The sequence below is a fragment of the Gouania willdenowi genome, chromosome 7 (assembly GCF_900634775.1).
Source record: "Gouania willdenowi chromosome 7, fGouWil2.1, whole genome shotgun sequence".
Taxonomy (NCBI): domain Eukaryota; kingdom Metazoa; phylum Chordata; class Actinopteri; order Blenniiformes; family Gobiesocidae; genus Gouania; species Gouania willdenowi.
This window is the reverse complement of record NC_041050.1, coordinates 34,282,869-34,354,957: the sequence shown is the minus strand read 5'-3', so window position 1 is coordinate 34,354,957 and position 72,089 is coordinate 34,282,869. Positions and strand designations below refer to the sequence as shown.

General features: G+C 36.1%; 5 protein-coding genes across 8 annotated transcripts in view; 4 read left to right on the top strand and 1 right to left on the bottom strand.

The window, feature by feature from the left end:
* Positions 1-7,175, top strand: part of LOC114466934 (low-density lipoprotein receptor-related protein 8-like) — an 8,774-nt gene extending 1,599 nt beyond the window's left edge. The window contains exons 2-10 of the mRNA XM_028452811.1: positions 1,467-1,610; positions 1,927-2,070; positions 3,024-3,167; positions 3,471-3,614; positions 3,837-3,980; positions 5,717-5,866; positions 6,227-6,379; positions 6,762-6,932; positions 7,034-7,175. Of these exons, the coding sequence (XP_028308612.1) occupies positions 1,478-1,610; positions 1,927-2,070; positions 3,024-3,167; positions 3,471-3,614; positions 3,837-3,980; positions 5,717-5,866; positions 6,227-6,379; positions 6,762-6,932; positions 7,034-7,053 (1,203 nt within the window). The 5' untranslated portion in view covers positions 1,467-1,477 and the 3' untranslated portion in view covers positions 7,054-7,175. The remainder of the gene's footprint in view (positions 1-1,466; positions 1,611-1,926; positions 2,071-3,023; positions 3,168-3,470; positions 3,615-3,836; positions 3,981-5,716; positions 5,867-6,226; positions 6,380-6,761; positions 6,933-7,033) is intronic.
* The window catches only part of LOC114467258 (TOX high mobility group box family member 2-like), a 262,292-nt gene extending 226,583 nt beyond the window's left edge, over positions 1-35,709 (bottom strand). The window contains exon 1 of the mRNA XM_028453431.1: positions 35,689-35,709. The gene's annotated coding sequence lies outside the window, so the exon portion shown is untranslated. The remainder of the gene's footprint in view (positions 1-35,688) is intronic.
* Positions 33,518-35,242, top strand: wfdc2 (WAP four-disulfide core domain 2). Its single transcript, XM_028453432.1, has 3 exons — positions 33,518-33,662; positions 34,862-34,999; positions 35,079-35,242. Exons 1-3 carry the CDS (start codon positions 33,569-33,571, stop codon positions 35,210-35,212), a joined length of 366 nt encoding a protein of 121 aa, XP_028309233.1. The 5' UTR covers positions 33,518-33,568; the 3' UTR covers positions 35,213-35,242.
* Positions 35,710-43,413: 7,704 nt separating the features above from the next.
* On the top strand, positions 43,414-59,121 carry LOC114467067 (probable serine/threonine-protein kinase clkA). Of its 2 annotated transcripts, none has more exons than XM_028453076.1 (3): positions 43,414-43,570; positions 45,702-46,923; positions 58,562-59,121. In XM_028453076.1, the coding sequence occupies exons 1-3, from the start codon at positions 43,489-43,491 to the stop codon at positions 59,040-59,042; spliced, it is 1,785 nt and encodes a 594-aa protein (XP_028308877.1). In that variant the 5' UTR covers positions 43,414-43,488; the 3' UTR covers positions 59,043-59,121. The 2 variants fall into 2 exon arrangements, with proteins under 2 accessions (XP_028308877.1, XP_028308878.1); XM_028453077.1 differs by having other exon boundaries at positions 45,702-46,905; positions 58,828-59,112.
* An 8,007-nt stretch (positions 59,122-67,128) lies between these two features.
* On the top strand, positions 67,129-71,580 carry LOC114467213 (prisilkin-39-like). Of its 3 annotated transcripts, XM_028453349.1 has the most exons (7): positions 67,133-67,299; positions 68,644-68,811; positions 69,173-69,310; positions 69,536-69,670; positions 69,902-70,039; positions 70,164-70,326; positions 70,507-71,580. In XM_028453349.1, the coding sequence occupies exons 1-7, from the start codon at positions 67,218-67,220 to the stop codon at positions 71,231-71,233; spliced, it is 1,551 nt and encodes a 516-aa protein (XP_028309150.1). In that variant the 5' UTR covers positions 67,133-67,217; the 3' UTR covers positions 71,234-71,580. The 3 variants fall into 3 exon arrangements, with proteins under 3 accessions (XP_028309149.1, XP_028309150.1, XP_028309148.1); XM_028453347.1 differs by having other exon boundaries at positions 70,164-71,580; XM_028453348.1 differs by lacking the exon at positions 69,536-69,670 and having other exon boundaries at positions 67,129-67,299; positions 70,164-71,580.
* Positions 71,581-72,089: the final 509 nt, after the last annotated feature.

Here is a 72,089-nt window from a genome sequence, read left to right as displayed (position 1 = left end):
GAAGTCATGTTCTTTTTTTCTAATCAAAAACTGTTTATTTTGTACTGATACGAGATTTTGTGTCCCTCAGAAAAACCAGGAACGTGCCCTCGTGAGCTACTTCACATTGATTCTTCTCTTTGTCATGACTGGAAGAAATGTGACAATGACTATGATTGCCCTGGAGAAGAGAAGTGCTGCAACACTGGCTGTGGACAAAGATGCGCAAACTTAGGTAAAGATACTTAAACCAATCTAAATCTTTCAAAAAATATTCTGTATTTTTGGAAATGTTTAATTTCTTTATTTGAATCAGTGGTAAAGTGTAATCACAACAGCATTTTGGGTAAATTAAGTCGTCTTGTCAAGTCTCACCCCGACCACAAATCCTTCATTTTAGAAAATGGCTGCATTATTATTGTTATCTAAAAGAGCAGGATATGTCATATAAATGACATGTTCTGTACGTCTTATGTTTAATTGGAGGTGTTTTAATGTAGAGAATCTACCGTTTTTAATATTTGTTATTTATAACAAAAAATATGTTTATTTTGGACTGATACAAGATTTTTATATCTTTCAGATAAACCAGGAACGTGCCCTCGTGAGCTGCTTCACATTGATTTTTCTCAATGTCAATACTGGAAGAAATGTAACAATGACTATGATTGCCCTGGAGAAGGGAAGTGCTGCAACACTCGCTGTGGACATAGATGCGCAAACTTAAGTAAAGATAAATAAACCATTCTAAATATACCAGTGGTAATGTGTAATCACAACAGCATTTTGTAAAGATTAAATGTTCTTGTCGAGTCTCAACCCTACCACAAGTCCTTCAAATTAGAAATGGCTTCGTTATTATTATCTACAAGAGCAGATACATCAATGCTATGTTCTGTATGTCTTATGTAGAATTAGAGGTGTTTTAGGCACATTTAAAACAAATTTTTTCATTAAAAAGTAGGTTTGTATTGTACTAATATGAGATTCTTTATCCCTCAGATAAACCAGGAACGTGCCCTCGTGAGCTGCTTCACATTGATTCTTCTATTTGTCATGATTGGAGAAAATGTAACAATGACTATGATTGCCCTGGAGAAGAGAAGTGCTGCAACACTCGCTGTGGACAAAGATGCGCAAACTTAGGTAAATAAAAATAAGAAACCAATCTGGATAATCTTCCAAGAAATTCTGTACTTTTGAATATTGTTTTATCGGCTTTCCTTTCTGTATTTGAATCAGTGGCAAGGCCTGATCATGAAAGCATTTTGTAAAGATTAAATGTTCTTGTTGAGTCTCTCCCTACCTTTAAAAAGAGGCTGCATTATTATCTACAAGAGCAGATATATCATATATATGACATGTTATGTAGTCTGATGTTGAATTAGATGTGTTTTAATGTAGAGAACCCACCTCTAATGATTTTTATTTCTATCTACTAAAAACTATGTTTATTTTCTCCTGATATGATATTCTTTATCTCTCAGATAAACCAGGAATGTGCCCTCGTGAGCTGCTTCATATTGATTTTTCTCATTGTCATGATTGGAAGAAATGTAACAATGACTTCAATTGCCCTGGAGAAGAGAAGTGCTGTAACACTCGCTGTGGACAAAGATGCGCAAACTTAAGTAAGGATAACAAACCGACCCAGATAATCATTCTAAGTAATTTTTCATATTTTTAACATTGTTTTACATGCCTACCTTTCTTCATTATAATCCATAATGCTAATGTGTAATGAAAGCAACATTTTATGAAGAATAAATGTTTCTTGTTGAGTCTCACACCCCTACCACAAGTCCTTCTGGCTGCATTAATATTATCTACAAAAGCAGATATATAAATGCCATGTTCTGTACTGTTCTGTTTTTGTAGAAAAACAAGGTCTATTTTTCTTTTCATCAAAAAAACATTTTTTACTGATACATATTCTTCATCTCTCAGATAAACAAGGAACGTGCCCTCGTGAGCTTCTTCACATTGATTCTTCTCGTTGTCATGATTGGAAGAAATGTGACAATGACTATGATTGCCCTGGAGAAGAGAAGTGCTGCAACACTCGTTGCGGACAAAGATGCGGAAACTTAGGTAAAGATAATTGAACCAATCCGGATAATACTTTTTTGTATTTTTGAACATCGCTTAAGTTGCTTGCCTGAGCAGAATACAAGACAGTAAATACAATAAATTGTAAGTAAAATAATGAAAGTGAAGAGCATTAACAGTCTTTGCGGCCCTGAGGTGCTTTGGCAGACTGTTCCACAGAAAAAGCCGATAAAATTAGAATGACGCCTCAGCCTCACTGTGTGTGTGTGTGTGTGTGTGTGTGTGTGTGTGTGTGTGTGTGTGTGTGTGTGTGTGTGTGTGTGTGTGTGTGTGTGTGTGTGTGTGTGTGTGTGTGTGTGTGTGTGTGTGTCCTCACTTTAGGGATTTAGGTTCATGAGGTAAAAGCAGTTCTGACTAATAAACGGCCCAAGACTATTGAGACACTTAAAAACCAGTAAGAATTAAAGATGCTACTTGCAATCTTAGTAAAAGTTTCTCTCTCTCTCTCTGCCTCAGAAACAATAAATAAAACTGTAGTTTCATTCTGATTAAGCTGGAGAAAGTTTTCTGCCATCCAGGATTTGCTATCCAGAGTAAAAAGTTAAAAAGAGCATTCATTGAACTGGTGTCATCAGGAGACACTGAGATGTACAGCTGCATATCATCAGTGTAACTGTTGAAGTTCACTCTGTGCCTCCTGATGACATCATCAAGAGGGAGACAAATTGAACAAAAAAGGGCCTAAAATTGATCCCTAAGCATACCACGTTATTGATTTAACATGGCACAAATACATCAAGAGTGGTATGTTATATATCCATCCATCCCTCCATTTTCAGACCCACTTATTCCTGTTTGTCAGGGTCGCGGGGGTCTGCCAGTGCCAATCTCTGGCTCTGCATGTTTTATGTGTCTTATGTAAAATTAGTGGTATTTCAATTTTATAACTAAAATGATATTAATTTTGTACTAATACGATTTTCTTTATCCCTCAGATAAACCAGGAACGTGCCCTCTTGAGCTGCTTCACATTGATTCTTCTCGTTGTAATAAATGGAAGAAATGTAACAATGACTATGATTGCCCTGGAGAAGAGAAGTGCTGCAATACTCGCTGTGGACAAAGATGCGCAAACTTAGGTAAAGATTCTCAACAAACCAATCTGGTTAATCTTTCAAGTAGTTTTCTGTATTTTTGAACATTGTTTTATTTACTTGCCTTTCTCTATTTAAATCAGTGCTATAGTGTGATCACAAAAGCATTTTGTGAAAAAATTGTTGAGTCCCCTACCACAAGAAATGGCTGCATTATTATTATCAAGAGCAGATGCCATGTTCTTTGTCTTACGTAGAATTAGAGGTGTTTTAATGGAGAAAATCCACCTTTTTTTAAAATCAAAGACTTGTTTATTTTGTACTGATGTGAGACTCTTTATCGCTCAGATAAACAAGGGACGTGCCCTCGTGAGCTTCTTCACATTGATTCTTCTCGTTGTCATGATTGGAAGAAATGTAACAATGACTATGATTGCCCTGGAGAAGAGAAGTGCTGCAACACTCGCTGTGGACAAAGATGCGCAAACTTAAGTAACAATATATTGAATGCTCTGGTTGAGTGTCACCCCTACCAGCAGTTTACTTTAGAAATGGCTGCATTTTTATGGTCTACTAAAGCAGGATATATCATCAATTCCATGTTCTGTACATCCTATTTGAAATACAAAGTGTTTTAATGTAGAAAATCCACAATATTTAAAAAAACAAATATCATGTTTATATAATACTGAAACAAGATTCTTTTTCCCTCAGATAAACCAGGAACTTGCCCTCGTGCACTGCTTCACAGTAGTTCTTCTCTTTGTCATAAATGGAAGAAATGTGACAATGACTATGATTGCCCTGGAGAAGAGAAGTGCTGCAAAACTCGCTGTGGACATAAATGCACAAACTTAGGTAAAGGTGATATACAAACCATTTCAGTAATTTCACATATGTTTTGAACCTCTACAAAAGCAGGATATATGATCAATGTCATCTCCTTCAAGTCTTATGTAGATTTAGGTGTTGTATCTTGCTGTTTTTTTTATCCAAGACCATGTTTATTGTTTTTTGATATTAGATTTTTTTATCCCTCAGATAAACCAGGAACGTGTCCTCGTGCGCTGCTTCACAGTAGTGCTTCTCTTTGTCATGATTGGAAGAAATGTGACTGTGACTATGAATGCCCTAGAAAAGAGAAGTGCTGCAACACTCACTGTGGACATAAATGCACAAACTTACATGAAGGTGATTAAAAAAAACAATCAGTATAATCCTTTCAAGTTGATTTCTGTATTTTAATTGTTTATTTTGTTTGTTAAAACCAGTATTATAACATTATAACAAAATAAAAGAAGGCATTTTCAAGACTGTGGCATTGAAGCACTTCTTATATACTGTATTTCTCCAAATTTGTTTTTAAATTTTCATTTTTGTCTCCCAGAAAAAGCCGGATCCTGTCCAATTAAAGATCCAGAATCTACATTGCTTCATTGTGTTAGTGTTAACAAATGCACCTACGATCTTGAATGCAACGGTAGTGATAAGTGCTGCAGTTTTCGCTGTGGGACTGAATGCGTAGCACCACAAACAGGTGATTTATGAACTAAAATAGCAAATATGCCTGATTTCTAATTCCTAAAAAAACAAAAACCCTTTTAATCAAACACACTTGAGGTAGTATTCGGCCCTTCTCAGGTAGTTGGTATAGAGTTAGTTAGTGTATATAATGACAAACGGGTGATGTTATTGTTATAGTCGGTGGAAAGATACGGCGGTTCACGAAATCGATACAATATCTTGAAAAGGAAAAAAAAGACAAAAAACATTATTTTATTTCTTTAATCCTATGATATTTATTTAATCAAAATTGATTAGACTTTGAACTGTATGAGCTTTGAGTTTAAAAATGTTGTTCGAAACAACAAAACAACAAAATAATAAAAAAATGATGTTCAAAAGTCTAAAGCCTGAAAAGTGCCACTTCCAGACTAACAATTAATGGTGTTCTGAAACTAAAACCACACCGCTAATATGTGTTCATCATTATCATAACATCCTTTTCAAAAATCCACTTTCACCACGAGCAAGTGAAATAAAATATTATATTAAGTAAGAAAAGAGTCAATCCCCATCTTCCTGTAAAATGCACATTGTTTCTATGCTCAGACTTTCTTCATCATTCTCTGGTTAATGTCCGATATGTTTTTGAAAATATATTGTAACTTAAAAAAACAGGACGGCCACATATCTGAGTCTAATTTTACAAAAATTGGTCGATTGGGAACCAACATAATTTTTTTAAATTTGACCAAAGATAGGAGATAGAATTTTCAATTTGTAAAACTCATCCAGAATAAGGATATTGATCTGGATCATCCCCAAAATCATATCACTTGTTTCTCATTGCATTTCTAATATTTCCTTAATCAAAATAGGTCCATAAGTTTTTAATTAGACTGCTCACAAACAAACAGACAAATAAATGCAACTAAAAACATAACCTCCTTGTTGGAGGCAATATTGAATTGTAATGATACATTAGTAATATTATATTTTGGGTTCACCAGTAGATTTCCCCCCACTTTGTGTAAAAAACATGTTTTTATGCTTTTAACAACTGTGCTTGATGTGTAATTTATGTTCCTCAGATAAAAAAGGATCCTGTCCACTTCAGGACCCAGATAGTTCTTCACCTAATTGTGACAGAAAAGACAAATGCAACATTGACTTTGACTGTCAGGATGATAAGAAGTGCTGCAGTTTTCGCTGTGGGACTGAATGCGTGGACCCACACCAAGGTAAGCAAAAATACTTAAAGTAGAATAACTTTGCTTATGTACTGTGTTTCTAACAAACATGCCTGCTTTCCTCGATGTAGCTACTAAACATGTCAACATGTTAATAATTTGTTAAATCGTAATTTTATTGACATGAATTTTCCCCCCATTTTCAATTTTTATTGACCAAAAACTATGATTTTGAAATTCCTGTTGGCAAAAACCTCAGGAAGCAGGCATTGCATAAAGGTAGCTGAGCTTCAAGCCAAGCTAGGAGGATAACTTTTCTCTGTTTTTGTAGTTTGAAATGTGAGAATTCTTTTTTGTACCAGGGCTGTTAAAGATTATCATTGTCTCATATTTACCTAATTCTTTCTTCAGGACAAAAGCCTGGAAGGTGCCCTGACAATCACTCACACTGGTATCGGTATGGTTATAAAAAAGCTCGCAAATGCTCCAATGACTCAGACTGCCCCGGGAAAGAAAAGTGTTGTGGCTGCCGCTTTACACGTAGATGTACTAATCCCAGCCAAGGTGAAAATCTTTTGTAGCATTGAGTAATTTAGTTTTTCCACCTCTATGTCTGTGGTTTGCTAGAACTTGTTCAAAATCACAATTTACTATGAAAAAGCAAAAATTGGGATTATTTGTTTAACCTTAATTAACTTAGAAAAAAGGTTTCAAACCACTGTAGGGTTTCCTAATTATATAGGTAGCTCAGCGGACAAACGATCATTGTAGCCATTTGACTCAATATTTTAGAGAAAGCTACGGCCTAAAGATTATTTTATTTTTACATTATTATTATTTTATATTACACTATATCTTACTTAAACGGTGTGTGTGTGTGTGTGTGTGTGTGTGTGTGTGTGTGTGTGTGCGTGCGTGTGTGTGTGTGTGTGTGGATGTATATTAGTTTCTGCAGGGCAAGGAGGTAAACCAGGGTTTTGTCCCCGTTATCATCACCACTGGAGACGTCGTCATCATAGACACTGCAAGGATCGGTGCCATACTGACACTGACTGTCATGGAAGAAAGAAGTGCTGCTTCAAACGTTGTGGAAAGAAATGCCTGAACCCAGTGAAAAGTGAGACATAACAAAGATGAAACTAATTCTTGTCAATATCATTTTTGCTACTTTAAAGATGAGTTTTGTAACTGTGTTTTTGTCTTTTTTTTTATTCCTAGAGCACTATGGCCGTGGTTAAGGGCATCTGACGTGACGCCCCAGAGAGCTGGACTGATTGTGAACAACACAAGCTGTGATCCACCATCCTACAGGGACCACTATCAAACATATCAGAAGCATTTACTTGGATTGATGCAAAAATTCTTAATCAAACTCTGTTTTCCACCAAACTCCACTTGGCTCTATACTATTTGTAACGGTTAGTTCAGTTTGGCTTGAAATTGTTTCTTTAGTTTGATGAAATCCCTTTTCTTTAATGACAACCCTTCACATTAATGTTTCCATCAGTGAGATCATTCTTTGATCTAAAGACAAAGATTCTTCCTGCCAATAAATTCCTAGCTAATGCATTACATGTGTCATGTTTTTTTCATTACACTGAAGGTCAGTCAGATATTTAACAACTATCAATCTTTAAATATTCAAGGTATTAACGCTAGTGTTGGGGGTCTCATTGACACAATTCTCACTTGGTCATTAACTAACATCATCACTCCTGTTGATGAGATTCTCCCCACTTAGCTCTGGTTGCATGTGCAGCCATTGGAAAATCTTGAAACGACATTCATGGGAATCTGTTGAATTACTCTCCCTGTATAAAAGTGGGTCTTTATTGTTTTCTTTAGATCCAAAACATAAATGTTACTCTTGGAACCAAAACAATACATTCATAAATAAGGAACATAAAATACTGATATCTACATATCTAAAAATTCGAAAATATTTATCAAGACATGAATCAATCAACACCATATTGTAATAAAATGTGAACAAATGGTCAAAGATGAAAAAATCTAAGTTAAGGCTTTGGGGTTGTAAATGGATCTCTAACTCATTCTAGTCTCAAAACCATTTCAGAGTTAAAGATAAACCAGGTAAATACAAAATACACAAGTGGAAAAGCTTATTTAAAGGGGCTTTCTGAGCTAAACATAGAGTCAGGCAGTGATACAAAACATATACATTGTAAAATTAAGTTTAGGATACGTTTTAATCAAAATCAAGACTTCAAAAGTACATTAAAATCAGGACCAAGTAGGAAAACTTTAGCCTTGTTCTGATTAAGCTGGAGAAAGTTTTTTAGTTAGTTAAAAAGTTTTTTAAAAAAAAGAGGATCCACTGAACTGGTGTCATCAGGAGACACTGAGATGTACAGCTGCATATAATCAGCGTAACTGTTGAAGTTCACTCGGTGTCTCCTGATGACATCACAAATTGACAAGACAAAAAAGGGCCTAAAATTGATCTCTAAGTATACCAAGTTATTCATATAACATGGCACTGATACATCAACAGTGGTATGTTATATGTCTTATGAAGAATTATAAGTACAGTACTTTAATGAAAAAAATCTAGGATTAAAAAAAATATATATATTATCAAAAAGTATGTTTATTTTGTACTGATATGAGATTCTTTCTCCCTCAGAAAAACCAGGAACATGCACTCGTGCAGTGCTTCTCAGTGGTTCGGCTAACTGTCATGGTTGGACTAATTGTGAGAATGACTACGATTGCCCCGGAAAAAAGAAGTGCTGCAACACTCGCTGTGGATATAAATGCGCAAACATAGGTAAAGGTGATGAACAAACAAATTTGGATAATCTTTCAAGCAATTTACCTTATTTTTGAAGATTTTGTTTATTAGCCTGCCTTTCTCTATTTGAATTAGTGGTAATGTGTCATCATAACAGCATTTTGAGAAGAATAAATGCTCTTGCTGAGTTTATTATTATCTACAATAGCATTATATCATGAATTGAATATATCATATCAATGCCATGCTCTGTATGTAGATTTAGATGTGTATTAATTTAGAAAATCGAGGATTTTTAAAATTGTATTTTGTTCTTATCCAAGACCATGTTTATTGTTTTGTAATACTAAATATTTTATCCCTCAGATAAACCGGGAACGTCCCCTCATTCGCTCCTTCAGCATGGTTCACCTGATTGTCATAAATGGAAGAAATGTAACAATCACTACGATTGCCTGAGAGACGAGAAGTGCTTCAACACTCGCTGTGGACAAAGATGCGCAAACTTTGGTAAAGATACTTAAACCAGTCTGGATGGAGAATCCATCCAGAATGGTTTTTTTTAAACAATTGTACAATTTTTTTTAAAACAATTGTATTCTGCTGCCTTTCTTTATTTGAATCAGTGACAGCATTTTGTAAAGATCAAATGCTCTTGTTGAGTCTCACCACGACCAAAAGTCTGTCATTTTCAAAACAGCTGCATCATCATTATCTACAGAAGTAGGATATATCATCAATGCCATGTTCTGTACATCTTACTGTATCTGAAAAAGGCATTTTAATGTAGGAAATTTAGGAATTTTTTTTGCACTGATTTGAGATTCTTTATCCCTCAGATAAACCAGGAACGTGCCCTCGTCCGCTGCTTAACAGTGGTTCATCTAATTGTCATAAATGGAAGAAATGTGACTCGGACTATGATTGCCCTGGACACGTGAAGTGCTGCAACACTCGCTGTGGACATCGATGTGCAAAATTGGGTAAATAAAATAAAATTTAAAAAAAAACAATCTGACTTTTCTTTAAAAATAAATTTATTTGCCTTCGTTTTTCCATTTGAATAAATTACAGTGTAATCGCGACAGCATTTTGTAAAGAATAAATGTTATTGTTGAGTTACACCCCTACTACAAGTCCATCCCTTTAGAAATAGAAATAGATTATTATTTTTATCTACAAAAGCAGACATATCATCAATGTCATGTTTTGTACGTCTTATGAAGATTAATTGTGTTTTTTTGTAGAAAATCCAGGATTTTTTTTCAAACAAAAACTATGTTTTTTTGTACTAACACGAGATTCTTTATCATTTAGATAAACCAGGAACGTGCCTTCATGAGCTGTTTCACAGTGGTTCTTCTAATTGTCATAAATGGAAGAAATGTAACAATGACTATGATTGCCCTGGAAAAAAGAAGTGCTGCAACACTCACTGTGGAGATAGATGCGCAAACTTCGGTAAAGATAAATAACAAGTCAATCTAGATAATGTTTCAACAAATCTTCCTCTATTGCTTAATAATACTAAATTTTTTATCCCTCAAATAAACCAGGAATGTCCCCTCGTTCGCTCTTTCGGCATGGTTTGCCTCATTGTCATAAATGGAAGAAATGTGACAATGAGAATGACTGCCCCAGAGATGAGAAGTGCTTCAACACTCGCTGTGGACAAAGATGCACAAACTTACATGAAGGTAATTAACAATACCAATCAGCATAATCTTTTCAAGTAGATTTCTGTACTTTGTTTTGTTTAATTTTGGCCTCTTCTTCTTTGTTTAAACCAGTGTAAACTTGTAATCATTGTACCATGTTAACTGCTATTTGGTTTCATAACATAAAATCAAATCAAAGCCATTTCAAGATTGCTGACATCTAAGTACTTTTTGTATTTTTCTCCGTAGTTGTTTTTATATTGTAATTTTTGTCTCCCAGAAAAACCAGGATCATGTCCACTTCGTGAGTCCTATTTGCATCATTGTGACAGTGTTGACAAATGCAACTACGACAATGATTGCAGCGGTGATCATAAGTGTTGCAGTTTTCGCTGCGGGAATGAATGTGCAGCACCAAAAGCAGGTGATTTATGAACTATAAAACGGCAAATGTTGACAACAAATGTTCCCGTTTTCTTTTATGTATGCCAGTGATGGTTTTTATTCATAAAAACTGATATGAGTTTATAACACCCACAGACCAACAGTTGCAGTCTAAACAATAACTTTTGTGCTACAATAGGCCATGAAACAGTATTTTCTAAATTCTTACAACTATCTTTAATTGTGAGGCTTATAAGGGATCTCGTTTACAACCAAAATTTCCCTCCACAGATCATCCCAGTGTTTTCTAAATCATAAAAAAAAAACAAAAAAAAATAACTTTTGATCCAAACACACTTGAGGTAGTATTTGGAGATTCTAAGGTAGTTGGTATAGACTTAGTTCTTTTATATGACAAAAATGTGAGTATTATTGTCGTAGGGGTGGGACAATACAGTGAGTTCATGATATGATATGCAATACAAGGCTTACAAAATGAATACAATAAAATACGTTGATAAGGAAAAAAATAATCTTTTAAAAATTATTTTATTTATTAATTCCTGTAATATTTCCTTAATCAAAATTGATAGGACTTTCAACTATAGTTTCAAAAAAATAATAATTTTTTATATATACATTAGGGATGTAACGATTAATCGTAAGGCAGTTAAAAATTGATTCATAGGTAAAACGATTCACATCGATGCTGTGAAAATTGAATCGCAGTACTTTTTTTAACCAGCAGAGGGCGCTACCCAGAAGTGTTGGCGGCGAGCGAAATCTGCTAATACTTTCTTTCTGTCCGTCTTCTACTCTTAAACATATTCATAATTGATTCCTTACCCCTATAGCACCGAAAGAATATCTGTACTATTACGTGAACATCTGTAAAAGTCACGTTTTTCTATTAGCTCTGTTTGCTAGCATAGCATCTCTTCTTCACTGCAAAATATCTGCATGCCAACCGACCACTGGGTTACCAGCGCCCTCTGCTGGTTCAAACAAATATCTGACCTAAAGACAGTAAAATGACAGTTTTTTTTTTTTTTTTTTTTTTTTTAAGTCCAATTGTTAAGGCCCAAAACACATTTTCAGTTGCACTTTTAAAAAGAAAAATAACTATTATGCAGTTTTGTATTGTTTACTATACAACCAGAATTTAAATAATAAGCTTCTTCATTTGTATTCCTTTATTTATTTCATTCAAGATTTATTTTTAGTTAAATTGCATTGTTTTGAATAGTTTATCAAGGGATTCTTTTGACAATGAAAAATAGTATAGTATTTTCCCAAAAAAAATAAAGGAACATTTTTCAGTCACTTTTCTTAGTAACAGATTTGAAATTCTGAAACTAAAACCCCACAGCTAATATATGGTCATAATTATTATAACGTACTTTAAAAAAAATCCACCAGAGACTGTTTATGATTCACACACTTCTTTTGCTGACCTGTGGGGTAGGAAACATACATCTGCTGAATCTAGTCTACACATAACAGAACAGCAGCAAAAAGCGTAAGACGATCCCCAACTCATATTTACATGGTATCCAGTTATTTTGAATAACTGATTCCAACGCCACTGGAGTTCTCCTCTATTCTAATCGATGTGGGCTTTATATACATGAACTGCTTATTGAAGATCCATATAAAGCAAATCTCCATGAGCAAGTGAAAAGAATTATTTCATATTTCCTGAAAGTCCATTATATTTTAATTAGACTGTACACAAACAAACAAATAAATAAATGCTGGTAAAAACATAACCTCCTTGGTGGAGGTAATAATGAATTGTAATGATACCTTTCTTCAATGAATGGCAACATCATTATCATTCACACTCCACTAAGACAGACAGATGTATTACATATTTATTGCATGGCATAAGTTTATACCCGAGTTATTTTTTCAATCAACTAGTAGTTATTTTTTATTTTTTCTATGTTGTGTGTATTTTGGTTAATGTTGTTGTGTATTATGTATGCTTTGGTTATATTTTATTTTCTGTGTGAATGTGGTTTGTACATCATATCTAATTTGTTTGTTGTACTTTAGAACTGTTCTGCATATATAGTCTGTGATGTACACCTCCAGGAAGAATAGCTATTGCTTTTGTAGTATAGCTAATGGGGATCTAAATAAAAGACAGACAGACAGACAGACAGACAGACAGACAGACAGACAGACAGACCATACCATACCATACAGTATGTGTTGTCTTTGAGCTGAATGTAGTAAAGTAAATGCGTCAGATTGATTTTCCCCCCTTTGGGTAAAAATCAGGTTTTTCTGCTGTTAACAACGATGCCTGACATGTATTTTCCGTCTCTCAGAAAAAAAAGGATCCTGTCCACTTCATGGCCGAGACAGATCTTGGGCCAATTGTGACAAAAAGGACAAATGCAACAACGACTTTGAATGCCGGGGTGGTCAAAAGTGCTGCAGTTTTCGCTGTGGGACTGAATGTGTGAACCCACACAAAAGTAATTCTTGAACTGATAAGTAAAATATTTAAAGTAGAATATCTTTGCTTTTGTACTGTGTTTCCAACAATTATGCCAGCTTTCAACATTGATAGTGTGTAAACACAGAAGAGGGGACCTGCTATAGTTTTATCAGGTTATAACAATGTTTCCCAGTTTAACCCACCAACAGGGTGCAGTTAAGAAAAATAAAGGCAAGTCGAAAATATCAAACTCCCCCACAACCCTGAAATAGGACAAAGTGGGTCTGAAAATGGATGGATAGAAAATGTCAAAGTCACACTAGACAAAAAAACATAAAAGCCAGTATAAACACAAGACTGGCAATATGTTTACCCAATTTAATGTTCACAGGCCTTCAGGTCCTGACACAAACATGTAAACTACTGCTTTAAATCTATGTATAATGTATTCATTTAGGATGGATCACCCTGCAGTATTTGATGTACAGCTATAGGCATGTCAACATGTTATTCACTTGTTAATTCATAATTTAATTGACATGTTTACTACTTTTTTCATTCTCATTGACCAAAACATTTGATTTAAAGCCAAGCTCGGACAACTTTTCTTGTGAATGTGAGAATTTTTTATTTTGTTAACAAGTGAGACAAATATAAAATTGTAACAACACAATTAAAGATGATCAGTGTCTTATATTTACTCATTTCTTTCTTCAGCACAGAAGCCTGGAAAGTGCCCTGACAACCGCTCTCATTGGTATCGGTACGGTTATAAAAAGGCTCACAAATGCTCTGATGACTCTGACTGCCCCGGGAACCAGAAGTGTTGCGGCTGCCGCTCTGAACGTAGATGTGCTGATCCATGCTCAGGTGACTGACGACTCAATGAAGAAAATCTCTTTTGTAGCATTGACTAATTTAATTTGTTCCACCTCTATGTCTGTGGTTTGCCAGAACTTGTAAACAGTTGTGGTTTATACAAAGTTATTGTTTACCTTTAATGAACTTAAGATATATATGTATATGTATATGTATATATATATATATATATATATATATATATATATATATATATATATATATATATATACATATACATATATACATATACATATATATATATATATATAAAGTTTAATAATATGTATGATTTTATGCTATCATGGTTTCCTGATAGCTCAGCTGACAATAATGATCTCTTAAGCCATTTGATTCAAGATTTAAGACTAAGCTCAGGCCGAAGACTTTATTTACTTACGGTATTTATTTTGGAGATTACTAAAAGATTGTTAGGATTTATTGTCCCAAACTAGGAAATTGGCTAATTTGCTCATGCTAAATTAATTATTCAACATTAACGGTGTTAATGCATTTAAAAAGGTTTTCTTCGGAATAACTTCCTGGATAGTCAAAAACTTGCTTTATAGGGAAAGTGATTACAAAGAAAAAATGTGTAATGTTATCTCTTACTTAAATCTTGTTTAACTTTTTAACTTGTGAGTGTGTGTGTGTGTGTGTGTGTGTGTGTGTGTGTGTGTGTGTGTGTGTGTGTGTGTGTGTGTGTGTGTGTGTGTGTGTGTGTGTGTGTGTGTGTGTGTGTGTGTGTGTGTATTAGTTTCTACAGGGCTAGGAGGGAAACCAGGGTTTTGTCCCCGTCACGATCAGCTCTGGAGATGGTTTCACCATAAAAACTGCAAGGATCGGTGCCATAGTGACAATGACTGTCATGGAAGAAAGAAGTGCTGCTTCAAACGTTGTGGAAAGAGATGCCTGAACCCATTAAAAAGTAAGATAAAACAAAGATGAAACAAATTCTTGTCAATATAATTTTTGCTACTTTAAAGACTGTGTTTTTGCCTTTGTTTTTCCCAGAGCACTATGGCCGTGGTTAAGGGCATCTGACATGTCGTCCCAGAGAGCTGGACTGATTGTGAACAACACATACTGTGTTAATCCATCATCCTGCAGAGATCACTACCAAACACCACAGAAGCATTTACTTGGATTGATGCAAAAATCCTAATCAAACAACGTTTTTAACCAAATTCCACTTGGCTTTAGACTATTTGTAATGATTTGTTCAGTTTGGCTCTAAATTGTTGCTTTAGTTTGATTAAATCACATTTCTTTAATGACTGTGAGATCTTCCCTTGATCTAAAGACAAAGTAATATGATTCTTCCTGCCAATAAATTCCTATCTATTGCATTACATTCAAATGTGTCGTGAATTTTTCATTACGCTGAAGGTCGGCCCTATTCAACAACTATTTATAATTCAATTGTCAAGGTATTATCTCTAGGGTCTCATTAACACAATTCCCCCTTGGTTATCAAACAATATCATTACTCCTATTGATGAGATTCTCCCCACTTAACTTTGGCTACATGTGTAGCCATTGGAAAATCTTCAAACAAAACTTATAAGAACTTGTTACATTGCTTTCTCTGTATATAAGTGACTCAACAATGGTTTCTTAAGAAACAAAACAGAAATGTTACTTTTGGACCAAGTACAACACAACATTACTCCAGATAAACCAGGTCTTCAGACATCCAAAGAAATGCAGTACATCTAAAAACCAAAATACAGAAGTGGAAAAGCGTATATAAAACGGTCTTCCCAAACTGAACATGGAGTCAAGCAGTGATACAAAACATATACATTGTACAATTAAGTTGGTAAGACTCCAAGGGTACATTACATTGTAATCTAGGTAAAAGTTTCTCTCTCTGGGCCTCAGGATCCAAAACTAAAACTTAAGTTTTGTTCTGATTAAGCTGGAGAAAGTTTTCTGCCATTCAGGATTTGATGTCCAGAATAAAAAGTTAAAAAGAGGATCCACTGAACTGGTATCATCAGGAGACACTGAGATGTACAGCTGCATATCATCAGCGTAACTGTTGAAGTTCACTCCGTGCCTCTTGATGACATCACCAAGAGGGAGACAAATTGAACAAAACAGGGCATAAAAGAATCCCCAAGCATACCACGTTATTCATATAACATAGCACTGATGCATCAACAGTGGTATGTTATGTTCTTGTGTAGAATTAGATGTACAACATTTTAATAAAAAAAATTTAAGACTTTTTAAAAAATGTTTTATCAAAAAGTATGTTAATTTTGTACTGATACGAAATTTTTTCTCCCTCAGAAAAACCGGGAACTTGCCCTCGAGCGCTGCTTCACGGTGGTTCGACTAAATGTCATGGTTGGAATAATTGTGACAATGACTACGATTGCCCCAGACAACAGAAGTGCTGCAACACTCGCTGTGGATACAAATGTGCAAACATAGGTAAAGGTGATGAACAAACAAATCTGGTTCTTTCAAGGAATTTACCGTATTTTTGAAGATTTTGTTTATTTGCCTGCCTTTATTTTATTCAGTGGTAATGTGTAATCACAATGGCATTTTGTATAGATCAAATACTCTTATTGAGTCTATTCCTACAAAGTCTTTAACTTGCGAAATGGCTGCAATATTATTATCTACAAGAGCTGATATATCAATGCTATGATCTATATGTCTTGTGTAGAAAAAGAGGCGTTTTTATGTGTTTTGATTAATAAAATCTAGGAGTTTTTAAAATGAAAAAAAACTATGGTTTTTTTGTACTGATACAAGATTCTTTATCCCTCAGATAAACCAGGAACGTGCCCTCGTGAGCTGCCTCACTGTGATTCTTCTCTTTGTAATACATGGTGGAAATGTAACAATGACTATGATTGCCCTGGAGAAAATAAGTGCTGCAACACTGGCTGTGGACAAAGATGTACAAACTTAGGTAAAGATAATTAACAAACAAATCTGAAATATTCACTAAGAAGATTTCTAGATTTTTTTTAAAACAATTGTAATCAGCTGCCTTTCTCCAATTGAATCAGTGGTAATAAGAATAAATGGTCTTGTTGAGTCTCACATCAACCAGCAGTCCTTAACTATTGAAACGGCTGCAAAGTTATCATCTACAAAAGCAGGATGTTTCATCAATGTCATGTTTTGTACATCTTCTGTAAAATAAGAGGTGTTTTAACGCAAAAGTCTTTTTTTTTTTTTTTTTTAAATCAAACACTGTTTACTTTGTACTGATATGATATTCTTTATCCCTCAGATAAACCAGGAACGTGCCCTCGTGACCTGCTTCACATAGATTCTTCTATTTGTCATGATTGGAAGAAATGTGACAATGACTATGATTGCCCTGGAGAAGAGAAGTGCTGCAACACTCGCTGTGGACAAAGATGCGCAAACTTAGGTAAAAATACTTAAACCAATCTAGATAATATTTGTAGCAATTTTTGGTATGTTTTAAACATGTTTTAATTGTTGCCTTTCTTTTTCCATTTGAGTTAATGGTAATGTGTAATGAGAAAAAAAAAAGTCTTGTCTAGTCTCACCCCAACCACAAGTCCTTGACTTTAAAAATGGCAGCATTATTATTATCTATATATCATTATTGCTAGGTTCTATACGTGTTATGGAAAATTAGATGTTCTTTTAAAAGCAAATTTTTTTAACTTTTGGCCACTAGGGGCGCCAGACCGGAAAGTTTCATGCAAGCGCCCCGAGTGGCCACAAAAGCGCTGCAGCACTGTCGCAAAAATCATCAAACAGTCAATCAAAAGGCAGGGAGGCTGGCCTGACTGTGTATGCAGACAGTAGTTGACCTGTAACTTCGGGATAAGGACTGACTCTAATAGCTGGGCTCACGCCGCGGCTACAGTCTATGGGCTGGAGGAGCAGCCGCCACCACCGCCGCACTCCTCTGCCCAACGCTGGAGGCCCGGTGCTCGCATCGGTGGCGCTCCCACCCTACTCCTTGGCCTCGCCGCAGTCGACGACCCCCTTCGCCAAGGGTCGGCGCAGCGGACGGGGTCAAGGCAGACAGGCGACCCCGCGCACGCTGGGTTGCCTGTCCCCTGTGACCACCGGAGAAGGGGGCCGACAACAGCGCCGAAGCCAGGGAATAGGGAGGAAGTACCACTGACGCGGGCCAAGCACTGGGTCTCCGGCGGTGGGGAGAAGAGTGCTGCAGTGGCGGCTGCTCCTCCAGCCCATACACTGTAGCCACAGCACGCTTCGCAACCCAGCCCTGAGAGCCAATCCTTATCTTGAAGTTATGGATCTGACTTGCCGACTTCCCTTAATAAAGAATCCACTGAACTATCGCAGCGATTAGTGCACCATTAACCCAACACGAAACTACCAAATTGCGCTCTTTTTGCTGGAAACAAAGGCTAACTCATTTCAGCTGCCCACAGCAATGGCGTCGGGTCGGGAAATGCCTGTATGTTGTGATGACACGTGAGAACTATATATATCCAAGCCTGTGGTCATGTGACTGTCGTAAGGTGAAATGTCCAGGCATTCTCCAAGTCACATGACCTGGTGAAAGACGGTCCGTCTCCGCAAAACGTACATAGTCGGTACTTCAAAAAGGAAGCCCCGCTCACAGCATTGATACTGTCAAGCACTGTAAATTGGCCCGAGGAATCATTTAAAATAACTCATATGGGTCAAGTCTTTAGGTCAAAAAGTCTACGGTGTGCCTTTAATGTAGAAAATCCAGGTTTTTTTTTTTTTTAAAACTGTGTTTATTTTGTACTGATATGAGATCATCTATCTTTCAGATAAACCAGGAACGTGCCCTCGTGCGCTCCTTCACATTGATTCTTCTCGTTGTCATGATTGGAAGAAATGTAACAATGACTATGATTGCCCTGGGGAAGAGAAGTGCTGCAAAACTCGCTGTGGACAAAGATGCGCAAACTTAGGTAAAAATACAGTAATTAACAAATCAATGTGGATGGATAATCCACTAGGTAGCTTTCTGGATATTTTTAAAAAAAATTGTATTTGGCTACCTTTCTTTAGTGTGTAATAATCACAGCATTTTGTAAAGATCAAATGCTCTTGTTGAGTTTCACCCCTACAACAAGTCCTTCACTTTAGAAATGACTGCATAATTATCATCTAAAAAAGCAAATATCATGTCAATGCTATGTTCTATATGTCTTATGTAGAACAAGAGGTGTTTTAATGTATAAAATCGAGGATTTTATAAAATCAAAAACAATGTTTTTTTTTTTGTACTGATACAAGATTCTTTATCCCTCAGATAAACCAGGAACGTGCCCTCGTGAGCTGCTTCACATTGATTCTTCTCTTTGTAATAAATGGTGGAAATGTAACAATGACTATGATTGCCCTGGAGAAGATAAGTGCTGCAACACTGGCTGTGGACAAAGATGTGCAAACTTAGGTAAATATAATTAACAAACAAAACTGAAATATTCACTAAGATTTCTGGATTTTTTGAGAAAAAAAATGGATTTGCCTGCCTTTCTCTAATTGAATCAGTGGTAATAACAATAAATGGTCTTGTTGAGTCTCTCCCCAAACAACAGTCTTTCAATTTTGAAACGGCTGCATTGTTATCATCTACAAAAGGAGGATACATCATCAATGTCATGTTTTGTACGTCTTATGTAAAAAAGGAGGTGTTTTAAAAAAGGTCCACAATTTTTTTACATTAAATCAAAAGCTATGTTTATTTTGTACTGATATAAAATCATTTATCCCTCAGATAAACCAGGAACGTGTCCTCGTGAGCTGCTTCAGATCGATTCTTCTCTTTGTCATGAATGGAAGAAATGTGACAATGACTATAATTGCCCTGGAGAAGAGAAGTGCTGCAACACTCGCTGTGGACAAAGATGTTCAAACTTAGGTAAATATACTTAAACCAATCCAAATAATCTTTCTCGCAATTTTTGGGATTTTTTGAATTTTTTTTATACTTTCCTTTCTTTTTCAATTTGAATTAATGATAATATGTAATCACAACAGAATTTTGTGAAAAACAAATGCACTTGTGGAGTCTCATCCATACCACAAGTCATTCACTTTAAAAATGAGCATTATTATTATCTACAAAAGCAGATATATCATCAGTGCCAAGTTGTATTAGTCTAATGGAGAATAAGATGTTTTTTTAATGTAGAAAAACTAGGGGTTTATTTTATTAAAAAAACTGTTTATTTTGTACTGATATGAGATCATTTATCTTTCAGATAAACCAGGAACGTGCCCTCGTGCGCTCCTTCACATTGATTCTTCTCGTTGTCATGATTGGAAGAAATGTGACAATGACTATGATTGCCCTGGGGAAGAGAAATGCTGCAAAACTCACTGTGGACAAAGATGCGCAAACTTAGGTAAAAATGCAGTAATTAACAAACCAATGTGGATGGATAATCCACTAGGTAGCTTTCTGGATAATTTTTAAAAAAATTGTATTTGGCTACCTTTCTTTAGTGTGTAATAATCACAGCATTTTGTAAAGATCAAATGCTCTTGTTGAGTTTCACCCCTACTACAAGTCATTCACTATAGAAATGACTGCATTATTATCATCTAAAAAAGCAAATATCATGTCAATGCTATGTTCTATATGTCTTATGTAGAACAAGAGGTGTTTTAATGTATAAAATCGAGGATTTTATAAAATCAAAAACAATGTTTTTTTTTTTGTACTGATACAAGATTCTTTATCCCTCAGATAAACCAGGAACGTGCCCTCGTGAGCTGCTTCACATTGATTCTTCTCTTTGTAATAAATGGTGGAAATGTAACAATGACTATGATTGCCCTGGAGAAGATAAGTGCTGCAACACTGGCTGTGGACAAAGATGTGCAAACTTAGGTAAAGATAACTAACAAACAAATCTGAAATATTCACTAAGATTTCTGGATTTTTTGAGAAAAAAAATGGATTTGCCTGCCTTTCTCTAATTGAATCAGTGGTAATAACAATAAATGGTCTTGTTGAGTCTCTCCCCAACCAACAGTCTTTCAATTTTGAAACGGCTGCATTGTTATCATCTACAAAAGGAGGATACATCATCAATGTCATGTTTTGTACGTCTTATGTAAAAAAGGAGGTGTTTTAAAAAAGGTCCACAATTTTTTTACATTAAATCAAAAGCTATATTTATTTTGTACTGATATAAAATCATTTATCCCTCAGATAAACCAGGAACGTGTCCTCGTGAGCTGCTTCAGATCGATTCTTCTCTTTGTCATGAATGGAAGAAATGTGACAATGACTATAATTGCCCTGGAGAAGAGAAGTGCTGCAACACTCGCTGTGGACAAAGATGTTCAAACTTAGGTAAAAATACTTAAACCAATCCAAAAAATCTTTCTAGCAAATGTTGGGATTTTTTGAATTTTTTTTACATTTGCCTTTCTTTTTCAATTTGAATTAGAAGGAAATGTGTAATCACGCCAGAATTTAGTGAAAAATAAATGTTCTTGTGGAGTCTCATCCCTACCACAAGTCCTTGACTTTAAAAATGGCTGCATTATTATTATCTACAAAAGCAGATATATCATCAGTGCCAAGTTGTATTAGTCTAATGGAGAAATTTATGTTTTTTTAATGTAGAAAATCCAGGGTTTAAATTTATTTAAAAAACTTTTTATTTAGTACTGATATGAGATCAATTATCTTTCAGATAAACCAGGAACGTGCCCACGTGGGCTGCAAAACATTGATTCTTCTCTTTGTCATGATTGGAAGAAATGTAACAATGACTATAGTTGCCCTGGAGAAGTGAAGTGCTGCAAAACTCACTGTGGACAAAGTTGCGCAAACTTAGGTAAAGATACAGTAATTAACAAACCAATCTGGATGGATAATCCACTAAGTAGATTTCTAGATTTTTTCAAAACAATTGTATTTCGCTGCCTTTCTTTATTTGAATCAGTGTGTAATCATGACAGCATTTTGTAAAAATAAAATGCTCTTGTTGAGTTTCATCTCTACTACAAGTCCTTTAGAAATGACTGCATTATTATCAACTAAAAGAGAAAAAGTAATCTCAATACAATGTTCTTTATGTCTTACGGAAAAGAAAAGATGTTTTAATGGAAAAAATTGAAGATTTTACAAAATCAAAATCTATGTTATTTTTTTGTACTGATACAAGATTCTTTATCCCTCAGATAAACCTGGAACGTGCCCTCATGAGCTGCTTCACATTGATTCTTCTCTTTGTAATAAATGGAAGAAATGTGACAATGACTATGATTGCCCTGGAGAAGAGAAGTGCTGCAACACTGGCTGTGGACAAAGATGCGCAAACTTAAGTAAACATAAATGAGAAACCAATCTGGATAGGTCACTATAAAGATTTCTGGATTTTTTAAGAAAAAAATGTATTTGCCTAACTTTCTCTAATTGAATCAGTGGTAATAAGAATAAATAGTCTTAAGTCTCACCCCAACCAGCAATCCTAAACTTTTGAAACGGCTGCATTGGTATCATCTACAAAAGCAGGATATATCATCAATGTCATGTTTTGTACGTCTTATGTAAAATAAGAGGTGTTTTAATGCAAAGGAAAAAAATCAAGGATTGTACTGATATGAGATTATTTATCTCTCAGCTAAACCAGGAACGTGTCCTCGTGAGCTGCTTCAGATCGATTCTTCTCTTTGTCATGAATGGAAGAAATGTAACAATGACTATAATTGCCCTGGAGAAGAGAAGTGCTGCAACACTCGCTGTGGACAAAGATGTTCAAACTTAGGTAAATATACTTAAACCAATCCAAATAATCTTTCTAGCAATTTTTGGGATTTTTTTTAATTTTTTTTATACTTTCCTTTCTTTTTCAATTTGAATTAATGATAATGTGTAATCACAACAGAATTTTGTGAAAAACAAATGCACTTGTGGAGTCTCATCCCTACCACAAGTCATTCACTTTAAAAATGGCTGCATTATTATTATCTACAAAAGCAGATATATCATCAGTGCCAAGTTGTATTAGTCTAATGGAGAATAAGATGTTTTTTTAATGTAGAAAAACTAGGGGTTTATTTTATTTAAAAAACTGTTTATTTTGTACTGATATGAGATCATTTATCTTTCAGATAAACCAGGAACGTGCCCTCGTGGGCTGCAACACATTGATCCTTCTCTTTGTCATGATTGGAAGAAATGTAACAATGACTATAATTGCCCTGGAGAAGAGAAGTGCTGCAAAACTCACTGTGGACAAAGATGTGCAAATTTAGGTAAAGATACAGTAATTAACAAACCAATCTGGATGGATAATCCACTAAGTAGATTTCTCGATTTTTTCAAAACAATTATATTTGGCTGCTTTTCTTTATTTGGATCAGTGTTTAATAATCACAGCATTTTGGAAAGATAAAATACTCTTGAGTTTCACCCCTACTACAAGTCCTTCACTTTAGAAATGGCTGCATTATTATCATCTAAAAGAGCAAATATCATATCAATACTGTGTTCTTTATGTCGTACGGAAAACAAGAGATGTTTTAATGTATAAATTTGAGGATTTTACAAAATCGAAAACTATGTTTTTTTTTTTTGTACTGATACAAGATTCTTTATCCCTCAGATAAACCAGGAACGTGCCCTCATGAGCTGCTTCACATTGATTCTTCTCTTTGTAATAAATGGAAGAAATGTAACAATGACTATGATTGCCCTGGAGAAGAGAAGTGCTGCAACACTGGCTGTGGACAAAGATGCGCAAACTTAAGTAAATATAAATGAGAAACCAATCTGGATAAGTCACTATAAAGATTTCTGGATTTAAAAAAAAAATGTATTTGCCTAACTTTCTCTAATTGAATCAGTGGTAATAAGAATAAATAGTCTTAAGTCTCACCCCAACCAGCAATCCTAAACTTTTGAAACGGCTGCATTGGTATCATCTACAAAAGCAGGATATATCATCAATGTCATGTTTTGTACGTCTTGTGTAAAATAAGAGGTGTTTTAATGTAAAAAAAAATCAAGGATTGTACTGATATGAGATTATTTATCTCTCAGATAAACCAGGAACGTGTCTTCGTGAGCTGCTTCACATCGATTCTTCTCTTTGTCATGATTGGAAGAAATGTAACAATGACTATGATTGCCCTGGAGAAGAGAAGTGCTGCAACACTCGCTGTGGACAAAGATGTTCAAACTTAGGTAAATATACTTAAACCAATCCAAATAATCTTTCTAGCAATTTTGGTGACTTGCTTTAAAATTTTCCTTTCTTTTTCAATTTGAATTAATGATAATGTGTAATCACAACACAATTTTGTGAAAAATAAATGTTCTTGTGGAGTCTCATCCCGACCACAAGTCATTCACTTTAAAAATGGCTGCATTATTATTATCTACAAAAGCAGATATATCATCAGTGCCAAGTTGTATTAGTCTAATGGAGAATAAGATGCTTTTTTAATGTAAAAAATCCAGGGGTTTATTTTATTTAAAAAACTGTGTTTATTTTGTTCTGATATGAGATCATTTATCTTTCAGATAAACCAGGAACGTGCCCACGTGGGCTGTATCACATTGATCCTTCTCGTTGTCATGATTGGAAGAAATGTGACAATGACTATGATTGCCCTGGAGAAGTGAAGTGCTGCAAAACTCGCTGTAGACATAGATGCGCAAACTTAGGTAAAGATAATTAACAAACCAATCTGGATGGATAATCCACTAGGTAGCTTTCTGGATTTTTTTTCAAAACAATTGTATTCGGCTGCCTTTCTTTATTTGAATCAGAGCAATAATCACAGCATTTTGTAAAGATCAAATGCTCTTGTTGAGTTTCACCCCTACTACAAGTCCTTCACTTTAGAAATGGCTGCATTATCGTCATCTAAAAGAGCAAATATCATACCAATGCTGAGTTCTATATGTCTTATGCAGAACAAGAGGTGTTTTAATGTATAAATTAGAGGATTTTATAAAATCAAAAATTATGTTTTTTTTTGTACTGATACAAGATTCTTTATCCCTCAGATAAACCAGGAACGTGCCCTCATGAGCTGCTTCACATTGATTCTTCTCTTTGTAATACATGGTGGAAATGTAACAATGACTATGATTGCCCTGGAGAAAAGAAGTGCTGCAACACTGGCTGTGGACAAAGATGTGCAAACTTAGGTAAAGATAATTAACAAACAAATCTGAAATATTCACCAAGTAGATTTCTGGATTTTTTGACAAAAATAATGGATTTGCCTGCCTTTCTGTAATTGAATCAGCAATAATAATAGTACAGTCTTGTTGAGTCTCACCCCAACCAGCAGTCATGAACTTTTGAAACGGCTGCATTGTTATCATCTACAAAAGCAGGATATATCATAAATGCCCTGTTTTGTAAGTCTTGTGTAAAATAAGAGGTGTTTTAATGTAAAAAAAAAAAAATCATAGGCATCTATTTCAAATAAAAAACTTTGATTATTTTGTCCTGATATGTGATTCTTTATCCCTCAGATAAACCAGGAACGTGTCCTCGTGAGCTGCTTCACATTAATTCTTCTCTTTGTCATGATTGGAAGAAATGTGACAATGACTATGATTGCCCTGGAGAAGAGAAGTGCTGCAACACTGGCTGTGGACAAAGATGTTCAAACTTAGGTAAATATACTGAAACCAATCCAAATAATCTTTCTAGCAATTTTGGGGACTTTTATTTAAAATGTTCCTTTCTTTTTCAATTTGAATTAATGATAATGTGTAATCACAACAGAAATTTGTGAAAAATAAATGTTCTTGTGGAGTCTCATCCCTACCACAAGTCCTTCACTTTAAAAATGGCTGCATTATTATTATTATCTACAAAAGCAGATATATCATCAGTGCCAAGTTGTATTAGTCTAATGGAGAATTAGATGTGTTTTTAACGTAAAAAAAACTAGGGGTTTATTTTATTTTAAAAACTGTGTTTATTTTGTACTGATATGAGATCATTTATCTTTCAGAAAAACCAGGAACGTGCCCACGTGGGCTGTATCACATTGATCCTTCTCGTTGTCATGATTGGAAGAAATGTGACAATGACTATAATTGCCCTGGAGAAGTGAAGTGCTGCAACACTCGCTGTAGACAAAGATGCGCAAACTTGGGTAAAGATAATTAACAAACCAATCTGGATGGATAATCCACTAAGTAGATTTCTGAATTTTTTTTAAAACAATTATATTTGGCTGCCTTTCTTTATTTGAATCAGTGTGTAATAATCACAGCATTTTGTAAAGATCAAATGCTCTTGTTGAGTTTCACCCCTACTACAAGTCCTTCACTTTAGAAATGACTGCATTATTATCATCTAAAAGAGCAAATATCATATTAATGCTGTGTTCTATATGTCAAAAACTGTTTTTTTTTTGTTTTGATACAAGATTCTTTATCCCTCAGATAAACCAGGAACGTGCCCACATGGGCTGCTTCACATTGATTCTTCTCTTTGTAAAACATGGTGGAAATGTAACAATGACTATGACTGCCCTGGAGAAGAGAAGTGCTGCAACACTGGCTGTGGACAAAAATGTGCAAACTTAGGTAAAGATATTTAACAAACAAATCTGGATTTTCTTTTTGGCTTTTTTTTTTTAAAAATGTTTTGCCTTTGTTTTTCCATTTAAACAAATGTAATCACGACAGCATTTTGTGAAGAATAAATGCTCTTGTTGAGTTTCACCCCTACGACACAAGTCCTTCACTTTAGAAATGGCTGCATTACTATCATAATTATCTACAAAAGCAGGATATATCACATCAATGCCATGTTCCTTATGTCTTATGTACATAAGTTTTAAATTAGAAAATCCAGGGTTTTAAAATTTTATTCCGTTTTTATCCAAGACCAAGTTTATTGTTTTAAAACATATAATTTTTTTTTTTATCCCTCAGATAAACCGGGAACATGCCCTCGTACGCTCATTCAGCATGGTTCACTTAATTGTCAGAAATGGAAGGAATGTGATTGTGACTATGACTGCCCCAAAGATGAGAAGTGCTGCAACACTCGCTGTGGACAAAGATGCACAAACTTACATGAAGGTAATTAACAAAACTAACCAGCATAATCTTTTCAAGGAGATTTCTGTACTTTGTTTTATTTCAGCCTTTCCTTGTTTGATTAAATCAGTGTAAACTTGTCATCCCTAAAGCATGATAGCTTTAAATCGTCATTTTTGTCTCCTAGAAAAACCAGGATCCTGTCCACTTTGTGAGTCCTATTTGCGTCATTGTGACAGTGTTGACAAATGCAGCAATGACAATGATTGCAGCGGTGATCATAAGTGTTGCAATTTTTTTAAATTTATGCCAGTGATGGTTTTTATTCATAAAAACTGGTATGAGTTTATAACAAACTTGACTGGTTTCACCCACAGACCAACAGTTGCAGTCTAAACAATAACATTTGTACTGCAATAGGCCATAAAACAGTATTTTCTAGATTCTTACAACTATCTTTAATTGTGAGGCTTATCTCTCGTTAATACTAATAATAAGACTTAGTTATTTTACATAATGACAAATGGGTGATGTTATTGTTGTAGTAGGGGTGGCACGATTTTGATTAGAAATTGATTACACATTGAACTGTAGTTTAAAAATTGTTGTTAGGAAAAAAAATACAATATAATAATAAAACTTTACTTAGTGCCACTGTCAGCCTAACACTTGCCTAGTATGAATGTGGTGTGTGCGTGAGTGTTGGTGGTGGTCGGAGCGGCCAATGGCGCAAGATGGCAGCCTCGCTTCCATCAGTCTGTCCCAGAGCAGCTGTGGCTACAATAGTAGCTTACCACCACTAAGTGTGAAGTGAAAGAATAATGCCATGTAAAGCTCGTTCAGTGACCAAAATAAGGCGCTACATAAATCCACTGCATTATTATTATTATTATATGATATTGTGAAACTAAAACCACACAGCTCATATGTGGCCATCATTATTATAACATCCTTTAAAAAAAAAATACACCAGAGACTGTTTATGATCCATACACACTTCTTTTGCTGACCTGTGGGGGAAGTAACATACATCTGCTGCATCTGCTCAAAAAAGAACAACCGCAAAGAGCGTAAGACGATCCCCAACTCATGTGTACATAGAAACCAGTTATTTTGAATAACTAGATTCCAGTGCCACTGCTCCTCTATTTTAATCCATGTGGGCTTTTTTTTACATCAACTGTGATGATTGCTCACCCTATTGAAGAGGTATATAAAGCGTTTCTCTATGAGCTAGTGAATACATTATTTCCTGAAAGTAATAATCAAAATAAAACCATTAGTTTTTAATTAGACTGTTCACAAACAAAGAGATCAATAAACAAATAAATAAACGCTGGTAAAAACACAACAACCTCCGCAAAGTTAATAATGAATTGAAAGGATAGATTAGTAATAACTTTTTTCAGTGAATGGCAAAATTGCCTTCATTATTCACACTCCACTTAGACAGAAAATACAGACAGACAGAGCTGAATGGAGAAGAGTAAATGAGTCAGATTTGGGTTTACCAGTAGGACCCAGACAGATCTTCGGCTAATTGTGACAGAAATGACAAATGCAACAATGACTTTGAATGTCGGGGTGATCAAAAGTGCTGGAGTCTTCGCTGTGGGACTGAATGTGTGAACCCACACAAAAGTCATTCTTGAACTGATAAGCAAAATCTTTAAAGTAGAATATTTTTGGTTTTGTACTGTGTTTCTAACAATTGTGCCTGCTTTCCTCAACTAATAACAGCAATAGTTTAGTAGTTGACCAGCTCTAATTTTATCAGGTAATAACATTTCCTAGTTTAACCCATTAGTTTAACCCATTAACAGTGTGCAGTTAACAAATATAAAGGCAAGTAGAAAATGTCAAACTCCCCCACCCAATCACCACCTCCATAAAGACAATATTACCTGCAGCACTGTATATATATATATTCTTTATCCTTATCCTTAATCCTCTATTATCCCTTACCCTTTATTTATCATTATTATTACTATTGTTGCTGGTTTTGCATTTTGGTTTTTGTTCTGCTCACCAACAACCAAGTAATATTCCTTTGCTGTTTTAAAACTGCACTTGGCAAATAATTTTTTTCTGATTCTGAAAACCCTGAAATAAGACAAAGTGGGTTTGAAAATGGATGGATGGTAAATGTCAGTCACTTTTCTCCTTTTTTTTTTTTTTCTTTGTTATTTTTAAATATGCACATTTCTTCATTTGTTTACAAGTGAGGCAAATATACCAAAGCAATTAAAGATGATCAATGTCTTATATTTACTCATTTCTTTCTTCAGCACAAAAGCCTGGAAAGTGCCCTGACAACCACTCTCATTGGTATCGGTACGGTTATAAAAAGGCTCACAAATGCTCTGATGACTCTGACTGCCCCGGGAACCAGAAGTGTTGCGGCTGCCGCTCTGAACGTAGATGTGCTGATCCATGCTCAGGTGACTGACGACTCAATGAAGAAAATCTCTTTTGTAGCATTGAGTAATTTAGTTTGTTCCACGTCTATGTCTGTGGTTTGCCAGAACTTGTAAACAGTTGAAATTTACTATGGTTAATAAAAAACAAAAAAACTATATTTGTTATTTGTTTACCTTGAATAGACTTATGAAGAAAAAAAGGTTTAAAACCACTGTATGGTTTCCCGATAGCTCAGCAGACAATAAATGATCTCTTTAGCTATTTGATTCAAGATTTAAAACTAAGCTAAGGCCTAAAATTATTTTAATTATTTATTTTGGAGGCTACTCAAGTATTGTTAGGGTTTATTGTCCCAAACTAGAAAATTGACTCATTTCTCCCATTCCTTCATGCTAAATTATTCAAAAGTAAAACTGTAAATGCATTTGAAAAGGTTTTCTTAAAGATACAATTCTGGATAGTCAAAAACTTGCTTTAGAGAGAAAGTGATGCCTAAAAAAATTGAAAAGCAGTTTAACCTGTGTGTGTGTGTGTGTGTGTGTGTGTGTGTGTGTGTGTGTGTGTGTGTGTGTGTGTGTGTGTGTGTGTAGTTGTTACAGGACAAGGGAAACCAGGGCTTTGTCCACGTTCTAACCAATCAAGAGCGCGTCATCATAAACACTGCAAGGATCAGTGCCATAGTGACAATGATTGTCATGGAAAAAAGAAGTGCTGCTTCAAAGGTTGTGGAAAGAGATGCCTGAACCCAGTGAAAAGTAAGATGAAACAAAGATAAAACTAATTCTTGTAAATATAAGTTTTGCTTTTTCAAAGATGAAATGTCATGTAACTGCGTTTTTGTCTCGTTTTTCCCAGTGTTCTCCTTTGTGCTCTGTAAGCTCTTTGGCCAATGTTAAGGGCACCTGACGTGTCGTCCCAGAGAGCTGGACTGATTGTGAACAACACATGCTGTGTTAATCCATCATCCTGCAGGGACCACTATCAAACTTCTCAGAAGCATTTACTTGGATAAATGCAAAATGTTCTAATCAAACACTGTTTTCTCCCCAACTCCACATAGTTTTACTTTCTTTAGTTTGATCAAATCCCTTTTCTTAATGACCGTGAGATCATCCCTTGATCTAAAGACAAAGTAACATGATTCTTCCTGCCAATAAATTTCTATCTATTGCATTACATTCAAATGTGTCATGAATTTGTCATTACGTTGAAGGTCAGTCTTATATTTAACAACTATTTATGTTTAAGTTTTATAAAGATCAAGGTATTAACTCTAGGGTGGGGGGGTCTCATTGACATAATGCCACCTTGGTTATCAACTAATAGCATCACTCATAGCCATTGAAAAAAACATCAAACAGCATTCATAAGAACATGTTAACTTGCTTTCCCTGTATAAAAGTGGATCTCCAATGTTTTCTTAAGATCCAAAACCTTAATGTTACTTTTGGGACCATAACATAACATTACTAAATAATGAACAACAAAACACTGATGATAAATATACACGTATTAAAAAAATACTCAAAACGTAAATCAATCAACACCATAAGGTAATAAAATGAACAAAATTAAGTCAAGGCTTTGGGGGTTGTAAATGGTTTTATAACCCATTCTAGTGAGTCAGTATAGATAAACTGGGTCTTTAAACTGCCAAATAAATGCAGTACATATAAAAACCAACACACACGTGAAAAAGCTTCATTAAAAGGACTTTCCAATCTGAACATGGAGTCCAGCGTGACACAAAACATAAACATGTTTAAGCTGAGACTCCAAGAGTACATTACTTATTTTTGGTATCCATAATACTTGACTACAAAAAGCTTTTTACCAAACTCACACTAGTGGAGACAAATAAGAAGAAGACTACATGTTTAGTTGCTATTGCTCTTTAGTAGTTTGACACAACCATGGCTGCAATTCCCAAACACAACAATTCATACGCTGCAAGATTAGAAACAGTTTTGCACGACTTCTTAACAAAAACTGAGATTGAGTTGCATTCACTGTGGATTAAGTTTGTAGTACAAAATTGGTCCATATTTAGTAATGATAATAATAATTGTACAAAGACACATAGCCAAATTATAACATTACATGTATGAAAATAAGAGAGAAATTAAAAGATACAGTAATAGCCAGAGTATATAAATAGTTTAACTACAATAAATAAAAACAATGTTTTAATAAGTGACTGAAACAATGTGAGAGTCAACACACCAAAGGGAAATTATAACAAGGTTTCTTAAAGGGATCCTCCACAGTTTGGCCTAAACTCTTTCAAATCTATTTATTATAAGATCTATGCCTACAAAATGCATTAATTTTGGACCATATTGGTTTTATTAACTTTTGAAAATGAGACTACTTTACCGTTTTAGAACCTGTATTCCGCTATCATGAAATGTTGATGACATCACACACCCCCTTTTGCCTGCAAACATTATATTGAAGTGAAGCATTAAATCTTCTTTTTAGATCATTTAACAGCTTTTACGGTCAAAGTGACAACTTGTGCTGCTTTTGGTTGCTCTAAATAATCAGGTAAAATTAAAGATGCCGATCTAACACTGTTTGGTTTACCAGAAGAGAATAGAAACAGTTGTGACCCGAGGAAAATCTATGACCGCAGGGAGCGACAGTTACAACTCTGCAGTTTTGTAGTAGACAATGAAGCAGAGAAGAAAAGCTCTCCTGAGGGACCTTCGGCATCTATAACTTTTCCTGAGTATTTAAAACAAATATGGTGCAAAAATAATAATTTGTGTTAGGCATACATCTTCTAATAAGTACATTTCAAAGATTTTAGTAATTCGTTCACCTTCCATAATTCAAGTATTTTCAATCGTAGAATACAGATTGTTTTCATCAGTAGGAACACAAACATCCTATAAATCAGATGAAAACTGAATGCATTTGTGCAGAAATAGTCACAGAAAGCAAAGAAAAGATCCATTGAGGGATCAAATTTCTGCAATTTACTGACCAACCAAGCGCAGAGCCCGCAAACTATGTTCCCTGGGAGTCTGCCAAAAATGGGGCCACACTTGTTTACCCTGAATAAAGGCATTCAGAGGGGATGTAATGTCTCTCTTCAAACTAACTTTCATGCAACATTTTGGTTTTAAGAAAAAAACATGAGAAGGTACTCAAATTTAGTCAATGAATTTAGTATCAACAAAATGGACCTAACAAATGATTGGTAGTGTTTCACAGAGTGTTTAAAACATGATAGTTGGCTTCTTTTCCCACCTCAAACAAATTTTTTGCACATGTAAATTGAGAAGTTTAAGTGTTGGTGGATCAAATCAATGGTGTATTTCTGCTGTTGTAATTCATCATTTTTCATTTATTTTAAACTACTGTCATCTTATCCTTTTACATGTTTGAAATAAAGACATCATGAATCTATCAAACTATAAATCTCACCTTTTTCTAGCATGTGGAACTTTTATCATAAAAAACGAGTTGGCTCGACAAAGTAGAACATTGCTCATTTGTCCCCAAGAGATACCTTTATAATTGACATGGCAAGATGTACTTGTGACTCTTTTTGGCTAAAGGTACCATATTGTATTAAGTTTGTTGACAAATGAACCAAGAAGTATTATACTGAACAAACATTGCAGAGCTAAAAACTCCACACATATTTTCTACTGTGGTTAAATAAACATAAAATATAAAATAAAAAATGGTAAGAAATTGAGGGATGTAAGCAAGTAATGCTGGTCTTATGTCGTCAATGCAGTGTAAAATGTTCCATTAATATGTTTTCATTCAGGTAACATGAGATGAAAAGGTTCATACAAAAGTTGTCAGTGAAAATGTATAATCTTTTCACAAATCTTGGTCATCCTGTGCAGGGTATAACAGACCAGGTCACAATGAGTGATGGAAATAAAATCAGATTTGGTTGGATGTTTCTACATCTCCAATGTGAATTAAGGCTTCATTTTCATGAAATGTCAACAAAACTCAATGTATTCAGCCCAAGTCCTTTAAGTATTGAACATTCATCTTAATTTATACATTTACCCTTTCAGTCAGCAGCACAGGAATAGAAGAGTTGGATTTGAGCTGTGACCTTCCATCAGGTCTTATGAAAGACCTCAGTAACACTACAGGCACAAGGACCCTGCATTCCCTCGCTGCTTGTTGAGACTAACGCAGATGTCCTGGGATGTTTTTGTCCTAACAGGAGTTGCATTCCTGTGTGCAGGAGTTCAACATGAAGAAGCATTGGTCTACCTTGTGTGCATTCATTTTAGCATTTGTGTACCTCAACACAGTTTCTTTTACAGAAGCTGATGGCAGTTTTAGAGGTAGGTAAGGTTGATATAATCTGTCAGTTTGACGTTAATGTGCATGCTTTGTTGTGTTGGTGTAAACTGCAACAAGTCTTATAACCTTTGGATTGTTATAATTCCATGTGCGGTGCATGCTTTGAATGTGGAGTCTGTAGCTATAAAATTTAGTTTTTAAGAGTGTGTAAAACATAATGATGGGGTACATTTCCTGCAGTGGACAATAATGTAAATAACTAGGTGACCATATTTTGACTTCCGAAAAGAGGACACTTGGGCCGACGTTTTCTTGAATCTACCTTGTAACAGCAAAATATAGTAGATAAATTGTATAATAAGTTGTTATTGTCCATAAGGTTTAAAATTAATAAATCCCTTTATAACAAAGACTTAAACAACACCTAGAATCAGTGGTGACTCAAGTCAATCACATTTATTATACATTATTACAGTGGTTCTTAACCTTTATTGGATTGTGATCCATTTTTACATCACAAATTTCAAACATAATTCTAGAATTAGTTTTGAATCATGTTTGTTACTGTGTTACAAATACAGAGTAGCCAGGGTTAGTGCACAAAGTGACGACATGTATTTATTTGTCTTTTTTTTTCGCATTCCCTCTTGTCTTTATACTGCACTGTATTTAAAATAGATTTATGTTTGAGAGAGTGAAGATACAAAACTTAATCAGCAATTAATTTCAACTTTCAATCCATCTTGGACTGTAGTCTCTCTTCTCGTTGCCTCATGTGTGACAATTTCTTCAAAACAAAGCATAATTTTTAATGATTCCGTCACGTATGCGTAAAATTAAAGCAATGACATGATACTGGCTGTAAAGAGCAACAACTTCTTAGCTTTCAGGAACTGCTAGAATTTCTCCGACAGGGCAAAGATTAGTGGAGTTACAGTCATTTAAATGTACGTGTTCCCATAGATGCATTCAGGGTCCCTGTGAAACCCGGATATTTTGATGAGTTTGTAAAATCCAGCCGGACGGTCCAGACAAGACGTGAAAAGAGGATATGTCTGGGTAAACCAAGACGTATGGTCACCCTAGAATAACACATCTGGTAATACAAGTTTGGACGACTGAAATCTTTCTTAGAATTTTTTTTTTTTTTTTTTTGCAGCCTTTGACGGACCTCAAGTCCCTTGAATTTGAGTCCTGACATTTCTTTGACTTCCTTTATGCTGACGTTCTTTTCCATCAGTAAAGAAGGGACGATGCCCTCAGAAGCACTGGGGCACAGCCAAGTGTGCCGAGTTTTGCTATCGAGACAGTGACTGCCCCGATGATGAAAAGTGCTGCAGCAACGGATGTGGACATGAATGCGTTGCACCGTACAAAGGTAGGATTTAAACCGTCACAATTCTCTTTACAAATCTTCTCATGTGGGTTAAGGAAGAGTGTGTGTTTTTGTGTTTCAGTCAAGCCGGGTCGCTGTGGGTTTCCACAGAGAACTCAGATGTGTGCTGAATACTGCTACCATGATGGTCAGTGTCCAGGTACTGAAAAATGCTGCAGGACAACCTGTGGACACGCCTGCACTGAGCCCTGCTGAACCGTTCAATAAAGCAACGAGTTCACCTTTGTTTTTGTGTGTTTAACAATTTATCGAGTATATAGAAGACATTAGCTTTAGTAGTAGTAATAATATTAGTTAACTTATTCCTTCACAAACACAGTAGTTTTATATGTAATCTAAGGATGTATTTGTTCCAATGTTATTGTTACAAGAAGAACTTTGACTTCCGATATCAGATCTTAGAAACTCTGCTGTTAATTATGCAAGTATGATGCGTCTGGTGTGATTTGATTATTAGGTCTGCATGGAGTTACTGTTTTAGAATCTTAATTATTTAAAACCTTAAGCAATTTTATCTCACCGTTTTTAAGATAAGATGAAATTCAAGTAAATAAATTAATAAAAAAAAAAAAACTTGTACATTTGTTGTTGGATTTTCTTTAAATGAATTTCAATTAGTGACCTCTGTCTGTAAAAAGTGCCCTGTAAATAAAGTTTACTTATTCACCTACTTAGAAACTGGAAAGCTGGCACACATGGTTTGATGACTTTCAATAAATGGTACCTGACAAAAACAACACAAAAAATTGACGTTAAACGTTAAACATTTTCTTGTCCTTTTAGGATTAATCAGTTGTTGGTTTTGCAGCGAGTATTGAAAAAAATAAGTCATTTTGAAAAAAGGTATCACTGGCTGTTTTAAAATCAAACACAGGCAGAAAATGTATATCTAACTACCACCACAGAGTCTGTTTTTAGATTGCAACGATTCTGGCCTGGAAACCAGCGAGGTTAAGAAATCTGTGAACCTTGTAGGTTTTCAGTTCACTGCCCCACAATGAGACAGAAGTGGACAAAACACTCCCTTTTAAGACTTGAGTGAAAGTACTAAAGTATTTACATAAAAACACATAGGTATTGAAAGTAATTAAGAAATCTCCAACATACACCATCCTTATCATAATTGATGAGAAAACATAGATACAAAATCTATTGCATATTTACAGTAGTGATGAATAACACTGGTGTTTCATTAATGACCATACCATTAGGGTTTGTGTTTAATAGATTGCATCAAACCAATTAAAATCATCATTACTCGCAGAATGAACAATGAGCTGTTCAGTAGGCTCAACATTACACAAAATAAAGGCAAAAAAGTTTGAGTTTAGCTGCATTCATCAATGACATGCAATTGTTTTATTTAACCAAAACAACAACAAAAAAACTAATTAACAACTGAAATATTAACAAAAAACAACAACAAAAACCTATTTCCATTCGTTGTGTATGACCATTTGAGTACAGGCTACACAATTGTTAGCACACCAGTATATATTATAAATTTGAAGATTAAATACATATATAATATATTTTTTTCAAATTACCTACATTTATTATTTAAAAAAAAAAAAAAAAAAAACACTTCCAAAAAGTCATTGCAATGTTTACAATCATAAATTCAAGTTGTACAACATTAAAATGGCAAAAACTTTAGCCTAATTCACTTTTACAATTGGACCCTTTCCAAAAACCAAGGTTGGTTCACAAAATATAAAAATAAGAATTTCATCAAAGACAAAATAGGTGTAAACAAAACATGAACGTTATTATCAAAACTCAATTATTCCCTGAAGTCAAACCTATACTTCGGCGTAATCAGATTTAAAAAAATAAATTACAGTTTTTAATACCTTTACGGGACATCGTTTAGAAGTATAGTGAAGAGTCGCAGTCGGCTCCCCGGGTTTTCAAAATGGCGCTTAGCACTTCCGCTACAAACAAACGGAAAAAAGTTAATATATTTCTCTTTGAAGCTCAACTTCTTCAAAACAGAACGACAGATACACTTACCGTTTAATCCGGTTAAATTTCGCGTACTCACCGCCAGTTTGTTGGGTTTCGTTCGGGACTTTTGTCCAGGTTTAACTTGACACAAGCGCGGTCGGTTAGCGGTGACCTGGAACTTAAAATAATATTGACCCCATTTGGAAGCGCTGCGGCCGGAAGTTTTTCAAAATAAAAGCAGGTCAAGCAACATGAGTAGCGAACAAAGGTGAGCGTTGCAATGATAAACCATCCATTTAAAGGTCTTGATCTAGAGTGATATTTATATTGGTTTGACCCGCCATAAAAACAGTTTCTTCCCCCAGGCTGTCACTCTGATCAACACAAAACAGTCAAAGAGTGTCAGACCTGGTTCTGTGAAATAACCCTGGAACTAAACATAACAACCCTGGATCAATCTGTCATTGAGAATGTTCATGTACATACTATTTAATTTAAATGTTCTCCTGCACTACTCATCAATGCACTACTGCACTATTATCTTATTATTATTATATTTTATTATTTTGTTTTATTTTTATATTATTATTATTATTATTATTATTATTATTATTATTATTATTATTATTATTATTATTATTATTATTATTATTTTGTTATTTTATTTAGTTTTGCACATTCTAGTCTAACTACTGTTTATATTTATGTTTATATTTATTATTATTTTTTCTAGTTGATTGTTATTATTTAATATTTACACTATTAGAGAGAGCACAGTTCACCAAGTCAAATTCCTCATGTATAACATACATTACTTGGTCAATAAAGTTGATTCTGATTCTGATTCTGATTCTGATTCAATTCAACTTTATTAATATAGCGCAGAATACAACAAAGTCATCTCAAAGCGCTTCACAATATAAAATTCACAGTCAGAAAGAAAGAACCCAACAAGATCCGCAAGCATTGTGGCACATTAAAGCCACACAAAAGAATATGACATCACTCCGAAGCACTATGTCTGTGTTTTGTGAGAGTTTTTGCTCGTGGTGTCTCCTCAGCCTTGGCTTATCTACATATTCCTATTTATCTACCCAGGAATTAATTAATGAAGAACAAAAAAATCTGCCATCGCTGCCATGTCCCTGAGCCTACAGCAGTTGTTGGGTTCTTTCTTTCTTACTCTGAACTTTGTATTTTATTAAGTGCGTTGACATGACTTTGTTGTAATTTGCTCCATATAAATACAGTTCAATTGAATTGAAATGAGTGGGTGTGTGTTTCATTAAAAAAAGATAATTTCATTAACAGCAATGGCCGACAGGGCCTGAAGTTATGTTTAATGTATACAGCTTGTTCCACGACTGTAGACAATAGTCCACTTCTATACTTTATGGTTGCATTTTGCACGCACACACACACACACACACACACACATATATATATATATATATATATATATATATATATATGTGTGTGTGTGTGTGTATGTGTGTGTATACACAATTTTTTACAATGTGTGTGTGTGTATACACACAGACACATACTCCCACACTTTTGTCTATGATACTCTCTACATTAAAGCAATAAGCCCTGTAATCAATAAATCATTGATTCACTCTATGATGTAATAAAAAAATTACACTTTTTTTTTTTGACTGCCCCATAATGTAATATACATTTTTTTTTTAAATTTTATTAGTGTTATTATTATTTTTTTTAAGTTTTTACAATTTGCCCTGCTCACCAAAGCACAGCTCTAACCTCCTCATTAAGTTTGCGGATGACACGACTGTCGTGGGTCTCACCCCGTCGATGATGAGACCCACTACAGGAGTGAAGTGAGGCACCTGGCTGGCTGGTGTAGGGACAACAATCTCCTTCTGAATGTGGAGAAGACCAAGGAGATTGTTGTGACATCAACGGTGCTTCTGTGGAGAGGGTAAGCAGCACCAAGTTCCTGGGTGTGCACATCACAAAGGACCTCTCCTGGACCACCAACACCACCTCACCAGTCAAAAAGAATCAACAGTGCCTTTACTTCCTCCGCAAACTGAGAAGAGCCAGATCCCCCGCCCCCATCATGTGCACCTTCTACAGAGGAACCATTGAGAGCATTCTTTCCAGCTGCATCACTGCACTGCACTGCGTCCCGCCGCAGGTCCCTCCAGCGCATAGCAAGAGCAGCTGAGAAATCAGTTGGTTCCTTTCTCCCTTCCCTCCAGGACATTTACAGCACCCTTCTCTCCTTCAAAGCCCTCTGTATTGTTGGTGACCCCAGCCACCCACTACACAACCTTTTCAGTCTGCTGCCATCTAGGAGGAGGCTGCAGAGTCTCCGGGCCAGGACCAGCAGACTGAGGGACAGCTTCATCCTCCAGGCTGTAAGAAATCTCATCTCCCTCCGTGTACTCCTGCCCCCTCTCCCCCCTCTGCACCTTGTATTTTACATATTATATTGTCGTGTTGCTGTGCTTGTAAATGTGTGGGGCAGAGAAAATAGTAATTTTGACATTCTACATGTCTTGCGGATTTGACAGTAAAGATGACTTTGACATTGTGGACTGGTCTTGTTACATTATTGACCAGTTATAACATTTTGGGTTTTATTACATTATTTTAAATAACAAATCGAGTCTTGTTAGATACATTTTGGGTCAGTGTTACATATTGATTTCTAACCTCAACAGATGGACTGATATGCAGAAGTGGAGCAGTGAAGAGGTGAGTTCATGTGTAAATGGAAACTTATCAGTTAAAAAAAAGCACTTGAACAGTAATAGCAGCCCATCTACCTGCATGTTCTCAGTCAAAAGAGTGCCATCTAATACCTGAGTTACTTTTGTTACTGGTTTAAGAAAGTACCAATCATCATTGCACCAAGCAAGATGCATCAACACATTTTTACAATGAACAGGTGTTGGGATGAGGGTTAGCGTGTTAGCTGGCTGACAATGTAAGCACATGTTACGAGTTGCTCTTATTCTGTTATTGATATGATATGTAATATGTGTGGATATTTGGAGCAAAGATGAAATCAAAACAAACTTTGGATGGTTTTATGTGTAAATATGACTAAAAGGAACATTTTGCGAGTGCGATAAAGGTGATAAGCATTTAGAGAAGTTTCCTTTATGGCAGCGTTTATGACACCTGTATTGAGACCAGTAATCCTTTTCACACTCAGGAACGTCATGCTAATGCACGACATGCGGGGTCATAGGTCGAGAGGTGTAGAAACGTCAACAAGCGAGGTCGGTCTGTTGATTTTTTTAACCTAACAGCATTTATCATTTTAGTCTAGAGATCTTTAGTGTTTTAATAGTGTTTATACAGTATTATTCATATTTAACATATTTGGACACGAGCAGAGGATCAGGGCTTTCCAGTGTTACCATTTTCGGCCAATCCGAGCACTTTTGAAAACCGATGGGAGCAGCTCAGCAGCAACCTGGGCCATCACTGTGGGATGTTGAGCAAGTCCCTTAACCCTGAACTGCTCCCCAGGCGCTGCAAAATGGCTGCCCACTGCTGCTCAGGGATGGGTTAAATGCAGAGGACAAATTCCATTAATGTAATAACATTACATGGCCAATTAAAGGCGAAAGCCCCGATTTAATTTAATTAATTTAATTAAATTAATTAAATTAATTTAATTAAATTAATTTAATATGGAAGCAAGGGCAGTCCTCTTGTTTCCACACAGAGGATGAAAGCACCAACTACCTGGGTCTCCAGCGGGTGCAATTCAGACTCTACCTAGGAATGACGTACATATTCAGTCTCGGGGGGACCATGGCTTTCCTCTGATCTTTGCACTTTATAAAACCGAAGGGAGAAGCAGTATCAAAGTGAAAGACCTGCCTTGTTTCCACACTCTGTCTCCCAAGCTTTTAACTTGTGATTATTATGTATTTTCTATATTTACCTTTATTGTTGTTAGTTTCTTTTTTTAACTTCTGTGTAATTGTTTTAACAACTGTAAAGTGTCCTTGAGTTTTTGAGAAGCACTTATAAATAAAATGTATTATTATTATTATTATTATTATTATTATTATTATTATTATTATTATTATTATTATATTAATTATATTATATTAATTATATTATATTATATTATATTATATTATATTATATTCTATTATTATTATTATTATTATTATTATTGATGGGACAAACGAGATTTCTGAGTTTGTGAAAAGGGAAGTGCACAAGATGGACAAGTTGATAAGAGAAACAGCACTGATCAGCTGATGGGTCACTGATTGAAAAGTCAGAAAAAATGCTGCGCGTGTGCAGCATTAGCTTTGGCAGCCAACTCGGTCTTTCTACCTTGAAGAGATGCCACGTTTCCCTATTGTAATCGTAAGGATTGATATAGTTACATTTTATTTTTCGCTTGGTAAAAATGGTGCTGCAGGCTAAACCGTGCAAGGGAGGTGCCCTTTGGAGGGTGGGTCCAGGACCCCTAGGGGACCTTGGATGCAAAAATTCACATATATCCGCCAGCAGGTGGCGCTATAGCACAGGTTAACGCGTTTTGGCCTATAACTCCCAGACCGTATGTTGCACATTCTAACTACTCCTTGGGATTTTGTCCAATCAGCATGAAACTTGGCACGTAAAGTCTTTAGTTGGACCTGATCTAAAGTTCAGTGAATAATTTTTTTCGGGCAAACTATACGCAAATTATTATCGCGTAAATTTTTCTAGCTAGCTATAAAAGGATTTTGGCCATTTAAATTCACAACTTCATACCCATATGTTCCCTACATAGAGTCGCATCTTCTGACATAGCTGGCTATAAAAACACAAACTGGTGCTTATCTCGGTCAAAAAAAAGGCGAACAACACCAAATCTAAGATCCTTGGTTGGCATGTGACTGTGGGGGTATGAGCAAAATTTTAATAATTTACGCCACTAGTTTTTGACAAACTTGGTGGGTATGACCTTGAAGCCATATCTTGAAGTTAATCACAATTGGTCAAAGTTAGCGTGACTTATTAAAACATAACATAAATAAACAAACATTTATTGTCAGCTGAAGTATTATGTTGAGGGCTGTGAAGTTACAAGTTACATATAACAGAGCACACAGACCATCCATACCAAATAGTGCAACACTAGGCAGCGCTATAATAGGTGCACATGCATTTTTGACTGTAACTTTCACATTTTAAATCACATCTTCCAAAACTTCATATTCACCTTTTCACTGCAAATGGCATTTTAATTTGTGTCCTGATGCTCGCTACAAACCCGTCATCCTTCGTGACGTACTTCCATGGGCTCCGCAAAACCTGGGGGCTGAGTCGTGCAGGAAGGCTTGGCCACCTTTCATAACTGCTTGCAATTCTAGTATTAATTTATTTTATTTCTTTTAAGTCCATGATTTACTGTTACGTAAATGTAAGTTTTTGCTGTGTCATTTACATCACTGATTCCAGTAATAATTGTAATTCCCAACGTGTATAAGTGTGTAAGCATCATTGACGAGTGGGTAATTGAATGTATTTCTTAGTGGAATAGGTCATTTTAAATAAGGATAATTCTGCTAAGTGGAGGCACAAAAATAACTAGCTATCAGGTTAAATATTGGATTATAAAATAAAACACTATGACAACATTTGTAAGAGAGATTATTTTATTTCAAATAAAAGTAATCTAAACCTGTGGAGCTTATGATTGACTTAATTACAGTACTGATTTGAAAAGATTCATAACACAACTCTGGACAAAAAATATTTGAGTCAGGATGACCAAAGGTTGCGATAAAAAAAAAAAAAAAAAAAAACCTTACAAAGGCTTTGATGTGTGTCAACAAAGAATCAGGGCAGCATAACTTAACATGGGTTACTTATGATCTTAGTAAAAAAAAAAAAATAAGAAAAAAGAAAGATTAAAATTTTATTTCTTTAAATGTTTTGAATTATTATTTTTAAAATACATATCACTCACAATACATATCAAATAACTGTATCATATACTTAAACCTTGTCAAATATAAATGCAGTTAAAAAAAAATGCAGTATAAAGTAAGAAATAAAATGAGGTGGTCAAGAACGAATATAACAAAAAACAAGAAGCAATACAACAGTGTGAGCAATGAGAAAAAAAATTTAACTAAAAGGCAATAGTTAGGAATTACTAAAATGACAGAAAGTTACTTTATAATGTGCATATGAATAGAAAATGTGTTTTTTGCAGCATTTTACAAACTAGTATTTATTCTTCACCAATTTTAAACATGTGATCTGTGTATTTTAAATGTTAAAACTATATATAACTAGTTAACGAGCACTTTTTTAAGGGTAGTGGCCCAACACACCCAATAATAGATGTAAATTTGATGATTACATGTTAAGGCGAATTAAATATTTTTCATACCCCAACCTTTACTCCTTCAACCAAAATTAAGATAACATGATTTGATGAGACTGCTGGGAACAGCCCAGATTTGCCTATAAATTGTGGTTTGTTTCTCAGTTCAACAAGTTGCAAATTGGCTTTCAAAGAAGACAACATGAAGAACTGGGGCTGCACACTGTGCACGCTGTTGGCCTTTGGCCTCGTCATGCATCTGGAGGCTTACAGAAACTCCCAAGGTTTGTGTTTTAGAAATGAACTACTTTGGGGTCTGTTATCTTACATTTACAGTTAGCTCATTCATTAGGTTTGTTTTAAAGCTGTAGCACAGTCTTTTATTTATGTATTTATTTTATTCTACTCCCTCTTGTAAAAGATAAGTAAATGTAGTTTGGATTGAAATATAATAAAAGGATATTTATTTGATTTATGGTTTAGTTTTTAACAAATGTTGAAATGAACCAAAGTTGATATTTTATTGTTTAATAGAGGTAAACAAAGTTTTCTAATTTATTTAATTTACCAGGTCAATGTAATTACAAAAGTTGTAAATGATAAATCACTGAACAATGTTATTATAATGAATTTATTACTGCAAATGTATTTGCTGTGTCACACTGTATGCACTAGATCAGTGTTTCTGAAATAGGGGTATGTGTACCAGTATGTGTACTGGTACGTGTACCGGCCCACCAGAGCTTTCCTTCTAGGATTTTGCTCGAAGTGAAAATTACAAAGAAAACAAATCAGTTGTTGATTCAGTTGCAAATATTTCTGTTCTTCTAAATTCACAAATTAAATGATTTTATCTGACATATATGAAAGCCTGCAACATTTCTTTGCAAGAAGTTCATTATAAATTGTTTAGTATAACTAAATTCCACCTGAAATCATACTGGGCTGTAAATGGCCCCTGAGTGGAAGTGAGTTTGACACCTCTGGTTTAAGTGATGTAGCACATGAGCTACAGCAGGTTTTTACAGCAGGCTTTTAAAGTGAAAAAGAATTAGAAGTAATAAGAAAGTAAAAAGGGGAAAATCACACACACACAAAGACTCTTATCCGTGCTTCTGCTGCTGGCGCTATAGTCCAGAATAGGGATCACATTGTGTCTGTGTATTTATTAATCCAGCTCTTGCTTTAAAGCAGTCATCTGAAAAAGCAGGCAGCTATTACGATGAGGAGAGTAGACCTATCGACACGCAGTTATCTCTCAGCTGTTTGCTGTGAGTGCAGCTGTTTTGAGGGAGCTGGAAGAGGGGGAGGGGTAGAAGTTTTTAACATAACCCATGGGTTTCTTTCAAAAGTATTTAAAATATGTAAATGAAAAGCTAAATCTGCAGAGGCGGGTTATGTGGGCTGAACTAAGGAAAAGAACATTGGAAGGGGGGAGACGCTCTGCTGTGGAGCGGTGGGTGGTGATGAAAGGTCCGAGGTGTCTCCAGGAGGTGGAGGCATTTGTAGGAGGACTCAGGTGTATTTACATCTAAAATGGATGGCGTCAAAGTTTTTAAAATGTATTATTACATACATGAATGAACCAAGCCAACACTCCAGGTATGTTTTTAATGAGGGAGTGGACCACGGAGTGTAAGGAAAATAGGAACCGATCACCGGTAAAAAGCACAGTAACACTCCAGAAAACAATCACCAGGAATATATAGTTGCTCCCTGGTAAAGACAGTAGCTCTAACAACAGGTAAAATTATAAACTTGGTGATATTACAGCCTGTGAATGCACAGTATATGGACACATTTACTCCGCCTCCGGGTCCTAGTGCCAGCTGTCCGGTGAAGCCGCGTGTGTTTAATAAATCCACTTTTTCATTTTATTCATGTCTTTTGAGGCTTTTATTACATAGTCTAGGCTGGAATCCAAGCCGCCGCCATCTTGGATTATGTCGTCACCAGCGCTTTAACCAAGTTAAGTGTTTCCAAGAAAAAGGAATTATCTAATTCGGAATTGAAAACGGAAAAAACCAGCCACCTGATTCAGAATCAACTTTAATTCGGAATTAAATTAGCATTAGGAATTTTGTGTTTACAAGGTTAAAGCGGAATGAACTTTTATTCCACTTTAAAGAGGAATTAAAGCTTCCATGTAAACGTGGCCAAAGACAGTAACATGATATAAATCATGAAAAAGACGATTTTACATAATACCCCCCCCCCCCACCCCCCCCTTTTTAACTGCACTGGAAGTGAAAAGTGCTGCCACAGAGGGTGCCGTATGTGTGTGGCTCCTGGTAGGTCATTAGATAATATTACGCTTTTAATTACCCTGTTTCAAGTGAAATAATGCAGATTTTACATCTGTATTGCAACTACAGTGTAACTTATTGAACTATGCCTTTGTCTTTGACTTCTTAGGGGACAAGGAGCCTTCCTTGTATCCTGCAAGGAGCAGCACACCTTCAGCCAACCAGTATCCCGCATTTAACAACAATCCTTCAGACAACCAGTATCCCGCAAGGAACAACAATCCTTCAAGATACCTGTATCCCGCAAGGAACAACAATCCTTCAAGATACCAGTATCCCGCAAGGAGCAGCACACCTTCAGCCAACCAGTATCCCACATTTAACAACAATCCTTCAGACAACCAGTATCCCGCAAGGAACAACAATCCTTCAAGATACCTGTATCCCGCAAGGAACAACAATCCTTCAAGATACCAGTATCCCGCAAGGAGCAGCACACCTTCAGCCAACCAGTATCCCACATTTAACAACAATCCTTCAGACAACCAGTATCCCGCAAGGAACAACAATCCTTCAAGATACCTGTATCCCGCAAGGAACAACAATCCTTCAAGATACCAGTATCCCGCAAGGAGCAGCACACCTTCAGCCAACCAGTATCCCACATTTAACAACAATCCTTCAAGAAACGAATATCCCGCAAGGAGCAGCACACCTTCAGCCAACCAGTATCCCACATTTAACAACAATCCTTCAAGAAACGAATATCCCGCAAGGAACAACACACCTTCAGACAACCAGTATCCCGCAAGGAACAACAATCCTTCAAGATACCAGTATCCCGCAAGGAACAACAATCCTTCAAACAACCAGTATCCCTTCACCAACAACAACAATCCTTCAAACAACCAGTATCCCTTCACCAACAACAACAATCCTTCAAACAACCAGTATCCCTTCACCAACAACAACAAGCCTTCAAACAACCAGTATCCCTTCACCAACAACAACAATCCTTCAAACAACCAGTATCCCTTCACCAACAACAACAATCCTTCAAACAACCAGTATCCCTTCACCAACAACAACAATCCTTCAAACAACCAGTATCCCTTCACCAACAACAACAATCCTTCAAACAACCAGTATCCCTTCACCAACAACAACAATCCTTCAAACAACCAGTATCCCTTCACCAACAACAACAATCCTTCAAACAACCAGTATCCCTTCATCAACAACAACAAGCCTTCAGGGTACCGGTATCCCTTCACCAACAACAACAATCCTTCAAACAACCAGTATCCCTTCACCAACAACAACAAGCCTTCAGGGTACCGGTATCCCTTCACCAACAACAACAACCCTTCAGGGTACCAAAAGCAATCAGGGTACAACTACCAGAGGGGGTGATCTCCATCTATTTACCTCTACTGATATTGACCTGCTGGGGATCATCTACTTCCTTTAGTTGACGTAAAGAAAACCAAATTACTTTATAATAATCATTGTTTGTCTACACTTTTATGTTTTCTTAAAACCAAAAAAAAAAATTTCTCTAGTATGATTCATTCTCTTCTTATCATTTCTTGATGTTTTTCTTGAAGACAATGGGACCTTTATCCAAGAAAAAGTGGTGTTGGGTTTTATTGTAAAATGATTTATCTTTACCAATAAATTTATTTCTGATGCAAGTGAAATGTGTTACTAATGTGTTATTAATTGTTATCATGCTGGTTGGAGGCCGTAAACATAATGGTTATATAAGAGAAAGAAGTGGAAGAGTTTATAAAGGAACAAAACGTTCCAACTTACTTGAAAGTATAAATGTGACCCTGTTCTGACTAAAACATCACACCCATCATAAATATTCCAATTCCATTTCCAGGGCACTTGGGACTTTTGATTTTTTTTTTGAGGATAAAAACTAAATGCAATTACTCTCAAATAATACATAATACAAGCAATAGGGGACAGGACTTAGATAAGCAAACTGCTTCTCTCATCTCCTTTTTCGGCATATACAAAAAAAAAAAAAAAAAAAAAAAAAAAAGTGAATGTAACCATGTTTGAAATAAAGTGCAGAAATAAAAAAAATAAATTCACAATCGCATATTGATAACGTACAAGTCCACTTTTTATTACCTTCCAATGGCCTTAATTTGAGCTCATTTGATTTATTATCTTTTACTCCCCTGTGGATACCCTGAGGTGTGAATGATGGACAGTATTTCAGCAGTAAAGATTGGTCATATTTACTGTTATTTTAGTCTGCAGCACATGGGATTGCTAGACAGCCTTGCATAGGTGGAAGACGGCCCTTTTTACTCCACAACAAAAAGAAGCCATTTGTGCAATGGTGATTGCAAACAATGCCATAAGGTTGAGAGAGATACAAAGTGCTCTTATAGATGAGAAGATTCTTTTGATTGTCATTATACAAAAAGTACAACAACATTGGATGTTCAATCCCATTCAGTGCAGTTAAACATACAAAACTGTACGATAAGATAAGACAAACAAAAATGTATAAATGAGTAATTGACAATAGTAATAAATATATATAAAATATGAGTATGTAGAATGAATGCAAAAGACAGAGGACATGGAGTATGTCAGTGAGTGTGGGAATTGAGAGTAGTTATTGCACTGTGGAAAATACTGGTGCACTTTTTGATCATGTAAAGCACATTAAATTGCCTTGTGTATAAAGTGCGCTCTGTAAATAATTTTGCCTTGCATTAGCTTGCCTATACACATGCCAATGTCCAGTGCTGTAAACTGTTTAGTGACATGAATTACACTTACAGGACAGTTTAGTGTATGTGTATTCACAGTGCAATGGCTACTGTACAATATGTTGTCCAAAATGCATTATGTCACACTGGAAAAAGTTTACTACTTGTTCTCGATCACTCTTACTGTGATAAAGCGTGTTGTACTGGCACTGGAGGACAGGTAACCACTGCATTCATTTAGATACCTAAATGAGGCGGGTTTCAATCTTGTAAATGCTGTTTATGCAGTAAAAATGTGAAACATATACAGAAATCAGTTCCCTCACTAAATACAGTAATGTGTACCTCTACTGTAGTTTTCAAGTAAGTTCAGATTTTTTTCTTTGAGTTTCACTATGAGCAGTGTTTTCCAAACTTTATTGCCCCATGTACCCATTAGCCCTTATTTCTCATCACAAGTACCTCTTAGCTCATGTTACACATTATTTATTTGTGTCTAAACTCTTTCCTGTGTCTCGTCCAACATTAACCTTAAATTTAGGCCTTTTTATTCATTTATTTCTGATGTTTTGCTCAGAATTTGAACTTCACCTTTTTGGTGTATTTTGAAGAGTTTTATCACAAATTATTTTTGATGCATGAGAAAAGAAAGTCTGTGCACATGTAAAATAATACTGACAAATATTTCTGTGTACCTCCTGAGAGGCGTTGAAGTACCCTTAGGGGTACACGTACCACAGTTTGGGAACCACTAACTGAGAGCAATATGAAAAAATGTTGATGGACGGACAGGCAGAGACTTCATTCAACTAATATTCACTGATCTTTGTTGATTTTAATAATATTCTATTTAATTTCAGATAAGCCAGGGGGTGCCCTCATTTTAAATGGAGAAAACACTGGGGGACTTGCAACCCCGCCGATGAGTGCTCCAATGACTAAAGCTGCACTGGAGATGATAAGTGCATCCGAAAAAGGATGTGGACGCGTGTGCGTGGCTCCTTGTAAATTATTAGATTTAATGAGACATCAAAACCCACTGTTTAATTTTCAGTAGTCATGTTTATAATTGTTCCATCATTCAGCTGAGCTTTATAATTGTGTGTTATTTTAATAATAAAAAAAAAAAAATAGAATAATAATCAAATCTTTTTTTCATTTTAATACTTTTCTTTTTCATTAAGCCCGAATCGTGTCCACGTTTTACCAGGAGATGGAAATGAAGAAACTGTACCGATGAGTGCTCTAATGTCTTTAACTGCACTGGAAGTGAGAAGTGCTGCCGCAATGGATGTCAAAGTGTGTGCGTGGCCCCTTGTAGGTAATTAGATAAAATGAGACGTAGCAAAAACCACTGTTTCATTTGAAGTAAAACAGTCATGTTTATATTTGTATCATCTTACAGCTGAGTTTGCTTTTATGACATGAAATCTAAAATTGTAAATTTCTGGTCACAGGTAACACAGGTAAAATTGTGAAATTAAAGAAAAGCAAAAAGCTTTCTAGAGATAAAAATTTGACTCCTATAACATGTCATCCAAAAAGTCCACCAGTGTCTCCAGTAAAGTCTTTAAAATTAGCTCTTCTTAATGTTAGATCTCTTGTTAACAAGTCACTAATAATTAATGATTTTATTTTGACACATCACTTGGACTTTTTATTTCTTAATGAAACATGGTTGAATGATGGTATCAGTAATACTATTCTCAATGAAAGTGCGCCACAAGACTTTATTTATTTAAATAAGTGTCGTACTTGCAGGAAAGGTGGTGGAGTTGCTGCCATTTTTAAATCAATATTTCAGTGCAAAGAAATAACATTTGGTGATTTTATCTCCTTTGAATATATGTCATTCTTACTGAAGGGTGATTCAAGAGTTCTGTTTTTAGTCATTTATAGACCCCCAAAATATTCTGGAGAATTCATGGATGAGTTCGCTGAACTGCTGTCAGTTGTATGCACTGAATACAACTTTTTAATAATAACAGGTGACTTAAATATTCATGTAGACAATAACATGGACAATACTGCCAAAGAACTGTATGCTTTAATGGATACTTTTGGTCTTACACAACATGTGACTGGTCCGACACACACTCAAGGTCACACTTTGGATCTGGTTATCTCTCAAGGTGTTGATATCTCTGCTGTTGATGTAAGAGACTTAGCTCTATCTGATCATTTCTGTGTCTTTTTTGACCTAGAGACTGTAACATCTGTTCCCCCTAGTTATGTGTGTTTAAAGAAAAGGTACATAAATGAGAACACAAGTGCACAGTTTATGGAAGCCATAGCAATGACACCAACATTGAGTGCTGAGACAGTTGATGATCTTCTGGATGAGTATAATAGAAACGTCTGTAATGTCATAGATGTGGTGGCTCCAATCAAAACTAAGAGAAAACCAAACACACAGAAAACACCTTGGAGGAGGACTGAGATAATGCAGAATTTGAAATCTGACTGTAGAAGAGCTGAGCGTAAATGGAGATCAACAAAACTCCAAATTCATCTAGAACTGTACAAAATAAGTCTGCGAAAATTCAATGATGGCTTGTTCAAAGCAAGGCAGCAATACTTTTCTGAAATTATTGCCAAAAATGTCAACAACTCTCGCACGTTGTTTTCTGTAATTGAAAAGCTCACAACCCCCCCAGATCAGATAGCCCCTGAATTACTGTCAGCTGGAAAATGCAATGAATTTGCTGTATATTTCAATGAAAAAATACAATCAATAAGGTCAAACATCAGAACAAACCAGCAAAATCACAAAAAGCTTGAACAGCTTCAACCACTGAGGGATGAGTCAATTACAATGTTAGAGTTTATTACAGTGAACCCAAAAACAATAGAGGAGACTGTTCAGCAGCTGAATCCATCAACGTGTTGCCTTGACACAATACCCTCAAACTTCTTTAAAACTGTTGTAAAGTCAATTGTCACTGATTTGTGTCAGATAATTAACTGCTCATTCCAATCAGGCACCGTACCAAAATCCCTGAAAGTAGCTGCTGTGAAACCGCTGTTAAAAAAGAGAACACTGGATGCCTCTATACTGGCTAACTATAGACCAATCAGCAACCTTCCATTCATGGCCAAGATCATTGAGAAGGTGGTCTTCAACCAACTGAGTCAATTCTTAACATTCAACAAAATATTTGATAAATTTCAGTCAGGTTTTCGTTCTCATCACAGCACTGAAACTGCTCTTATCAAAGTGATCAATGACATAAGGTTGAACACTGATTCAGGAAAAGTATCTGTTCTCATTCTGTTGGATCGAAGTGCTGCATTTGACACTGTAGATCATACAATTTTGTTGCACAGATTGCAAACATGGGTTGGACTAAATGGAAAAGTAATGCAATGGTTTAAGTCCTACTTGGAGGAGCGAAGCTATTTTGTAAGCATTGGAAACTTTGAATCTGACAGATTACCAATGTCCTGTGGGGTTCCTCAGGGCTCTGTTCTTGGACCCCTTCTGTTTAACCTTTACATGCTTCCTTTAGGACAAATTTTACAGAACTGTAAGGTTGATTATCAGAGCTATGCAGATGACACACAACTATATCTATCACTGAACCCAGATGACCATGGTCCCATTGAGGTGTTGTGTGACTGTTTAGAAAAAGTAAACTGCTGGATGAGTGAAAACTTCCTTCAACTAAACCATGACAAGACGGAGGTGATTGTCTTTGGTAACAAGGAAAAGAGGACTGCTGTCAGCAATTATCTTGAGTCTCGATCTTTAAAAGCTAAAGACCAAGTCAAAAACCTTGGTGTTCTGATTGACTCAGATCTTACATTCAGCAGTCAGATCAAATCTATCACAAAAACAGCTTCTACCACCTAAAGAACATCTCCAGAGTGAAAAGTTTAATGGCTCAGAAAGATCAGGAGAAACTGGTCCATGCTTTTATCTCCAGCAGACTGGACTATTGTAATGGTCTTCTGACAGGAATCCCCCAAAAGAGCATCAAACAGCTACAGCTGGTTCAGAACGCTGCAGCTCGGGTCTTAACCAGAACAAAGAGGTCAGAGCACATTACTCCAGTTTTAAAGTCTTTACACTGGCTCCCAGTCAGCCTCAGAATAGACTTTAAAGTTCTGCTGCTGGTGTATAAATCTGTGAATGGGTTTGGTCCAGAATACATCATTGACATGTTAGTCAGGTATGAACCCAGCAGGTCTCTCAGATCTATGGACACAGGTCAGATAGTGGAGCCCAGAGTTCACAGTAAACATGGTGATGCTGCTTTTAGTTGTTATGCTGCAAAGAAGTGGAACAAACTGCAGCAGAGCTGAAGTCAGCATCCAATGTGAACATTTTTAAATCAAAGTTAAAGGCACTTTTTTTCTCTACTGCATATGATTGAGAGAGAGATTTTTTGTCATGTTGTTGATGTAATGATGATTTTACTGATGATTTTAATTGATTTTACTGATGATTTTAATTGTTCTTATTGATTTAAATGTTCTTATTGATTTAAATGTTCTTATTGATTTAAATGTTCTTATTGATTTTAAACAATTGAATGTTTTATCATGTAAAGCACATTGAGTTGCCTTGAGTATGAAATGCGCTATATAAATAAATTTGCCTTGCCTTGCCTTGCCTTGTCACATTTTTATCATTTAATGCAAACAATATGAACTGGCAGATATGAGGACAGCTTGCTTTTAATGTTGAATGATCTTTTTTCATTTAAATAAATTTTTCATTAAAGCTAAGCCCGGATCGGGCCCTCATCTTGCCTGGAAACAGCACAGGCCCTGTACTCGTCCTTTTGAGTGCTCCAATGACTTTGGCTGCACTGGAAACAAGAAGTGCTGCCGCAAAGCATGTGGCTGTGTGTGCGTGACTCCTGGTAGGTCATTAGATACATTGTGAGATGTACCAGTTTTAATGACACAAAATAATGGGATTTAATACATGTTGCAACTGCAGTATTACTCACAGAATTATGTTTTTGTCTTTAGGGTACCAGTACCGCTGCAGATCGTACTGGTGTCTTTGACGGGGTTGACTGCCACCAAATGTCCATCCCTTTATGATTTATCCACTTAATACGTGTCTGGTGGTCTGTTCAAGGTTAGGTTTCCCTGACCAAATCAGGTTTTTGTCTTTAGTGACTAATTTATTTATTTTTTTTCATGGGAGCATCCCTTTTATCCATGGAAAAACTGGTGTTGGCTAATATTTTAAAACTATTTATATTTACCAATAAATTTTTGCCTGAAGCAAATAAAATGTGTTATTAATGTGTTCTCATGCTAGATGTAGGCCCTAAACATAATGGTTGTCTTTATGTCTTTCATTCAACAACAAATAATGCAAACTACTTAAGAAATATTTAATGCGTATCGAGGCAGAAAACTATACGCTGAGACTAATTACAAATGAAAAAAACAAAGTTTTCCTGGACAGATAGGGATGGGTACCTTTCACATTTAAACTGATACTCAGTACCAGTACTCAATGGTTTTGGTACATATGAGTGGTAATAAATGGCAAATTATAAAATCTCATATCTCAGAATAACAACAACAACAACAACAACAAAAAACTTTAACAAATATATCAGTTTGTGTAAAGAAAAAAGTGAATGTTGGATGATGTGAGCTGTGAGCCAGTGCTGATTGGCTGTGCCAATATATATATATATATATATATATATATATATATATATATATATATATATATATATATATATATATATATATATACTGTATATATATACTGTATATATTGACCATTTTGTTTTGCTTGCATTGCAATTGAAGGGATCATTAAGTTTTGGTTTGGTTTTTTATTTATTTTAATTCTTTTAAGTTCATGATTTACTGTCATGTAAATGTAAGTTTTTGCTGAGTCATTTACGTCACTGATTCCAGTAATAATTGTAATTCCCAACGTGTATAAGTGTGTAAGCATCATTGACGAGTGGGTAATTGAATGTATTTCTTAGTGGAATAGGTCATTTTAAATAAGGATAATTCTGCTAAGTGGAGGCACAAAAATAACTAGCTATCAGGTTAAACATTGGATTATAAAATAAAACACTATGACAACATTTGTAAGAGAGATTATTTTGTTTCAAATAAAAGAAATCTAAACCTGTGGAGCCTATGATAGACTTAATTGCGGTACTGATTTGAAATGATTCATAACACAACTTGGGACAAAAATTATTGGAGTCAGGATGACAGAAGGTGAGTCTGCAGATTGCGATAAAAAAAAAACAACCTACAAAGGCTTGGGTGTGGGTCAACTAAGAATCAGGGGAGCATAACTTAACATGGGTAACTTATGATCTTTAAAAAAAAAAAAAAAGATGAAAATTGTATTTGTTTAAATGTTTTGAATTTTATATTTTGTTGTATTTATTATTTTTGAAATATTTAATTTTTGTATTGTCTGCTCTGCTGTATCTGTCATTTTATGTAAGTTGAGGACCCCCTCGAAAACAAGATGTTCCATCTCAAGGGGCATATCCTCCAATAAATAAATAAAAAAATATTATTTTTCAAATACATATCACTCACAATACATATCAAATAACTGTATTACATACTTAAACTTTGTCAAATATAAATGCAGTATAAAGTAAGAAATAAAATGAGGTGGTCAAGAACGAATATAACAAAAAACAAGAAGCAATACAACAGTGTGAGCAATGAGAAAAAAAATTTAACTAAAAGGCAATAGTTAGGAATTACTAAAATGACAGAAAGTTACTTTATAATGTGCATATGAATAGAAAATGTGTTTTTAGCAGCATTTTAAAAACTAGTATTTATTCTTCACCAATTTTAAACATATGATCTGTGTATTTTAAATGTTAAAACTATATATAACTAGTTAATGAGCACTTTTTTAAGGGTAGTGGCCCAACACACCCAATAATAGATGTAAATTTGATGATTACATGTTAAGGCGAATTAAATATTTTTCATACCCCAACCTTTACTCCTTCAACCAAAATTAAGATAACATGAATTGATGAGACTGCTGGGAACAGCCCAGATTTGCCTATAAATTGTGGTTTGTTTCTCAGTTCAACAAGTTGCAAATTGGCTTTCAAAGAAGACAACATGAAGAACTGGGGCTGCACACTGTGCACGCTGTTGGCCTTTGGCCTCGTCATGCATCTGGAGGCTTACAGAATCTCCCAAGGTTTGTGTTTTAGAAATGAACTACTTTGGGGTCTGTTATCTTACATTTACAGTTAGCTCATTCATTAGGTTTGTTTTAAAGCTGGAGCACAGTCTTTTATTTATGTATTTATTTTATTCTACTCCCTCTTGTAAAAGATAAGTAAATGTAGTTTGGATTGAAATATAATAAAAGGATATTTATTTGATTTATGGTTTAGTTTTTAACAAATGTTGAAATGAACCAAAGTTGATATTTTTTTGTTAAATAGTGGTAAACAAAGTTTTCTAATTTATTTAATTTACCAGGTCAATGTAGTTAAAAAAGTTGCAAATGATAAATCACTGAACAATGTTATTATAATGAATTTATTACTGCAAATTAATTTGCTGTGTAGCACCGTATGCACTAGATCAGTGTTTCTGAAATAGGGGTATGTGTACCAGTATGTGTACCGGTACGTGTACCGGCCCACCAGAGCTTTCCTTCTAGGATTTTGCTCAAAATGAAAATTACAAAGAAAACAAATCAGTTGTTGATTCAGTTGCAAATATTTCTGTTCTTCTAAATTCACAAATTAAATGATTGTATCTGACATATATGAAAGCCTGCAACATTTCTTTGCAAGAAGTTCATTATAAATTGTTTAGTATAACTAATTTTTTTCCTAAAAAATGACAATTTCTCACAAATAGTCATGTAGAAAAAAATTAACTTTTTTTAAAATGATGCAAATTCAAGAATCCTTTAGGTCAAATACTATACATGAATATAATTGTATTATGCTTAAAGATGTTCTAAGAAGTCCATCACATACATTGTCAAAAGTGAAGAGCAACATTAATGATCCGATTTGATCTTTTTCCTTCAAACAAATCTGTACTTTCCTGGTTCGGTCCACCTAAAAACATACTGGGCTGTAAATGGCCCCTGAGTGGAAGTGAGTTTGACACCTCTGGTTTAAGTGATGTAGCACATGAGCTAATTTGCAACATCTGTTAACAGCAGGTTTTTACAGCAGGCTTTTAAAGTGAAAAAGAATTAGAAGTAATAAGAAAGTAAAAAGGGGAAAATCACACACACACACAAACACTCTTTTCCGTGCTTCTGCTGCTGGCGCTATAGTCCAGAATAGGGATCACATTGTGTCTGTGTATTTATTAATCCACTTTCAAATAAGCTCTTGCTTTAAAGCAGTCATCTGAAAAAGCAGGCAGCTATTACGATGAGGAGAGTAGAGCTATCGACACGCAGTTATCTCTCAGCTGTTTGCTGTGAGTGCAGCTGTTTTAACGGAGCTGGAAGAGGGGGAGGGGTAGAAGTTTTTAACAAAAGCCATGGGTTTCTTTCAAAAGTATTTAAAATATGTAAATGAAAAGCTAAATCTGCAGAGGCGGGTTATGTGGGCTGAACTAAGGAAAAGAACATTGGAAGGGGGGAGACGCTCTGCTATGGAGCGGTGGGTGGTGATGAAAGGTCCGAGGTGTCTCCAGGAGGTGGAGGCGTTTGTAGGAGGACTCAGGTGTATTTACATCTAAAATGGATGGCGTCAAAGTTTTTAAAATGTATTATTACATACATGAATGAACCAAGCCAACACTCCAGGTATGTTTTTAATGTGGGAGTGGCCACGGGTACATGATATTTTTTAATTCGGAATTATTTATTTCGATTTAAATCATTCGCAATTAAAGTGTTCTGCTTCCTGATAGACGTGAAACACAACAAACCTTTTATTGTCGGCTATAACACAGAACACCACACATGAGAACTCTTTATTTTGATTGTAGCTTTGAAGCAGCAGCTCAACAATAACACACAGTTTCAGTATGGACCACGGAGTGTAAGGAAAATAGGAACTGATCACCCGTAAAAAGCACAGTAACACTCCGGAAAACAATCACCAGGAATATATAGTTGCTCCCTGGTAAAGACAGTAGCTCTAACAACAGGTAAAATTATTAACTTGGTGATATTACAGCCTGTGAATGCACAGTATATGGAAACATTTACTCCGCCTCCGGGTCCTAGTGCCAGCTGTCCGGTGAAGCCGCGTGTGTTTAATAAGTCCACTTTTTTAATTGTATCCATGTCTTTTAAGGCTTTTATTAAATAGTCTAGGCTGGAGTCCAAGCCGCCGTCATCTTGGATTATGTTGTCACCAGCGCGTCATCGCCGCAAGTCACGCAAGCGCAAAACGATCCAACTTAACTTAATGCGGCTTTAACCAAGTTAAGTGTTTACAAGAAAAAGGAATTATCTAATTCAGAATTGAAAACGGAATAAACCAGCCACCTGATTCAGAATCAACTTTAATTCGGAATTAAATTAGCATTAGGAATTATGTGTTTACAAGGTTAAAGAGGAATTAACTTTTATTCCACTTTAAAGAGGAATTAAAGCTTCCATGTAAACGTGGCCAAAGACAGTAACATGATATAAATCATGAAAAAGACCCCTCTTTTAACTGCACTGGAAGTGAAAAGTGCTGCCACAGAGGGTGCCATATGTGTGTGGCTCCTGGTAGGTCATTAGATAATATTACGCTTTTAATTACCCTGTTTCAAGTGAAATAATGCAGATTTTACATCTGTATTGCAACTACAGTGTAACTTATTGAACTATGCCTTTGTCTTTGACTTCTTAGGGGACAAGAAGCCTTCCTTGTATCCTGCAAGGAGCAGCACACCTTCAGCCAACCAGTATCCCGCATTTAACAACAATCCTTCAGACAACCAGTATCCCGCAAGGAACAACAATCCTTCAAGATACCTGTATCCCGCAAGGAACAACAATCCTTCAAGATACCAGTATCCCGCAAGGAGCAGCACACCTTCAGCCAACCAGTATCCCACATTTAACAACAATCCTTCAGCCAACCAGTATCCCGCAAGGAACAACAATCCTTCAAGATACCAGTATCCCGCAAGGAGCAGCACACCTTCAGCCAACCAGTATCCCACATTTAACAACAATCCTTCAAGAAACGAATATCCCGCAAGGAACAACAATCCTTCAGACAACCAGTATCCCGCAAGGAACAACAATCCTTCAAGATACCAGTATCCCGCAAGGAACAACAATCCTTCAAGATACCAGTATCCCGCAAGGAACAACAATCCTTCAAACAACCAGTATCCCTTCACCAACAACAACAATCCTTCAAACAACCAGTATCCCTTCACCAACAACAACAATCCTTCAAACAACCAGTATCCCTTCACCAACAACAACAATCCTTCAAACAACCAGTATCCCTTCATCAACAACAACAAGCCTTCAAACAACCAGTATCCCTTCGTCAACAACAACAATCCTTCAAACAACCAGTATCCCTTCATCAACAACAACAATCCTTCAAACAACCAGTATCCCTTCATCAACAACAACAAGCCTTCAGGGTACCGGTATCCCTTCACCAACAACAACAACCCTTCAGGGTACCGGTATCCCTTCACCAACAACAACAACCCTTCAGGGTACCGGTATCCCTTCACCAACAACAACAACCCTTCAGGGTACCAAAAGCAATCAGGGTACAACTACCAGAGGGGGTGATCTCCATCTATTTACCTCTACTGATATTGACCTGCTGGGGATCATCTACTTCCTTTAGTTGACGTAAAGAAAACCAAATTACTTTATAATAATCATTGTTTGTCTACACTTTTATGTTTTCTTAAAACCAAAAAAAATTTTTTTCTTTAGTATGATTCATTCTCTTGATGTTTTTCTTGAAGACAATGGGACCTTTATCCAAGAAAAAGTGGTGTTGGCTTTTATTGTAAAATGATTTATCTTTACCAATAAATTTATTTCTGATGCAAGTGAAATGTGTTACTAATGTGTTATTAATTGTTATCATGCTGGTTGGAGGCCGTAAACATAATGGTTATATAAGAGAAAGAAGTGGCCTCGGACAGAAACAGATTCCTGATGAAATCAGGGCGACAGTTGTTGAAGAGAGCAGCAAAATGAGAGCGAACCACAGTGAAATAAAATATTCAAATATTTAGTCAATAGAACAGGTGCTGAGTTCATACAGGAACAAAACGTTCCAACTTACTTGAAAGTATAAATGTGACCCTGTTCTGACTAAAACATCACACCCATCATAAATATTCCAATTCCATTTCCAGGGCACTTTTTTTGAGGATAAAAACTAAATGCAATTACTCTCAAATCATACATAATACAAGCAATAGGGGACAGGACTTAGATAATCAAACTGCTTCTTTCGTCTCCTTTTTCGGCATGTACAAAAAGAAAAAAAAAAAAAAAAGTGAATGTAACCATGTTTGAAATAAAGTGCATAAATAAAAAAAATAAATTCACAATCGCATATTGATAACATACAAGTCCACTTTTTATTACCTTCCAATGGCCTTAATTTGAGCTCATTTGATTTATTATCTTTTACTCCCCTGTGGATACCCTGAGGTGTGAATGATGGACAGTATTTCAGCAGTAAAGATTGGTCATATTTACTGTTATTTTAGTCTGCAGCACATGGGATTGCTAGACAGCCTTGCATAGGTGGAAGACGGCCCTTTTTACTCCACAACAAAAAGAAGCCATTTGTGCAATGGTGATTGCAAACAATGCCATAAGGTTGAGAGAGATACAAAGTGCTCTTATAGATGAGAAGATTCTTTTGATTGTCATTATACAAAAAGTACAACAACATTGGATGTTCAATCCCATTCAGTGCAGTTAAACATACAAAACTGTACGATAAGATAAGACAGACAAAAATGTATAAATAAATAATTGACAATAGTAATAAATATATATAAATAATGAGTATGTAGAATGAATGCAAAAGACAGAGGACATGGAGTATGTCAGTGAGTGTGGGAATTGAGAGTAGTTATCGCACTGTGGAAAATACTGGTGCACTTTTTGATCATGTAAAGCACATTAAATTGCCTTGTGTATAAAGTGCGCTATGTAAATAATTTTGCCTTGCATTAGCTTGCCTATACACATGCCAATGTCCAGTGCTGTAAACTGTTTAGTGACATGAATTACACTTACAGGACAGTTTAGTGTATGTGTATTCACAGTGCAATGGCTACTGTACAATATGTTGTCCAAAATGCATTATGTCACACTGGAAAAAGTTTACTACTTGTTCTCGATCACTCTTACTGTGATAAAGCGTGTTGTACTGGCACTGGAGGACAGGTAACCACTGCATTCATTTAGATACCTAAATGAGGTGGGTTTTAATCTTGTAAATGCTGCTTATGCAGTAAAAATGTGAAACATATACAGAAATCAGTTCCCTCACTAAATACAGTAATGTGTACCTCTACTGTAGTTTTCAAGTAAGTTCAGATTTTTTTCTTTGAGTTTCACTATGAGCAGTGTTTTCCAAACTTTGTTGCCCCATGTACCCATTAGCCCTTATTTCTCATCACAAGTACCTCTTAGCTCATGTTACACATTATTTATTTGTGTCTAAACTCTTTCCTGTGTCTCGTCCAACATTAACCTTAAATTTAGGCCTTTTTATTCATTTATTTCTGATGTTTTGCTACTTCACCTTTTTGGTGTATTTTGAAGAGTTTTATCACAAATTATTTTTGATGCATGAGAAGAGAAAGTCCGTGCACATGTAAAATAATACTGACAAATATTTATGTGTACCTCCTGAGAGGCGTTCAAGTACCCTTAGGGGTACACGTACCACATATTTGGACTCGAGCAGAGGACCAGGGCTCTCCGCTGATACCATTTTCGGCCTATCGGAGCATTTTTGAAAACCGATGGGAGCAGCTCAGCATCAGTATGGAAGCAAGGGCAGTCCTCTTGTTTCCACACAGGTGACCCCTGGTGGATGAAAACACCAACTGTCCACACTCCGGTCTCCCAAGCTTTTAACTTGTTATTATTATGTATTTTCTATATTTACCTTTATTGTTGTTAGTTTCTTTTTTTAACTTCTGTGTAATTGTTTTTAACAACTGTCAAGTGTCCTTGAGTTTTTGAGAAGCACTTATAAATAAAATGTATTATTATTGATGGGACAAGATAGATTTCCGAGATTGTGAAAAGGAAAGTGCACAAGATGGACAAGGTGATAAGTGAAACAGCACTGATCAGCTAATGGGTCACTGTTTGAAAAGTCAGAAAAAGCCTGAATTTTCAGCTCATGCGCAGCATTAGCTTTAGCAGCTAACTCGGTCTTTCAACCTTGAAGAGATGCCAATCTTTCAAGAAATCAACGCTCCAACGGAAAAAATAATCTAGATCTCTGTCAGACTCGCTGCCTGCACCGTCAGCCACGGCGAGTTTACACCTCTTGACCCTTGACCTCATGAGTGAGAACTGAACTTGAGCGAGATTTCCGAGAGTGTGAAAAGGCTTATTCTGCGGTGGATGCTTGAAGGTGTTCATCCAACTTGAGGTATTTATTGGAAAACTTGGTTCTGCGACTCATCAGTCTACTTATCAGTTTTTCCACCAAATCCTAATTGACCTAATCTGACACTGATTTGACCATTTTGTTTTGCTTGCATTGCAATTGAAGGGATCATTAAGTTTTGGTTTTATATCCATGCAGCAATTCAGGCCTGCAACGATTTAACTTTGAGACATTTTGGGATATTTTTAATTTATTTTATTTCTTTTAAGTTCATGGTTTACTGTTATGTAAATGTACGTTTTTAGGTGGGAGTGGTCCCACCCTCTGGGGGGTGGTGTGTTGAGGTGTAATTAAAATTGGAGGGATTAGTAGGACAGCCAGAGGTGGGAGTGCCGCCCCCGCACCACTACTTAGTAGCACAGGCGGCGGCCCCCTCCACCCCCAGCCCCACCATCCAGCCCCCTGAGGGTTGGGTATGTGAGTGTGCAACAAGTGGGCGAGCCAGACCAGCTAAGAGTGAGGGACGCGAAGCATCCATGTAGGAGGCCTGTCTGGTATGAGCCCGGCCCGTCCGCATGGCGGGCCACCGGAGAGGGTTGATGGTGCAGACGGGCACGCGGCACTGTGGGCCCCAGGGACGTGCCGAGCAGCACAACCGAGAGCACGAGAGCACCCGAAAAGGACGCATGCCCACACAGAGGCACCCAAAACACCCCAGCAGCCCACTCAAACCATCCAGGTCAAGGCCACCCCACAAGCCCATGGAGGTCCAGGACTACAGTTAGATCAGTGTGTTATTAAAGAGTGGTGCTGGCAGTCGTTTGCAGGCTAGATTATCAAAAATCAAGATTCAATCAATCAATCAATCAATCTTTTATTTGTATAGCGCCAAATCATAACCAATGGTATCTCAAGACACTTTACAGTAGAGCAGTCTTAAGGACGGACTCTTCATTTTATGGATACACACATATGCATATATACGTATATACACATACATATGTATCCCACACCCAACATGAATTAATCATGGCGGCAAGGAAAACCTTCTGTTAAGCAGCAGGAACCTTGTGTGGATCCCATTCCTATGATGAACAGCCATCCACGTTATGCTGTGTTGGGTGTGTGCAGAGAAAAGGGTGGAGACAGAGCCGCTGAGACTCTGTAACTCCACACTGAGGATCCCACGGACCTGCAAGACAAAAGCCAGAATGAGTACAGGAGCAAACACACAAGGGAAGAAGCAGACATAGAGGGAGTGTTTGAGAGAGGAATGGGACCCTCTCCAGTCCCTCTCTAACCTAAATGACCTCTCTCTTAACGCCCTCTCCAACCCCCGGCAGTCTATGCCTATTGCATCTTAATTATGAGCTATGAGCTGGTTCCTAACTAAAAGCTTTACCAAAGAGGAATGTTTTGAGCCTAACCTTAAAGGTAGAGAGGGTGTCTGCCCCCCGAACCGTGGTTGGTAGATGGTTCCAGAGAAGTGGGGCCTGATAACTGAAAGCTCTTCCTCCTATACTACTTTTAGAGACAAATGGAACAACGAGTAGTCCAGCATTTTGAGAGCGTAGTGTTCTGGGGGGATTGTATGGCACTACAAGCTCCTTGAGATAGACTGGTGCCTGTCCATTTAGGGCTTTATAAGTGAGAAGAAGAATCTTGAATTCTATTCTATATTTTATGGGAAGCCAATGCAGAGAGGCTAATACAGGAGTAATGTGATCTCTTCTCCTAGTTTTAGTCAGTACACGTGCTGCAGCATTTTGAACCAGCTGAAGTGTCTTAAGCGACTTGCTCGGGCAGCCTGCTATAAGAGAATTACAATAATCCAGTCTAGAGGTAACAAAAGCATGGACTAGTTTTTCGGCGTCGCCCTGAGACAGGATAGATCTGATTTTAGCAATGTTACGGAGATGAAAGAAGGCAGTTCTTGAAGTTTGTTTTATGTGAGAGTTGAAGGATAAGTCCTGATCAAATAGAACCCCAAGGTTTCTAACAGTTGTGCTTCGTGCCAGAGTAATGCCATCTAGGGCAGTTAGGCTAGCATAGGTTTCTCTAAGGTGTCGTGGGCCCAGTACAATGACCTCAGTCTTGTCTGAGTTGAGAAGAAGAAAATTTTGGTCCATCCAGGCCCTAATGTCCTTTAGACAGGCCTCAAGTTTAGATAGCTGATTTGTCTCACCTGGCTTCATTGATACATACAGTTGGGTATCATCAGCATAGCAGTGAAAGTTAACAGAGTATTTTCTCATAACATTACCAAGGGGGATCATATAGATACAGAAGAGGATTGGACCTAGCATGGAGCCCTGAGGAACCCCGTAGCTTACTTTAGTGTACACAGAAGACCTATTATTCACGTGTACAAACTGGTACCTATCAGATAGGTAGGACTTAAACCAGTTTAGGGCAGTCCCTGTAATTTCTCTAATCTCTCTAGTAGAATATAGTGATCTATAGTGTCAAAAGCTGCACTAAGATCTAATAAAACCAGTACTGAGAGTCGTCCTTCATCTGAAGCCCAGAGTAGATCATTAGTTACTTTAACTAAAGCAGTCTCTGTGCTGTGTTGAGCTCTAAAACCTGACTGGAAGTCCTCGAACAGGCTGTTGTTTTGAAGAAATTCACAGAGCTGAGCCGCCACAACTTTCTCAAGAATCTTTGAAATAAAAGGAAGATTAGATATAGGCCTGTAGTTTGTTAAAGTGCTGGAATCAAGAGTAGGTTTTTTGAAAAGGGGTTTGATTACAGCTACTTTAAAGGACTGTGGCACGTAGCCTATTGATAGGGATATGTTTATTGTCTCCAACAAAGATGGGCAGACTAGGGGAATAACTTCTTTAAACAGCTTAGTTGGGATCGGATCTGAAAGGCAGGTCGATGGTTTGGAGGATTAAATAATAGAGTTAAGTTCCTGAAGTCCTATATGTGTGAAACAGTTTAGGTTAGGCATATTTACATTTAATGGTACAGCAGGCCCAGGTGAAGGCCTGGGCCTTCACCAATGCTCCTCAAAGCAGGTTATTTAATGTTTTCTGAGAGCAAACATCTTTTCCATGGAAATAAATTCTATGAGGAGATTTCGCCATTGGTTTATGCTTAACAATTTTTATCTTTCCAATTCAATAATATTGGTTTTTTTGCTGTGGTGAGTGCCTCAAGGATGGATTGCAATTGGTTTGCTGGAATAGTCAGGTCTAACAGACATAGATTTGGAGATAGAGGAATCCTGTAGTCCAAAATGGAGGACAGTTTTTCAGTGATTAGAAACCAAAACTGTTGAACTGGCGAACAAAGCCATACGGAATGTAAATATGGATCAGCTGTTCCCTGGGTGCACTGAGAGCAGATGTCTGTATACGGAAAAGCCCATTTTATACATTTTCTGTTGGGTAATGTGGGATCTGTGGAGGACCTTGTATTGAATTAGCTGAAGATTTGTATTTTTAGTCATCTTAAAGGTATTACAACAAATTTCTGTCCAGAAGTTGGTGTTCATGGTGATTGAGAGTTCAGCTTCCCATATAGCGATAAGCTATAAGTGATTAGAGTTAGTGTTCAAGAGTGCTCTGTATATTTTTGAGAGTTTTTTTTTGTTTTTGTTGAGATTTTTTTTAATATATATGGCCAGTTCTGGAGGTTGCAAGGTGATTAAATCTATTGCCGTATTTTTCTTAATTGTCTCTGTTACTTGTAAGTACTGAAGAAAATTACTTATATTTATATTGAATGTTTGGGTTAGATTGTTATATGTCCTGAGCTTGTCATTTTCAAAGAGGCCTTGGAGATGAATAATTCCACTCTCTTCCCATGTTCTTAGATAGAGCGGTGTTTTTCTAAAGCCAGAGTTGTGCCAGATTGGATACAGCATGCTAGTTTTTAATTGAACATTTGTAATGTAGTCAAAGTTTTTGTACCGTAATTGGTCCAACAAAAAAAAAATCCTTTTTTTTTTAGATAAAATGATGTCCAGATTAAGTTTTGTATTTTGGAGTTTTTTCCATAAAAGTTCAGACGGGTTAGTTGCGTATTCTTCCGTAAGTTTCTTAATTTTTTCTTCAATGGTTTTTTCTGCTATCTGTTCCTGTGTTTTCTTGTAAGAAGAGTATGATATAATCTTCCCTCTGATGACAGCCTTGCCGGTTTCCCAGAGTAAGGACAGTGACACTTCCAGAGAATCGTTTGTTAATAGAAAGTCCTCCCATTCTTTTCTTATCATTTTACCAAATTCACCAAATGAAGTATTAAAGCGCCATAGAGAGGATAATTTCTGATTAGAGTCACACTTCAGGGTGAGGGATATCGGGGGATGATCGCTAATGATTACAAGATGTTGCTGTGTCATTTACATCACTGATTCCAGTAAATGTGGCAATTTCCAAAGTGTTTAAGTGTGTAAGCATCATTGCAGAGTGGGTAATTGAGTTTAAATGCATTTCTTAGTGGAATAGGTCATTTTAAAGAAGGATATTTCTGCTAAGTGGAGGCACAAAAATAACTAGCTATCAGGTGAAACAATGGATTATGAAACAAAGCACTATGACAACATTTGTAAGAGAGATTATTTTGTTTCAAATAAAAGTAATCTAAACATGTCTAGCCTATGATAGACTTAATTACAGTACTGATTTGAAATGATTCATAACACAACTTTGTACAAAAATTATTTGAGTCAGAATGACAGAAGGTGAGTCTGCAGATTACGGTTTTAAAAAAACAACCATACAAAGGCTTGGGTGTGTGAACTAACAATCAGGGCAGCATAACAAAACATGGGTAATTTATGGTAGTTAAAAACTGAATTGTTAAGTAAATGGTAAAAAAAGAAAAACCCACATCACTCAAAATAAATAGCAAATAACTGTATTATATACTTAAACTTTCTCAAATATAAATGCAATTCAAATAAAATGCAGTATAAAGTAAGAAATAAAATGAGGTGGTCAAGAACATATATAACAAAAAACAAGAAGCAATACAACAGTGTGAGCAATGAGAAAAAGAATATTGAAGTTAAAAGACAATAGATAGGTATTACTAAAATGGCAGAAAGTTACTTTATAATGTGAATAGAAAATGTGTTTTCAGCCGCATTTTCAAACTAATATTTATTCTTCACCAATTTTAAACATGCTATTTGTGTATTTTAAATGTTAAAACTATATATATAACTAGTTAACGTGCACTTTTTTAAGGGTAGATTTGCTCAACACACTAATAATAGCCCAAGCACATGTAAATTTGATGATTACATGTTAAGGCCAATTAAATCTATTTCATACCCCAACCTTTACTCCTTCAACCAAAATTAAGATAACATGAATTGATGAGACTGCTGGGAACAGCCCAGATTTGCCTATAAATTGTGGTTTGTTTCTCAGTTCAACAAGTTGCAAATTGGCTTTCAAAGAAGACAACATGAAGAACTGGGGCTGCACACTGTGCACGCTGTTGGCCTTTGGCCTCGTCATGCATCTGGAGGCTTACAGCAACTCCCAAGGTTTGTGTTTTAGAAATGAACTACTTTGGGGTCTGTTATCTTACATTTACAGTTAGCTCATTCATTAGGTTTGTTTTAAAGCTGGAGCACAGTCTTTTATTTATGTATTTATTTTATTCTACTCCCCCTTGTAAAAGATGAGTAAATGTAGTTTGGATTGAAATATAATAAAAGGATATTTATTTGATTTATGGTTTAGTTTTTAACAAATGTTGAAATGAACCAAAGTTCATATTTTATTGTTAAATAGTGGAAAACAAAGTTTTCTAATTTATTTAATTTACCAGGTCAATGTAGTTACAAAAGTTGCAAATGATAAATCACTGAACAATGTTATTATAATGAATTTATTACTGCAAATTAATTTGCTGTGTAACACCGTATGCACTAGATCAGTGTTTCTGAAATAGGGGTATGTGTACCAGTATGTGTACCGGTACGTGTACCGGCCCACCAGAGCTTTCTTTCTAGGATTTTGCTCAAAATGAAAATTAGAAAAAAAACCAAATCAGTTGTTGATTCAGTTGCAAATAATTCTGTTCTTCTAAATTCACAAATTAAATGATTTTATCTGACATATATGGAAGCCTACAATATTTCTATGCTCATTGTTTAAGAAGTTCATTATAAATTGTTTGGTATAACTACATTTTTTCCTCAAAACTTACTATTTCTCACAAATAGTCATGTAGAAATCCCTACAATTAACTTTTTTTAAAATGATGCAAATTCAAGAATCCTTTAGGTCAAATACTAGACATGAATATTATTGTATTATGCTTAAAGATGTTCTAAGAAGTCCATCACATACATTGCTCAAAGTGACGAGGGACTTAGGGCACAACAATGATCTGATTTGATCTTTTTTCCTTAAACAAATTGATACTTTTCTGGTTCGGCCCACCTAAAATCAAATTGGGCTGTAAATGGCCCCTGAGTGGAAGTTTGATACCCCTGGTTTGTGTTATAGCACATTAAATAATTTGCGACACCTGTCCACAGGAGGCTTTTAAAGTGATAAAGAAATAGAAGTAATAAGAAAGTAAAATGGGGAAAATTGCAGTGTACAATAACATTACAACTGTAAAAGAGAGGTAGTTTACAATAGTTATCAAGCAAAGACAACACTGTCAACCAAGGAATGTCTTCTCTACATGTCTACCTTTCAGTTTTTCTGTGTATTTTTAAAAAAAAAAATGCAATACAAACATGTGATTTTTCAACTCAATTACAGGCTTAAAAAAAGAAGAAAAAAAAAAGAATCAGAATGGTTACTATTAAGAATAAACAATACATTTCTTCAATGGAAACTGAATAAATAAATAATCCTGTTTGAATTTGTAGGTTATTCTTCACAACGAAAGCCAGGAGATTGCCCTGATTTTAATAGCACATCAACAACGAACAACTGCAATGAATGCTCCGTAGACTCCAACTGCATTGGAAATCTGAAATGCTGTCGAACTGGATGTGGAAGTCAGTGTGTGGAACCTACATTTAATAATACTCTTGGTAAGTCGTGAGGCAGCATCCCTTAGTTTCACCTAAAGTAATAAATACACATTTTCTTTCATAGTTTACTTTGGAACCTGTAACCAAAACCCTTCAACTGTTTTAGGTAGACAATGTATTGAATTGATGGTGTTGGGTGCAATATTTTTTGCCAATATTCTATATGCCGATATTGTCCAACACTAAATAGGTAACTGATACCTATATATACATGGGCCCCCTGCTCCAACCTATTTTTTGTTCAAAAAAAAAAAAAAAAAAAAAAAATATATATATATATATCCATGGAAATAACAAGTTAAGTCTATTTTTAACTGATGTTGACTGATATTTGTTAACCCCAGTTTCTATTTCATTTCAGATAAGCCAGGGGTGTGCCCTCATGTTATACGGAAACATTACCATGTGAGCTGCGTCAATGAGTGCTCAAATGACCAAAACTGCACTGGAGATGAGAAGTGCTGCCACAATGGATGTGGACGTGCGTGCGTGACTCCTGGTAAGTCATTAGATACATTGAGACGAAGCAAAACCCACTTAACACCCAATTACTTATAATTGTTACAGCTGAGTTTACTTGTATGACTTGAAATCAAATATTGTTAAATTATAGTCACATTTTTTACCATCGTATGCAAATAATATGGAGGGGAAATTAGTGGACAACATGTGTTTAACGTAAAATTGTGTTTTTTTTTTTCATTTCAATTCTTTGTTCTTTAAGCTAAGCCCGGATCGTGCCCTCGTTTTACCAAACAATACGGGGCTTCATGTACCAATGAGTGCTCAAATGACCAAAACTGCACTGGAGATGAGAAGTGCTGCCACAATGGATGTGGCCGTGTGTGCGTGACTCCTGGTAGGTCATTACATGAAGTGAAACGTAGCAAAAACCAATGTTTCATTTGAAGTGATAAGTCATGTTTATAATTGTTACAACTGAGCTGAGTTTGCTTCTATTAGCTGAAATTAAAATATATATATATATGTATATATTCCAGTCACATTTTTATTGTCTAATGCAGACAATATGGAGGAACAAATACTAGGACAGCCTACATTTAATGTTGAATGATCTTTTTTTATTAAGCTAAGCCCGGATTGTGCCCTTATTCAACCACAAACTGGTACAGTTCAACTAACTGCACCGATGAGTGCTCCAACGACTTTAACTGCACTGGAAGAGAGAAGTGCTGCCACAGAGGGTGCCGTACGTGTGTAGCCCCAGGTAGGTCATTAGATAATATTAGACTTTTAATGACCTTGTTTCAAGTGAAGTAATACAGATTTTTCATCTATATTGCAAATGCAGTGTAACTTATTGAACAATGCCTTTGTCTTTGGCTTCTTAGGGCACAGCAAGCCATCAAGATATCGCTATCCCTCAGGATACAACAGGCCATCAGGGTCTCGCTATCCCTCAGGGTACAACAGGCCATCAGGGTCTCACTATCCCTTAGGGTTCAACAGGCCATTAGGGTCTCGCTATCCTTCAGCATACCAAAAGCCTTCAGGGTACCAGTATCCCTCAGGGTACAACAAGCCTTCAGGATACCAGTATCCCTCAGGGTACAACAAGCCTTCAGGGTACCAGTATCAGTCAGGGTACAACAAGCCTTTAGGGTACCAGTATCCCTCAGGCTACAACAAGCCTTCAGGATACCAGTACCCCTCAGGGTACAACAAGCCTTCAGGGTACCAGTATCCCTCAGGGTACAACAAGCCTTCAGGATACCAGTATCCCTCAGGGTACAACAAGCCTTCAGGGTACCAGTATCCCTCAGGGTACAACAAGCCTTCAGGGTACCAGTATCCCTCAGGGTACAACAAGCCTTCAGGGTACCAGTATCCCTCAGGGAACAACAAGCCTTCAGGGTACCAGTATCCCCCAGGGTACAACAAGCCTTCAGGATACCAGTATCCCTCAGGGAACAACAAGCCTTCAGGGTACCAGTATCCCTCAGGGAACAACAAGCCTTCAGGGTACCAGTATCCCCCAGGGTACAACAAGCCTTCAGGATACCAGTATCCCTCAGGGAACAACAAGCCTTCAGGGTACCAATATCCCTCAGGGAACAACAAGCCTTCAGGGTACCAGTATCCCTCAGGGAACAACAAGCCTTCAAGGTACCAGTATCCCTCAGGGAACACCAAGCCTTCAGGGTACCAATATCCCTCAGGGAACAACAAGCCTTCAGGGTACCAGTATCCCTCAGGGAACAACAAGCCTTCAGGGTACCAGTATCCCTCAGGGAACAACAAGCCTTCAGGGTACCAGTATCCCTCAGGGAACAACAAACCCTCAGGGTACCAGTATCCCTCAGGAAACAACAAGCCTTCAGGGTACCAGTATCCCTCAGGAAACAACAAGCCTTCTGGGTACCAGTATCCCTCAAGGTACAACAAGCCTTCAGGGTACTAGTATCCCTCAGGGTACAACAAGCCTTCAGGGTACCAGTATCCCTCACATTACAACAAGCTATCAGGGTACCAGTATCCCCCAGGGTACCAGAAGCCTTCAGGGTACCAAAAGCCTTCTGGATACCAAAAACCCTTGTGGTACCACTATCCTTCAGGGCACCAAAAGCCAACAATGTTTTTTTTTTTTTCTTTAGTATGATTAATTCTCTTCTTATAATTTAATTGATCTATTGTCTTTTTTATTGTAAGACAAGGGGACCTCCCGTTTATCCAAGAAAAAGTGGTGTTGGCTTAATATTGTAAAATTATTTATGTTTACCAATAAATTTATTTCTGATGCAAATGAAATGTGTTATTAATGTGTTATTAATTGTTATCATGCTGGTTGGAGGCCCTAAACATAATGTTTATATAATAGAAAAAAGTGGCCTAGGACAGAAAAAGATGGGTGAAATCAGGGCCACAATTGTTGAAGGGAGCAGCAAAATGAGGGAGAACCACAGTAAAATAAAATATTCAAAATTTAGTCAGGAGAACATGTGCTGAGTTTATACAGGAATCCAAGAGTTGAATTTACTACCTTTTACTACCTCAGCAATTCCCCAAGACAAAACGTTCCAACTTACTTATAAAAAGTATAAATGTGACACTGTTCTGACGAAAACATCACACCCATCATAAATATTCTAATTCCATTTCCAGGGCACTTGGGACTTTTGTTTTTTTGAGGATAAAAACTAAATGTAATTACTCTAAAATTATACAAGCCAATATTTTATCCAGAATAGAATATAATGATAACATGGAAAATGCTAAAACTGAAAAATCAGCTGGGAATACATTTACCAGCTAAAGTA

Bases quoted from the DNA above. Each gene is read 5' to 3' on its own strand.
- wfdc2 (XM_028453432.1), top strand. From the start codon at position 33,569: ATGAAGAAGCATTGGTCTACCTTGTGTGCATTCATTTTAGCATTTGTG. The intron at 33,663-34,861 runs GTAGGTAAGGTT...CTTTTCCATCAG, and splicing joins AGCTGATGGCAGTTTTAGAG to TAAAGAAGGGACGATGCCCT. The intron at 35,000-35,078 runs GTAGGATTTAAA...TTTGTGTTTCAG, and splicing joins ATGCGTTGCACCGTACAAAG to TCAAGCCGGGTCGCTGTGGG.
- LOC114467067 (XM_028453076.1), top strand. From the start codon at position 43,489: ATGAAGAACTGGGGCTGCACACTGTGCACGCTGTTGGCCTTTGGCCTC. The intron at 43,571-45,701 runs GTTTGTGTTTTA...TTGACTTCTTAG, and splicing joins GGCTTACAGAAACTCCCAAG to GGGACAAGGAGCCTTCCTTG. The intron at 46,924-58,561 runs GTACAACTACCA...TCAAACAACCAG, and splicing joins GGGTACCAAAAGCAATCAGG to TATCCCTTCACCAACAACAA.
- LOC114467213 (XM_028453347.1), top strand. From the start codon at position 67,218: ATGAAGAACTGGGGCTGCACACTGTGCACGCTGTTGGCCTTTGGCCTC. The intron at 68,812-69,172 runs GTAAGTCGTGAG...ATTTCATTTCAG, and splicing joins TACATTTAATAATACTCTTG to ATAAGCCAGGGGTGTGCCCT. The intron at 69,311-69,535 runs GTAAGTCATTAG...TTGTTCTTTAAG, and splicing joins ACGTGCGTGCGTGACTCCTG to CTAAGCCCGGATCGTGCCCT.